A 72,089-nucleotide genomic window follows, 5' to 3' on the forward strand; every position below is an offset into this window, starting at 1 on the left:
AATGTATTGCACTTAAATTCCCAATAGCAATATAAGTTATGTAGAACATGCCCACACTTGCAATAGGCTAGCTCCAAGTGACTCATTGGCCAAATTAACAGCCTGCCAATGTTTTCATTTGAGTTCACCAAATATATTCCCTACCAGTAAAGCCATGTTTACAGTATTATACTGTGTGTACTGGGTACAGCAGGTGCCAGACATTTACATGCATGATCTCTGTGTATATAAATAATGTTTTGGTACACATGTTGCTAAGGAATGCATCTGTGTAAATGTTTCAGAGCATCGATGTGATAAAGTTGGCTGTGGGAGTGTAATTGTACTGGATGGCAATATGAAGAACCACCGCAGTATATGCCTAGCCACACATGCAGGATTTTCCGAGTATGATGGATTACCAGGAGCAATACAGACTGGTTGTCCAAACACTCCTGCTCATAGATCACGATTTTGCAGTTTACATAAGCCAGAAGTTTCTGACAACTCAATCTCCAGAAACTAACCATTTGATGATAATTGGACAGAGAACCACAAGACAGGGTGTTATTTATGAGGTATATATGCATATTTAATGCACAGGCATACGTAATTGATTACACATATGTATACATACATAAATAAAAGTGGCTGGCCATTATATACATACAGTCATACACAATATACATCATCAGGTGCATACCACACAACTTTATCATGAATATTGATATACAGATAGCCAAGATAACAGAGTCTGCAGCGACAGTACATTGGGAACCGGCATCAAATGTTCCACGCACATTGATTGAAGAGCACGAGAGAACAGTTAACGCTGACGTTGTTGAATCCCACTCGTCTGGAGGACAAACGATACACACTGTTTCCATTAACAGCTGTGGGAGTCCAAATCCCAAAAAATCACGCAGAGACATTAGCGACACTGACAGTGGGTATGTGCTGTTACATTGTAATATAATGGTATATAGGATAGATGACACATGTGTGAAGCAAGTCAAGATTCGTTCCCTTGCATGTTGTGTTACTACTGTATAAGTGGTACATTTGGCAAACATTACGCAATTATGCTAAGCAAAGTGTGAACAACTGGGAGTTAACCAGTATTGGTAGTAACTTTAGTTTAGTGAATTCACTGAATTAAAATTAAACTCACCACTGTATACAGTACATCAGAAAAAAAAAAGTTTACGTAAGTGTGACAAATGTGGACAGAGCAAGAATAGTAGCAAGGTTTAGGGAAACACCCTAAGCCTTTTGGTGTCACCCCTTTTATATGAATAAATCAGATAATAAATAAAATCATTAGAATGATCAACCCCCACAGGAACCCCAATGGAACAATGAATTTTGGCTGAGCAGTTTGCAAATCTAATAAACTTGAAATATTTACCTTTTGTTCTTCCAAATTAATAATTTATTCTAAAATATGCTCACCCCATTATTAAAACCCTAGCTCCTAATATTTGTACATGAAAACTGCTTTTATATGGTTTTTTGTAATAGTGAAAGCACCAAAACAGCTTGTAACACAGAGAAAGATCGCACCCGAGTTAATCACCAAACAGCAGGTATGTTTGTATCTATACAGTTCACCATAAAATTTTGCTTTAATACGTAGTTGCATACCACCATGTACCGCATGGGAAAAGTCAGGTGTATTATGATTTTCAACAAAAGGGGATAGGACATGTATCACATAATTTGAAAACACTACTGAAAGTATTATTGTTGCTTACTAGCATTTGCTACGAGTTGTGGGAAGGTTATGATGTTATATGTAACCATTACTGTAAGTCTTGTTACTCCATATTGGAACTATCTTATCCCATGGGATTCACACCATAGTAGAGTACAAATCAAATAGAATTGAAATATCTGTTAATTCCTGGTGATCCTATTCATTGATACGTTGTACAGAAACCAATGAGCTTATGTGTAATACTTTCAGAAATAAGTAAATCTATTGCATGCGCACAAGGGCTTGTCCGACCCCCCGCCCCCGCCAAAGACTTATCCAATAACAGATGTAATTCGCTGATAAAAAGTACAAAACATGCACATTTTAAATCATTCAATGTCATGGTTGAAAAAAAAAACCTGATAAGTTCTAATTGTTCTTTTTAATAATTTAATAGCAGTATTGCAGTATTTGCTATCTCAGTTTTTATTTCTTTTTTACAGGTGTTATGTTGGGAGCTTGGCCATGCGGGACTATTGTTCTACTCGGTGAGCTGTTTGGAGCAGAGTCGATATCACAAGTGTATGCACTTTTACATACGTTCCTTCAGAAGAACAACAGCTCTACTAAGGACATACGTAAGTAATGCTATCAAGAGTTCATGAACTCCTGATGCTGTAGTATAGACACATTGAGGTGAACCTTCAAAAGCATTTAATAACGCAAGGAGAAATTGTGCACAATTGGCTCATTTGTATACTGCTTGATCCACTAAAAATGTCGCTAAATGTCTGACACTATATTAATTGACAAGTTTTCATCATAAACTTTCCATCAAAAAGTCATTAATTAATGAAAAAACTGTTGAGATCTGTTGTCTGCTCTTCACACCTTTACCATTATCACTAATCATCTGGCTGATATTTCTCTTGAGAAAAGTTTCATTTTCTCAGCTGCTTTCTTGGGGTTTAGCTCTATGTGTTTACACCATAGCAATGAAATATAATATATCAGACTGTATCATAGCGTAATAAGTTAGCATTGTGTCTGATAGTGATGTTTATTTGCAGAATTCGTGTGCTATGATGATGGATGCCACTTGAAAAAGTACGCAATGAATCCAGTACGTGACAACCAAACAGAAACAGCCACTAGAATAGCAATGACCAACATTGTGATTGACAGACTCCATTTTAAGGGTCATATTGATGCTTGGTGCAAAGAAAATTGTGACCCAAACAAATTTGAAGATTTGAATAAGGTATGCATAGACAATACATTCTGTGGTATAAAATATTCACTCAATGCAATAACCCACGTCACTGATGAGTGTAACATTTTTTGACTAGAAATATACACTCATTGTGGAAACATGGTAGTATTAACTAATAAAGTACTCGAAAGTGCCTTGCACTTAATACCCATATTTTGTGACCCATAGACCACAATATTATGTATATGTTGTTCTTCTACAGCAAATCAAGTATTCGTAAACAGTGTGTAGTGTGTGTATGATGCAGGTTCAATTTCACCCACATTGCTTCAGTCTGTTTAAATAGAGACATAATGTTACAAAAATGTCGGGTGTTTTAAGACATACAGTAATAAAAATTATACGTATACAATAGAGTAATAAACATTCACTCTGAAACTACAGAATTTATGTCAAACAATTAGCTTTACTTTTGTACTTGTACAGATACTATAGACATGTTGTAGAAAATGCACTTTATGCACGTGTAACTGATTTTGTATTTGTATTATTTGTAGGTGGACACTGAGATTTGTGAGCAAACGTTCTCTTGGATGTCCCGATATTCACGTATAACTCAGCACATGAATAGAGCACACTTTTTATTTTATTTACTATACCTTTGTGATTTACACAACCGCATGCACACCTCCTAATTATTCATTAAAATGCAAATGGTTCACAGCAAAGTTACAGAATCCTAAACCCTAGTTACTACATCTGAGTGTACTAAATTCCATGTCTTACATCACAGAGTATCCTGGGATAATCCTGTCTATGTCAGAGTATCCCAGGATTCCGCGGATACTTTTCCAAGGGGGTACCCTGTCTCTGAGTATCCTGGGATAATCCTGTCTATGTCAGAGTATCCCAGGATTCCGCGGATACTTTTCCAAGGGGGTACTCTGTCTCTGAGTATCCTGGGATAATCCTGTCTATGTCAGAGTATCCCAGGATTCCGTGGATACTTTTCCAAGGGGGTACCCTGTAATTGAGTATCCTGGGATAATCCTGTTTATGTCAGAGTATCCCAGGATCCCTTGTAACCGAGTATCCTGCGATTATCCCTTGCATGTCAGAGTATTCCACACAAGTTAGGCATTCATGCATTCAGAGTACTTAGTTGAATGTAGGTTGTGACAGTCCAAGGATACAACATCCCAGGATAACTACAGAATAAGTCTGACTTTCTGCGGCAACACTGGACTACCCTGTTACCCATAGTAACCACTACACCAGGTCAGTTCACACTCTAATAGTCATATTGTTTTGTTGTGTGTAGTCATTATTGAATTCCAAGTCATATTACAGGTAATTATTTTTGTTGTTGTGTAGTTATGAGGTGTGTCCATGGTGGGGACGATCAGTTACCCATGGTAACCACTACACCAGGTTAGTTCACATTGACTTCCAATAGTCATATTATTTTTGTTGTGTGTAGTTATGAGGTCTGTACAATTGGTTACCCATGGTAACCACTACACCAGGTTAGTTCACATTGACTTCCTTATTTTTATTGTGTGTAGTTATGAGGTCTTTCAATGGTGGGGACGATTGGTTACCCATGGTAACCACTACACCAGGTTAGTTCGCATTGACTTCCAATGTCATAATTATTATTTTTGTTGTGTGTAGTTATGAGGTCTGTCCATGGTGGGGACAATCGGTTACCCATGGTAACCACTACACCAGGTTAGTTCATATCAACTTCAGTAGTCTAGTTCATAAAAATGATTGTTGTGTGTGTTGTTATAGAGCAAATTGGAAAGTCAACAACCACACCAGGTAAGTGTTATGCATACGTATTGTGCTGTTTATACCCATTATTTGATCAAGTAACTTAACAATGAGATTCACTAAGTGTTCAGTATTTGGAGGGATGACACACAACGGACGATAGCTGACACTTCTCACAAAGCTCAAAATGTCTCACATCAGTACACACATGATGCATTACACAATGTACACAAAAGTAATTACATAATGTACACGTGATCAATTACATAATCACTACAAAAATTCAGTCCAAGTTTTCACTACACTCCCTGTGTATGTTTACCTAATGTGAACAGACAGTAATACATAACTATTAGCTACACTGTACTTGCAATAAAAAATGAAACAAAACAACCAACTCAGCTAACATGTTAAGAGATCTGTATGTTGACTGGATGCACTACCATAATCTCCTTCAACTTCTTTACCCATCCTCGAATGGTAGGCTCCTTTGAATCAGTGAACTCCTTAGTTTCCTTAAAATGCCTCATTGCCTTTGTTGTGCCATTTTCTGCAGCTAACTTAGCAACCTTAACTTTATTCTCTCCGTATTTTCTATGCATTCTTCAGCTTTCCTGACTTCTCTAAGTGCTGATTGTAGAATATTAGGTGGTAGGCTAGAGTTGTTTTCGTTCTTCGTTTTAAACAACTTGGTAATACTTTTCGACATAGTGGCAGTTAGATACAGTAGCTAATTTCACGAATTGAATCACACAGGAATTTGTGAAAATTAAATGTCGTCCTGCGTACGGTACATGGTAATGCTACAGCTGAGGATTGAAGGGATTGTCTTCATTGTCACTGTCCTGAAGAGCCCAATATCTCAGGATCGTCTTGGCATTACTCAACAACAGTGTAACAGAAAGCTGCTTTCTTGCTAGCTTTGGGGAAACTACTTAAACAGATAGTGCGGTCTGCACTCCAAATTACTAAATGTAGCTATAGCTATGGCATTTAGATTATCTCAAATGTTTGACACCAATTATTTTGCCAAACTGTGGTGTAGCTATATGTGTGTGTGTTTGTGTGTATGTAGTGTGTGGGTACGAGCTTATCCATAAATGGATCAAGAAAAAGTACATAAACTAGAAATGTAAAAAATTAAAGCAAGGAATAGGGATCACTGGAAAAAAACAAGAAGGGATCACTGGGGTGGTAATGTAAACCACAAATCTCTAGTTTGACTATTGAATCAAGTAAAAATAGGGAGACATCAATATTGGCAGTTTATTAGAATAAATAATTGTTTCAGTTATCAAGATATGTTAGATAATCGAGATTAGTTCAAAGGAAATATCGAGATATATGTCTAAATTAGTCATCGCACACCTCTAATTACCACCCAAGGATCCCTTGTTGTTTCATGGATTTTCTTTGCTTAACGTTTCTAGCGTTAATCAGCTAACATTTTCTATGTTTCATGCGTAGTATATATGTGTGTAACTTGTGCTAAGTAACTGTTTTATTTTTTTCTGGAAATGCAATGCTGTATTGTTTGTTTTTCAAACATCCTTTTGTCAAAAGCTGAAGTTGACAATTACTTCTAAAGTTACTGATATTTTAACATCAGTCAAAGTATACATTCCTACTGAAAGTTTAATAGCCCTTCTAAAAGAGAAAATGATACTTGTTCCCAGAGCTGGAGACAAAGGTGTTAAGGGAAAGGTTTGGATTTTCCTTTTTAAATTTGACGAAACTGCTGAATGTTCCAAAGCCACTTCAGATCATTTCAACCTAGTGATTACAAGAGACAAATCTGTCACATACCTTCTTCTGGAACAATAAGTAAGAATGTTGGTTGGTCATTCTATAGCCTCTCTAAAGACTACAAGAGAGATCTTTTAAAAGATTTGGAAGCAGCAGATAGAGGACTGCTGAAAAGGCATTTTAGTTATGAAGAACCAACTTCAGAATCATAATGCATAGGGTGTCTTCAGACAACAATATTTTGCTGATAATTATTGTGCAAATAAAGAAAATTCGCTGATTAAAATTGCCATAATTCCTGGAAATTTGACAAATAAATACTGTCAATTTCGTGGCGGTGTAGACATTTATGTCGAGAAGAGCAATTTGGGAAACTCTCTGGTGCTCTGTAGTGGAAGTTATGATCTGGATGATGATGAGAATGTACCTTTTCCCAAAATCCCAAAAATGATGACTATGTTTTGGGTCTTGCTATTGAAGCGAAAAAGAAAAGTTTCAACCGCAATAGTTTACGGTACCAACTTATGCAAACATTGTCCTGACTTGTGTGTCAAGTTTTGTTAATCATTTAAAAAATGGTTTGGGCTGAGCAATAGTATCGATAGTGTGATATATCGCGATAGTAAATCACTATCGTTATCGCGATAGTAGGGATAATAGTATCGTGATAGTTATGATAAGCTCAGATCTGCATTAAAATGGTATTAACAACCCTTCTATACTGTTTTACAGTTGGTATTACCAGCTTTCTTACAAAGGAGTGGCCTGTAAAAGCTGTACCAAAAGTCCATATTCATCAGCCGCCCACACAGTTAATTAACAAATGTCCTGTGCATGTAAATAACTTTCTATATGACTGCAAATCATAGCTATACACTAAGACTTTGTTAAGAGCAAAGTGTTTCATAAACTAGGATAGTATTCACTATCGTGATATTTAATGAGTAACTATTGTGATAGTAAAATTGTTACTATCGCTCAGCACTATTATAGTGACGAGTTCATTTTGGATGTAAATAAATTTTCAGGATACGGAATAGCTTACACTGGATATGGACATGTTGGATTCTATAATTTAAGTATCCAGTTTGATCAACCCATGAAATTTACCACTTAAGTTCCTTTACAGATCCATGATAGGCCAGAAGCTGCTTCTTACGTAGATTTTGCGTTAGACTAGTTTTTCGATAAAATTAAACAGTAAACCTATTGTATATTGTCATACTGTATATACTACTGCCATATTATACTTCCACTGTATATTCTATGAAGGAAGCGACTACTTTTGTACTTTGCAAAAAATTACTATACTTGAAGTGTCACGGTATGTGGATCAAACACTTTTCCTCAACTAAGAATTAAGAAAAAGAGATCTGGCCATGGGAGACTGATCAAACACTTTTCCTCAACTAAGAATTAAGAAAAAGAGATCTGGCCATGGGAGACTATCAATAGCATTCTAGTTTTGTTCTTGGACTGGTAACTAAAGTGGTGGTTGGCTTGAGCAGAATTTAAAATAACATCATTTGTTGCACTTTAAAAGGAGTTCACATTATGATTATGTTTCCATGCAACTTCAGACTTGTGGTTAATGGTGAACTGGAGTGTTGGCTATAAACAAGATTCTGTGTTGAAAAGTGGTTCTGTTGTGCCTGCCGCTATGCTGTGTTGGTGTGCTGTGAGGATACTGGCTGCCTTGATGAGATATACCAAAACATGACACTATCATATACAACTAGTCAGAGATCAGATCTACCATTTTAAACCCAGTCAATATCAAGTACACTAGAGAGTAAGTATATAGCTGCACATAATTGCGGCTTAAGAACATGAAGGCAAGATAATTAAGCATGACCACTACATGGCAACAGCTCAATCCAAATGGTCACAGGCCACAACCCAGCTATACACAAAGTAAAAGTCATGTAAACAAAAAATAAAGGTGACCACACCTGCTTGTTGAACACGTCTATAGTATGAATTTTTATTATACTCATGCAGGGCTTACAATCATCGGAGTCCCGAGGATGACATAGTTAGGGAGTATGTAGCTCTATTACGTATTGAATTAGATAGGTCATTAAAAGCTTACTGCACCAAACACACACATTTTACAATTCCATATAGGTTTGATGCTTTCAAATTTTTGTCTAAGAATTATAACAAGAAAAGGTTGTATTCACACAATTTTGACCATACTACTTTCGGCAAGGGTGGGACCAATTTAGCAAAGAAGATAATAGTAATGGTTCACATTATGGACGTAAAATTGTGTTCCCCCTTAAGGTAAGGTTGTCTTTACAGAGAGTCCTACCAAAAGGATTCAAATCCTTCTGCTGTTACCACAGTATGCTCTGCACCACACTGGCTGCATACTACTTCGCATGACATTTGTAGTGGATTCTGTTACTTCAACATACATTTGTCTAATGTTCATAAGGTCTGATTTATTTTTTATAGCTCAGGAAGTAAACAGCTTCCCCTGCAAAAAGTCCTCCCTTATCCAGGCATCAGTTGATTCCACCTAAAAAGGACCATACAATGTGTAGTTGCAGCTAACTAAAGGCTGCTATACAAACCTGGAACAGTTTTCAGTGATTTCCTGCTTGTTCGCTTCTCAGTATCTACACAGAACCCCTATCAACAGTGTTCTTATGCTAATTCCATGCATACCACATCTGAAATAGCCCCGCAAGCCCCAGCTATATCAATATTTTCAGAAAAGGGAAGTATCTTTTATGCTTCATTAAGCATTTCGAATCAAGAACAGTTCGAAAAGCACTTCTGCAATTCACTCATACCGAAAGAAAGAAATGGCATCACGCATCCCAATTATATCAAATATCATCTGAAAAGTGAAGCATCCAATATGCTTCGTTGTCAGCTATGTTCAACCTGTTATACAGCAGTATGAATCAAGAACTGTTCTAAAAGCACTTCTGCAATCAAAATAGCCACTATGAAAAATATGGATGATTTCCATTACGAAGAGAAGCCATCACATGCTACCACCAAATCGACACTTTTTGCTGTCAGCAGATGAATGGGACACAAAGGAGGACAACTGGTAAGTCCATCAAAAATGCATTGTACGTACTGCACGCAACTCTCAGGCTGAAGTGGTATCAAAGAGTGAAAAAATCAAGCACATAGCCTTAACCGTTATCGAGTTATGCTTGTCTGAAGGCATCATTCAGTAGAAAATTCTGTTAAATAAACATTGTGACCTAACTTTAGAAAACCGTCCATATACGCAAATTTTTGTTTTATTGTTTCTTTGTTGTCTACAGGGACACAGGAATGGATTGGCTAAGTTTCAGCTTCATGAGTTAAGCAGTGTAGGAAATACAGCAGTAGACAGCCGGACAACAGTATGTATGTACAGAGACATCAAGAAAATAATCTACAGGCCCTTACATAAACCATCATAACTTACTGATACTATGGTGTACGGAATTGAATCTATGCTCATTGTATTTGCCATGAAATTGTAAATCTACCAAGGTATAGTTTTTGCCAAAGGTATTTGTCTGTGACCCGGAAGGAAGACAAATTCATTGAAGAAAGATCATCAAATTCTATCATCATCGCAACATAAACTAACGTCTGTAAATCCACCTGTTTATGAAGATGAACAAGGATTTTTGAACTCACTATGAATAGAGAACATGATGATGCCAAGGATTTATCCACTGGAGTGTCAATTCACTGACCAGCAAGGCAATAAAAATTTGCGTAAATTTTTTCTGGAGCTTGCATGTTTTTACCCATTGGTTTTAATGGGTTTTATTACAAAAGTACTATTGACGGTTTTCTAACATTAGGTCACAGTTTTCCATAGCAACTCATTGAAAGTGTTTTGGGTTGATCCAAACGCTAGTTTTACCTAACCAATACTGCCTCATTGTCATCATGGAAAATTGAGGCTGGTTTTTGGGTGATGTTATTTTGTGGGCCACCCTTACTCCTCTGTGCTCCCTACTGTCGTACTGTATGATTTAAGTCTAGGAGACACCAAGCCTGTAGTGCTATCTGGTTCCTAACTATTCTGAAAAGTATGTGCCAAAATTAATGAGTGAAAATTTTCCACTACCTGATATCACTAAAGAAAACAAAATTTGTGAAGATGGATTACTACAAATTATTGATCAGTGTCTCCTGTTACCCAGGAGATGGCAGACTCTGTAGGAGTTAGTATCACGATCGATACTAAAGCCACTATTCACGATACTGAATAGTTCACGATACTTACAAATAAGTCAATCATAGCTGGTGCTACATTGCATATTGCTCAGCATTCCTGCAGGAAGTCCTTATAGGTGATAGCAAACTAGCCACTATCATCCTTGTTTACAGTAACAGTTATTGTAACACATGCTTTGAGGTTGTTATGGTGTTCACACCTCTCTGCAGGGGAAACCAGATGGGTGGACTTTATCATTTACAAGGATTCTTAGCCTAGTACTGCATAACAAATGGATTTTTAATGACAGTAGTGTACAGGCATGGTATCATGATAGTTAATAACAAAATATCGCGATATCAATACTTTCAAAATATCGCGATATATTGCTAAAACAGTATTATCGCTCAGCCCTAATGTGTGTGCTTACAGTATCTCATCATAACCCCATATATTTTAGATAATAAACAGTTGGATTGTTAACTGAACAAAAGGATATTATAATGAACATTGCCATTACACTTATTACATGTAATTCAAATTTACAGGACACACTACAAACACACTTTGAGTAATATCCATAAACGACACTGGCATAACTGCATATGCACGTCTATTGGCAATTTTTTGCACTGGCAAGAAGCAACATGCGTCAGTTGTCTCAAAGAGATGCTCACAAACAATTGCAGATTTTCCAAAATGAATTTGGTGTCTGTGGGATTGCTTCCGTTTGACATAAGCAAAAATTTGCCTTGACTTATCAACTTCAGCACTAGAGAAGTAGTGAATTATAAAATACTAAATGACACCTACCTGCTTTTAGCTGTAATCTATATTTTGTAAATTACTACCTTTACCAGGCCAAAATGCGGTTATTACAGAAGATGTGACACTATTTGTTCCAAGCATTTCTGAGCCAATCAAATCACCAGTAAGATACATACATCCACACTTTTTATAAACTAGTGAAACTTGCAAATTAGTAAACTAAGGATAAAGTTGCATGTAGATGCACTTTAACCACTGTAACTCTGTTTCTGTGAATACACGGTCATAATAGAGTGGAACTGAAGCAACACCACTAACTCCATTGCAACTAAAACTGTCAATGTTCCTCAATTGCTCCTATGCCACGGTCATCAGGTGAACAGTGCTAATGCAGTGAGATTCATTTTCATTGCAATATTGATGAGGTAAAATATCTGAATCAAAAGGAAGTTCCATGCTGAAAAGTTTCTGTGCTTGAGAAAACTTTTTCATTAATTGTTTTTCTATTTCCTTTTTGTTAGTGTGGTATGACCCAAGAATGCCGTTGTAGCGTTTAAACGCAAAGCACCAGGTTCAATGTCCGGACATTGACTGGTCTATTATATCACCTTCAATTCGGACTCCAGCTACCACCATGTTTTGTGATATAGTGTCTGACTGTTTCCTTACTCAGTTGGTGTCTACTAGTACTCGCCGTGATAACATTTTAGATATTGTTTTAACAAATAACATTTTAGATATTGTTTTAGTAATGTTTTTTCAGTTGCTGTCTGTGATAATCTCCCTGGAACTGATCATGATGCCGTTAACTTTGTTATTGAAATAGAAGTGAATGCTAAGAATATTCCACCTCGCTATTTGTATGACTATAGTAAGATTGACCAAGAGCACTTTGCTACAATTTTCTCACTTGTTCCATGGGACCTTATTGATTGTGATGGTGATATTGAAGTTTCTTGGGCCATGTGGAAGGATCTTTTTCTTTCAGCAATTGATGAGTCTATCCCTAAACTAAAGTGGAATTGTCGTAAGATAAAGCACTGGTTTAGTCAAGACACAATTTCTCTTATACATAAGAAACGAAAACTTTACAAAGCTATGAAATCAAGTGGGTCTCCAAATCTCACTGCTAAGTATTGCTATATTAGTAATTTAGTGCGATCCAAAACAAGAAATGAAACCAAGATTAAAGCTATTACACTTTCTAACTGTTTTCGTACTGCAGCCAAAAAATTCTGGCAGTGGGTGACATCTATTAGACGTTATCGTATGTCATTACCCCCAATTTTTAATGGTGATACTACTGTTACAAATGACCGTGCTAGAGCAGATGTGTTCAACAAGTACTTCTATTCTGTTTTTACTGATGAAGATTGTTCTGATTTAAGTTCTTTGAGAACCGCTAGTAAATTATCATCTATTGTCGAATCAATTACCTTTACTACTCAAGATGTCTATCAAGAATTATTACAATTAAATCTTAATAAAGCTTGTGGTCCTGATTTATTAACTCCGCAGATATTAAAAAGAAGTGCTGATTTTATATGTTAGTCCCTATGTAATTTGTTTAATCAAAGTATGTCAATGGGTTTACTTCCCAAAGATTGGACTACAGCAAACGTTGTACCTATTCACAAAAAAGGAGATCGTCGAGTTGCAGCAAATTACAGACCCATCAGCTTAACATCTATTGTGGTGAAGATTATGGAGAGAATTATTTGTAGGAAACTAACAGAAGTTCTGGAAAAATCAAATCGCTTAAGGTTACGGAATAGTTTTAAAATGCGTGGGCGGAACAAATTACAAAACCTGCTTTAACCCAAGCAGGGATAAATAATTTCAACAACTGTGTTGTGTTAGCAATACAACTAATTGTGCTTGTTTGTTTTTACTACAGAACAACGACTGTTCTTGGGTGTGTGGACCACAGCAGAGCGATGTTTTATAAAAACGCGCCGCCAAAAACCAGACTAACAGATTACTGAATCCTTATAATTTCACCACAAGTGCTTAAACAACTAAAATATCTAGGTCCTGTGGAAGCGATTTTTTAAGTTACTGGTTGTATAGACGTTTTATTGAAGTTTTAGTAGTTTTTCGAGTGAAACAAGCTCTTTGAAGGCTTGTATCTGAGTCACTGGGAAGAAACACGCCAAAAATGCTTCCACAGGACCTAATAAATTTAATATACAGTATCACTATGCCCTAGAAATGCCAATACAGCCTACAGCTTTTGCTGTATTTGGCGGCGGAAAAACATGGTAGTGACAGCTGGAACTGAGCGGCTTACTTGTGTTACTACAACAATTGTAGTGTTCCACCTGCCTCAAACTAAACTGTAGCTACATAAAAGCATTAAATATGAAGGGCTTCACCTTCATTTGAAACTTTTCATGCTGCTAGACTGGTTTTATGGTCTTCTCAAAAAGAATCGATAGGCATTCTAAATTTTGAATGATTGCCCGTGACTATACCGTAACCTTAAGTGATGCACAGTTTGGTTTTTGTTCCCGTCGTTCAACAGTATCATTACTCTTGTCTGCTGTACATGATTGGAGTCTATGTTTGGAACTACGTAGTAGTGTACATTGTGTCTTGCTAGATTTTGCTAAGGCCTTTGACTCCGTGGCCCACGAGCATCTTCTTAAACTACAGTTATTGGGTATTGATGGTAAGCTACTGCAGTGGATACGTTCCTTTTTAACACACAAATGACAACGTGTTGTTGTGAATGGTGCTTATTCGGATTGTTAAGTGTTAAATCAGGAGTTCCTCAAGGGTCTGTTTTAGGCCCCTTGTCTTTACTATATATTGACGATTTGCACAGTGTTGTCAAGCACTCTAAATTGAAACTCTACACAGATGATGTCACCTTGTACAAGGAAATTAAGTGTGAATCTGACTGTAAATTGTTACAAGAGGATCTTGATTGCATTTGTGATTGGGCAGACAAGTGGCAACTTCGATTGAATGCATCCAAGTGTGACGCTTTTCTTATTTCAAATAAACGTAAGAAAATATCTTATGATTATTTCATAAACCACTCTCTTCTATCCTGGAAATCCTCTGTGAAATATTTGGGAGTTTTCTTTCAATCAAATTTGTCATGGTCACACCACTGCAAGTATGTTGCAGCCAAAGCCAGCAAGTCCTTGAATTTTCTACGTCATACTTTATGGGGTGCTACAACTGAGGCCAAATCCATGGTCTATAAGTCTTTAGTGCGACCTTCACTAGAGTACGTTTGCACTGTGTGGAATTCTCACACTGTTTCTAATAAGTCCACAGTGGAATCTGTCCAACGACGTGCTGCACGTTGGGCGTGTGGAAGTTGTTGGTCACCATTACATAAGTGTTGGAATAAATCTTCTAATGTTTGTTACAAGAGTTACACTGGCCAACACTGGCCAACACTGTCATCTCGAAGGAATTATTTGAGTGTGGCTATGCTTTATGACATCCTAAAAGGTAGGTACGATTCTTTGAAGCTATCAAATTACTGTAATTTCAATACATCCATCTTGTACCCGAGCGCATCCGCTCACCCTTGTTCTGCTATAGTCTTCTATCAATTCTTATAGACATTCTTTCTTTGTGAACACTGTTTTCTTATGGAACACTCTATCGTGTGATGTATTTGATCTCAGCTCATCTAAGTTTTGCCAAGCTGTGTATAAACTGTCTGGTTGTAATTAATTTATATGTGTATGTGTTCTTTCTTGGTTTTTGTAGCTGTGTTTTCTCTGTATTTGTCCCCTCCGTTTTTGGTTTTGTATCTTCTAGGGAAACACCCTTGTACAGGCTCTGCCTTTTGGTGTCACCCTGTCTTTTTTGACAAATCAGATAAATAATAATAATAATAATAAGGAGGACCAAAGTCCATGAATATTTGTCGAAGATGGAGGTGGAGGTGCATATTAATTGTGCATTGACCATTTCCATACAGAGATTGAAATTTAGCACAAAACTGTTTGATATATAGGTGAGCAGAATAATCATGGCAACCAGGTGATGTGGCTGGAAATTCTTTTAGGCATTTATTGCATCCTAACTTAGCTGAATGTGACAGGAAACCACAAATTTTCTTTGTTGCAGGAATGTCACACGCAACACAACTCAATGCTACCTTAATGTTTATAGAACAACCATGTACTGTAACAGGAAACCCTGTCTCCCATGCTTCTTGTAATTCACAAACTAATGACGAGAGAAATGAATTCATGTGCTTCTTGGGTTCCTTAGGTCCAGGAATAATGCCAACAATGATGATGTTCTCCATTCTGTAACGCATGCGTCTGGGAAGGTTTGAATTGTTAGATAAAGGACACCAACTCTGTAAGTCGTTCTCTCAAACTGCTGGAACCAGTCCGTATTCAGTGTTAATAAAAACAATGGGGGGATTTAAGGAAGTTATAACAATCACTTGAAAGGAATTCACTCCACAACTGGCCATCATAAATAGCCTTCCTGTCAATGTAAGGAGCACTCAAGTACAAGGCTAATTCGTGTTCATCTTTGTTGAGCTGAGTTGTTGATTGATGGCTAGCCCTTTTCTTTTTTATCTCTTCCTCGAAACTATCCCAGAGACTTTTCTTTTCAGTTCGAGCATCTTCATCATCACTTATCACACATGCTGCACTGCTGTGAGCTTCATCTGAATTCATGATCACTCTCTTCATCAAGGTAAGTAACAGCTTCTTGACTCTGTCTAGTGCGGATGCACTAAAGGATACTTCCTTAAATTGTGGATCCATCAGTGTGCTAACAGAATAAATCTCATCATTTTCATAATTAATCCATCTTGTTTCTATTAAGTTAATCAATCCCGAAACCACTTGCTGGCAGTCTTCTGACATAGGAGCACTGCTGTCCTGGCTCTCTGGGACTTGTGTTTTGTCATCATCCACAACATGTTTTTGCAATTCGTGTAAAATAGTGTTTAACAAAGGGATTACTTTGTTGGAGGACACGGTTTGTTCCACACTAAGCTCTCTGGTAGCTTCCTCCAGAGGCTTTAGTATTTGCACAAGTTCCTCCAGCATGGACCATTCTGAAACCGATAAGCTTGCTTGCGGACCTCCAGTTGAGCTGCACATCACAGTGATAGCAGCCTTTTGCTCCAACAGCCTTTGGAGCATATAATACGTACTATTCCAACATGTTGGGCAATCTGTGATAATCTTCTGGGCAGATAGCTTCAACTGAGCTTGCAATTCTTTCAGCTTTTCGGTTGCTTTAATGGAACGGTGGAAAAATGCTACAATGGCTTTGGCAGACTTTATTATGTCCAGCACAGCTGGAGACATCTTCAAGCCATCAGATATAGCTAACTGAAGGGTATGACCAAAACAGTGCTTGCTTCTCCATTCTCCAAACCGTAGAGCTAAATCCATGTTTGCAGCGTTATGAGCTATAACTGCAGACACCGTCGACTGATCAATGGCATAATTGCTGAGTATATGCCTTATACCTGAAGCTATATTCACACCTGTGTGTCGTCCAGAAAAATGTTCAACAGCAAGACACACAGACACCAGCTCAAAATCTTGCGTTAAATAATGACAGCTTACCCCAAGGTAAGTTTCATTCACTTCCAATGTCCACATATCTGTTGTTAGTGCCACTTTGGTCTTCATCTGCCTCAAATCTTCTACTTTAGACACGACTTGTTCCTTCACTTCCTGGTATATCCTCGTTATAACTGATCTAGAGAATGTAGTCATTAATATATGCTATATATCACCTATGACTAAAATGTTTCCGCTGCAGACATAGGTTAGGTTTCAAGTTAGATTCCTGACCAGCCATTTTGTTTCCAAGTTTTCAGACAAGTACTATAAAGAACTAACAGTTTTCATGTGCTCTTTTAGTTTAAGGTGTGAACCAATCTGTAGTTTGAATCATTTGGTGTTGTGATTTTTACTACCAGTTTTTATCATCATCCATAACAACCCACCGAAATAAGCAGCTGCTTAAAATCAGTATCAGTACACTTTGTAATGAATAGACAAAATTTTCAGGACCATTCAAAACATTTTATAATCAAGAGAATGTGGAAACAAATGTGGCAATCATTTCTCTAGGGGCGCAAAACTAGCCTAGGTCAGGTGGTGCTTATTATTTTCACATCCATAGGGATGTGTATTATCTAAGCTGTAATGCACATGGAAAACTATTCAAGAGCTCCCATTAGTCTAGCTTCATGTTTCAGCTGTGGGTTACTATATACTGCAAGTCCACAACTCTTCAGCATCAAGACACACGGTAGTGTGTCGTGCGGCCCAAGAAGCCGGCGCGCAACCCCGTGAGTATATTGACAGGAAGAAAGAAAACGCAATTTTCACACCTCCGTAGCTCTGTGCTGCCTTGATGAAACAAGACAAATTTTGCTGTGTACATTCCCTCCAACTTCAGTACTCCACATTCCAAATTTGAGCGAAATCGCTTCAGGCATTCCTGAGATATGCGACTTCAAAAATTGGCTTAGTTTCTTCGTTTTTTTTTTCTTCTTATTTTTCTTCCTCTTTTCGCACACTTACAAAAACTGCTATAAGACGCGAACGCGTTATCCGATTGCCTTGAAATTTGGCACACAGAAGGGGGGTATAAAGGCGCATCTCTGTACCAACTTTGGCTGGAATACCATAAACAGGCAAAGAGTTATGAGCGATTATGCACGAAAAATAACACCAATATGTTGTCACGCCTACAGGGTAAACCACGTATGGGAAGAAGCTGAAAATCGGTGGGTGAATAGGTTAACTATTGAACCTCAAACCTTTTGTGGTTTGAAAGAAATCGAGCTAAAAACCAGGAAGATACAGCGAAACAATCAACAGTGTGTAACAATTACGCAATCGAGATTAGCTAATTTTTATTATTCTTATTATGCTTGCCACGCCTACCAGATAAACCACTTGGGGTAATGCTTTGAAAATTGCTGTACAGATGGAGTTATCATCTTAGAAAGGCTCTTCAATGGTGTAGAAAAATCAGACTTAAAGCCACGGAGTTATAACACGAAATCCAACTCTAATAGAGCAGTCATCCTAATAGAGCAGTCACCCTGAACAGAATTCAAGAGATCAGTTAGAAATAAGTAACCTGTATAGAGATCAGCTACAAACAAATCACCCTGTAGAGAGTTCAGCTACAAACAATTCACCCTGTTCAGACATCAGTTAGAAGAAGTTTTCTTGTAGAGAGTTCAGTTACAAACAAATCACCCTGTTGAAAGATCAGCTAGAAGATGTCACCTTATAGATAGTTCAGTTACAAAGAAACCACCATGTAGAGAATTCAGCTACAAACTAGTGACCCTGTAGATACATCAGCTAGAAGAAGTTACCTTGTAGAGAGTTCAGCTACAAAGAAACCATTCTGTAAAGAGCTCAGCTGCAAACAAATCACCTATACAGAATTCAGCTACAAACAAATCACCCTGTAGAGAGATCAGCTAGAAGAAGTTACCTTGTAGATAGTTCAGCTACAAACAAATCATCCTGTAGAGAGATCAGCTAGAAGAAGTTACCTTGTAGATAGTTCAGCTACAAACAATTCACCCTGTACAGAACTCAGTTAAAAGAGGTTTCCTTGTAGAGAGTTCAGCTACAGACAAATCACCCTGTAGAGAGATCAGTTAGAAGAAGTTACCTTGTAGATCGTTCAGCTACAAACAATTCACCCTGGAAAGAGATCAGCTAGAAGAAGTTACCTTGTAGAGAGTTCAGCTACAAAGAAACCGTCATGTAGAGAATTCAGCTGCAAACAAATCATGTATAGAGAGTTCAGCTACAAACAAATCTCCCTGTAGAGAGATCAGCTAGAAGTTTCCTTGTAGAGAGTTCTGCTACAAACAAATCACCCTATAGAAAGATCAGCTAGAAGAAATCACCTTGTAGAGAGTTCAGCTTCAAAGAAGCAATCATGTGAGAGTTCAGGTACAAACAAATTGTCTTGTAGAGAGATCAGCTAGAAGAAGTTACCTTGTAGAGAGTTCAGCTACAAAGAAACCATCATGTAGATAGTTCAGGTACAAACAAATCACCCTGTAGAAAGATCAGCTATAGAAGAAATCACCTTGTAGAGAGTTCAGCTACAAAGAAACTATCATGAGAGAGTTCAACTACAAACAAATCACCCTGTAGAAAGATCAGCTATAGAAGAAATCACTTTGTAGAGAGTTCAGCTACAAAGAAACCATCATGTAGAGAGTTCAGCTACAAACAAATTGGCCTGTAGAGAGATCAGCTAGAAGAAATTACCTTGTAGAGAGTTCAGCTACAAAGAAACCATCATGTAGAGAGTTCAACTGCAAACAAATCACCTGTAGAGAGTTAAGCTACAAACAAATCTCCCTGTAGAGAGATCAGCTAGAAGAAGTCACCTTGCAGGGAGTTCAGTTACAAAGAAATAAACCATGTAGAGAGTTCAGCTGCAAACAAATCACCTGTAGAGAGTTCAGCTAGAAACAAGTCACCCTGTAGAGAGTTCAGCTAGAAGAAGTCACATTGTAGAGCTACAAAGAAACTACCATGTAGAGTTCAGCTGCAAACAAATCACCCTGTAGAGAACTCAGCTACAAACAAATATCCAGTGTAAAAAGATCAGCTAGATGAAGTTACCTTGTAGAGAGTTCAGCTACAACGAAACCACCATGTAGAGAGTTCAGCTACAAACAAATCACCTGTAGAGAGTTCAGCTAGAAACAAGTCACCCTGTAGAGAGATCAGCTAGAAACAAGTCACCTTGTAGAGAGTTCAGCTAGAAGAAGTCACGTTGTAGAGAGTTCAGCTACAAAGAAACCACCATTTAGAGAGTTCAGCTGCAAACAAATCACCCAGTAGAAAGTTCAGCTATGAACAGATCACCCTGTTGAGAGTTCAGTTAGAAACAAGGAATCCTGTAGAGAGATCACCTAGGAGTATCGCCTGTAGAGAGTTCAACTACAAACAAATCACCCTGTAGAGAGATCAGCTAGAAGAAGTCACCTTGTAGAGAGTTCAGCTATAAAGAAACCACCATGTAGAGAATTCAGCTGCAAACAAACACCCTGTAGAGAACTCAGCTACAAACAAATCGCCCTGTAGAAAGATCAGCTAGAAGAAGTTACCTTGTAGGGATTTCAGCTACAAACAAATCACCCTGTAGAGAGTTCAGCTACAAAGAAATCATTCTGTAAAGAGCTCAGCTGCAAACAAATCACTTGTACAGAATTCAGCTACAAACAAATCACCCTGTAGAGAGATCAGCTAGAAGAAATTACCTTGTAGATAGTTCAGCTACAAACAAATCACCCTGTAGAAAGATCAGTTAGAAGAAATTACCTTGGAGAAAGTTCAGCTACAAAGAAACCATTTTGTAAAGAGCTCAGCTGCAAACAAATCACCTGTACAGAATTCAACTACGAACAAATCACCCTGTAGAGAGATCAGCTATAAGAAGTTACCTTGTAGATAGTTCAGCTACAAACAAATCTCCCTGTAGAGAGATCAGCTAGAAGAAATTACCTTGTAGAGAGTTCAGCTACAAAGAAACCACCATGTAGAGAGTTCAGCTGCAAAGAAATCACCCTGTAGAAAATTCTGCCAGAAACAAATTGCCCTGTAGAAAGATCAGTTAGAAGAAGTTACCTTTTAGAGAGTTCAGCTACAAAGAAACCATTCTGTAAAGAGCTCAGCTGCAAACAAATCACCTCTACAGAATTCAGCTACAAACACATCACCCTGTAGAGAGATCAGCTAGAAGAAGTTACCTTGTAGATCGTTCAGCTACAAACAATTCACCCTGTAGAGAGAACAATTAGAAGAAGTCACCTTGTAGAGTGTTCAGTTACAAAGAAACCACCATGGAGATTTCTGTAATCAATATAATATTATGTGACCGGATTTGCGAAAAGGGATCTTCCACACACATCCAATTCCGTAACCGTTGGAGACCATAACTCAGTGTTCAAGTAACATATTAACCTGAAAATTGCACCACGTATTCAGCTATAGTGGTGCTTACCACTGTCCAAAATTCAAGGCAATAACTCTTTCCAATCTGAAGTTATCAATTGTCAAAGTTGGAAAATTGGATGTGTGTGGAAGACCCCTTTTTGCAAATCCGGTCACATATGTATTATACAGTATATATAATTTGTACATTTACTGATAAAATATTTAAAGTACATCTACTTCATATTTTCTTCTTCCTGTAGTAAAGAAAAAAACATAGGTTAAAAAAGTCCCAAAGCTGGCCATAGGCCGGCTTTGGGGTATACAAATACAAAAAGAAATGAAATCTAATCCAAAACAGCCAAGCTGTAAAAAAAGTGTGCGGCCCTCAGAAAGGCTATGGTGAAAAAAGATGTGAAATCCAAGGTGGCGGCCAAGAAATGGCTGTGATGGTAGGTTAATGGTAAAAATTTTAATAATGACAATTCAGGTGAATTTTTGTGCCGCTTCACAAAATTTACCTAAATTGTCATTATTAAAATTTTTACCATTAACCTACCATCACAGCCATTTCTTGGCCGCCACCTTGGATTTCACATCTTTTTTCACCATAGCCTTTCTGAGGGCCGCACACTTTTTTTACAGCTTGGCTGTTTTGGATTAGATATAATTATCTGCAAGAAACTAATAGCTTAGATACCAATGTTTGCAAGATACTTTTGTTTTGTAATTCTATTGTAATATATATGTGCTTGACCCAACATACATTTTGTGCATACATTTTGTGCATACATTTTGTGCAGAAAATGAACAAGGAATCATCAGGAAAGCGACCAAACCCAGATGGTACCTACAAATTGATGCAAAAAAAACGTGCCATATCTGGTTCCAATGTACACCATGCAGAGTATATGGCTTCTGCAGGTTAGCATTTAATTTGTAACAGTTACAGCAACCAATTTTAATGTAGAGTGCAAGATACTTTCTTCTTTGGGGGAAAAGAATGCAGCAGCTTCAAGGAAGTGGAAGTCTTTATCAAGTGATGAAAAGGATAGGTATAATGAAGCAGCAGCAGCCATGAACAGTGAAGACAAGGCTGTTGACATCAAGATGGAGGTGAAAAAGTTGCGTGATTCGCTCAGTTTACTGGTAAGTTATTGTGTGAAGAGCTGTAGCCACAGGAGTAAATTCGAAAGGAAATCTCTACTAGATAAAATAGTGCTTCTATCCCACAAAGCTCATCTTCAAAGTAAATTATTTTAGTAAATCAAACTAGTCAAAGTAAATCTAAGTTTAAGTTTATCAAAGTAAATCAAAGTAAGCTCGGATCAAGGATTTTGCAGTTATACCTCCCCACATAAAGCAATGTAATCTTTTAATACCACAGCAAGTCTGAAGCCTCACACAACTACTAACTTGTTTAAAAGTGAACTGAAGTTGTGTTGTATAACAGGTATGTGTAAAGCTGAAGGTGTGTTACAACATGTAGATGTGGAGGCCATAGTACCTTGATTTCTGAGGTTAACTAAGTTTCTAGCTCTTGGCTAAAGAATGCCACAGCAATTATATACACTGGTCTCCCTATTGCTGACAAGCTACTATAGTTAGTAAACTTTTCTTTCTTAGCCTTTTTGCTATATGTTTATCAGATTAAAATAGTGGAACCTCAGTTATTCGAACCCCACTTATCCAGATTCTCGGTTAACCGAACTACGGAGATGATTGCTCTATCTGAGTTGTGACTGTTGTATTAGGGTATTAAAAATACTAAGGTTATTTATACAGTTTCAGAGGTAGAGACTTTTCAGACTTATGGACCACCCCTGGTCCCAAGGAGTTCGGATAACTGAGGTTCCACTGCACTTACACATGAGGAACACTGGTGGCAAACTAGAAATTGCACCCAAGGCTCTTTGATGACCGGGCATGGGATAGAAGTGTCATCGTAGGATTGTTTACAATTTTTTGTGCCTGACATATTCACAAACTAATCACAACTTTTACTACCATAATAGTATATATGAATGTAGTTAATCTTTAGCTAACCATTTCCAGCTGTTCTATTCACATTATAGTATGTAATGGAGTGGGTTTATATAAAATATCACTGGGACTATATATAAATTGTCTTGAGACTGTGCCTTACCTAAATCTTGCATATTGCTCACAAGCCTATGCAAGTATGACTGAAGTACTGTACACAGAACCACTTACAAATCTATAATACCGTGATAATGGTCCACAATGGTTTTGTCTTATAACTGCTAGTTGAGGTTTGTTGTACGTTTGCCCATGCATTATCCAAAAGTATAAAAATGAAAATTATTTTAAAATTTTATAATGGACAGGTGGTTGTTTCATACAGTTGCATACACCTGTAGGTGTATACATGATTCACTAGAGATCAGCCATTGTATAGGTACCATTAATTTAGCCTTTAAATTCATACTGTTTTTCATGTTGGGTCAAACGGTAACATTCTATATTACATAATGTTTGTTCTGTGTAGGTTGAGCATGGAAACAAGATAGATGGTTTTGACTTTGTTTTTGTGGCTGTGCATGAAGGCAACCACATTACTGGTGGTACAAACGCTGGCTGTGATTTTTTGCTAAAGTCACGTTCACACATACCACATTCTTTTTTGGGGTACATTGCTTCACTGCAACACTGCACTGGTAGGTAAAATATATTTTGTATTGCATTGACTGCACTGTACAATAGATAACTCACTCCCATCTACAAATGCTAAGCAAGCTAACTCTGCTGAACCATTGAGGACAGCTGTCCAAGATATATTTAATAAGTGCTATGGTATGGATGTGTGGTAATTGATTGAGTATACATTACTGTATGAGTGGGAATATTGACGAGCTAAAAATTTGGCGTTTTGCACCATTTTAGCTATTGGTGTCATTTTAATTTTCAAAATGCTATATTCTTAGTATTATTAAGACTGCAATGTTGGCATCATTTGGTCAACACCGAAATTGCTAAACTGCCAATTAAATTCACCGCCAGATTTTCCACATTTATGGTACATCCACATGTACGTATGCCAGCGATACATACAGTGTAAATGTGGTTTTTAAGCTGTAAATCTATGAGTGTTCTGTATGCAGGATGACAATTAGTCTGGTGCAGCTGACCCTCTTTTAAGCACTCAAAAACACGGAAAAAATGAGCGGTTGAAGGTGCCGGATGTGTGCACCAGACTATAGTGACATGTTAAGCAGATGGAGATCAGCTGATACAACTGATTTAAAATTGTGATTAGTATATCACTCCCTTCTTGTATGGCTATTCAGAAGAGAGCCATGACTGCCTACTTGTACTATACCATTATGTACTCTGTTTTGGAGCTGTAATCAACTCCCTGGGAAGACATCAGCATATGCTGCCTTTCCCAGTACCAAATCAGTTAGTCAACCAGAAAGTAATTTGCTCATGACTTTGATGTTCCTGCAAGTTCAAAGATATCTATGGGATTGATCATTGAAAACCATTGCATATAAGTTATATGATTACTTTTTAATCTTTCTAGTTGTAAGGTGAACTTATGTGATTGGTAATTTCATACAGATAAGTAGCTGTGAGAGAGTAGATAATGTAGTAAATGTAGAAAAAGGTGTTGCATTACAACATGCAGATGAAGAGCATCGGTTTCTGATTAACGCCTGAATAACCCAGGAAATATACACATATATCCATTACCAAATTGTGAGTATTGTGACTAGATTCACAGCTGACCTACACTCCACATAGACAAGTGATGAATGGCAATTGTAATACTAAATACAGGCATGTACAATTCCAAATTTGTTTGATGCTTAACCAAGTTTGTATTGCAGTTTCACACCTTTTTATAGAATTTTTTCTGTGCAGGTGCATATACTAATGACCCCAAAGCAGTAATGCCGTACAAGTATATTTCAAAGTATGGTATCACAATGGAAGGACTACCGGAAGGCGTTGTTTTAAAACCTCCTGGCTCTTATGGAAAAGCTACTCTTAAAGAAATAATTGCCAGGAAAGATCTTTTGCGTGTTACATGTATGTATTATTATCAACTGTTCAATATTGTATACCGTATACTTACAAATTTCTCAGGCATATAATTTTCACAGTGGGGCAATTTTCAGGATTTATGTGGTTTTATTTTCAAGGATATAATAATACTATGGCTGACTTTCTATTGTACAGCATAGACTGAATCCTGATTTTCATTAACTTTTGAGAACGAAAAATTGGGGGCAACTGCTAAATCTGCAAAATTATGCCCCTTGAAATTTATACATATAAGATAACTTATTGTGCAGATAAATAAAAGGAATGATAACATGCAGTATTGCACGATACAATAAGTCTGTGTTGTTGGGATTTTCTGCAGCTGATTTCAATGACATGATAAATATAAATGCTGTGTAATATTGCAATTGCATCTAATAAATCACCAAATCAAGAGATGTGATATTTTAGGCCATATATACAGGTGTATCTGCATGCAGGACTGATTTGCCAAAGTTTTCGATCGCCAAAGTATTCTTCCATACGGTAAAATAGTAGTATCAAGACGATTAACAAAACCGATCTGATATAGGAACAAAGACCTTTTCTCTGATGATTTGCTCTCTATAAATTAATATCAGAATGCAAGTGTGCAACAGTTGACACTGCAATCTTGTATTGAACGGTGTTGAGGTGTTCATAATTATATGTTTATGTGTATCTGTATTTGCTGCTGTTTTGCACAAGTTGCCTAACCGATACCAAGAGTAAACATTTAAAGAGTTTTATTATTCTTTATTATTATTTCTTTTATTCTTTACTCTTGCCGATACTGATACACAAAAATAAGGCCAATAGCTGATACTGATTATCAGTGCAACTCTAATTGCTCATCAGATGGAAGAAACACTTTGCTATGGGCAACCAAGACTGCTGCGGGAGGTAGTACCATCTCTTAGTTAACATTAAAGTTTAATTACCTTAATCACAATGTAATTGACACATTAGAGAAACTTTAAATTTAAGTGTTATCAGTCTTTAAAAATTACATCAAAATTATTTATCTCGCATCAGAATTTCCAGCACAATGCATGTGTGTAAATGTTTGTCTGTCCTACTATAGTAAAAGCATCATGCTTTTCTAGGTTCTATTGGAAATATTGAATTGGGTACTTCAGAAGAACCATCCATACAATGGTTTGTAGAATATTTGTTGTGTTAACTTGTATATGTAGGTGGGGTGTAAAGGTTGCATCTCCTTACCAGCTTTCAGGTTGACGCAACCCTAGGTTGACAAGTGCTGGATGCTTACAAGTACAATATTATTGCAAAAGATTAAGATACCCTAATAAAACAGTCAGCTATCAAATATCATGATAAATGGTAATATATATCGCAAAGTTTATCTGTACAATATATTGAACACCAAAATTGCAATACCACCCAGCCCTATATACACACATCGGGCAAAATCAAACTAATGCTGGCAGTGGATAGGCACAATACCTTACTGCTTGTTTAACCATCCGTGCTACTCAAACCTCTCGAGACTGCTTTTGAGAGAAGGCATTCTGAGGGGTGTGGTAGACTCAAATAGGGAATTCTGACCTTGGTGGGGGGCTGGATTGGAGTGGTGCATTGGTGGATGGCCTGTTTCAGTTACCCAAACGTTGTGTACACATGCGCCGATTCTGCTGCATCTCAGCACTTAAGGAGCCACTGTGGCCCTGTAACTTTGTGTCTGGGGTTCAGTTGTGCCATTGTGGAGTCTATCTTACTTCTCTGTCAGTAGTTGTGATACTATACTTCATACATCGGGTAGTGATGAAAGCCGGAATGGAACGGAACGGAATGGAATTGATCGGGGCGCGCGCCATGTTAAAAATCGTTTTAAACAGATTGTGCGCTATTTCCAACTGTCACACAATAACTAGAATTATGCTAGAATTAGTTTGTTTCTGTTTATAGGCATGCTAGTAATCATGCGCTCGAAAGTTCTATTAAATGCCCACCACATGGTAAGGTGTGTGTAAATAAAATCCATCCAGTTTAGTTTAATCCTGTTTTACCAGTACTTCCTTACCATTCCAAGAGGTAAACTACTGTAGTATTTTCATGTTGTAGCGGTATTCAAACCTTTTTGTACATGTGTCGCTGGTTTTCTGAAGCGACTATAATTCTACCATTATTGGCAGCGATTTACGAGAGTTCGCAAACTGCAGTATGTTATATTAACAGTGCTTACAAAAATAGGTTAACAGCTTAGCTAGATGATCGTTGTTCAGCTTAGACGATTGTACAACGCATTCTTGCAGTGGGCATTAAATAGAGCCATCGAGCAAATGTTTTCTAGCATGTTTATAGCAGAAGCGAACTAATTCTAACACAATTCTAGTTATTGTGTGAAAGTTGGAAACAGTACACAATCTATTTAAACGATTTTTTAACTTGGCGCATGCCCCCTATTGATTCCATTCCGTTCCGTTCCATTCCGGCTTTCATCAGTACCCTCATACATCCAACAGTTCAGCTTTTCAACTATATCTTATTTGATAGGAGAAAAGAAGCAGCCAATAAGCACTGTAAATGTTCTGCAATGTAATAAACTCATGCGTCTTTTGTGTAAATTTCATATGTGTGTTCACTACCCTAGCAAGGCTTGAGATTTTAGAACTTATTATCTCAAAACGTTTAATGCAAGATTTGAGTTGCTTTCCAAATCCAGTCATATAGATACTAAGATCATCATGAGCTGAAAAATTAGCAGTGCATGTTCTAGTGCGAAATCATAGGGTAATGTACTCAAAGATTTTCACTTAGGCTCCTAAACACTTACGGGCTCTGTCTTCTCCAGTGCTCTAAGGTGGATAAGGCTTCATTTTGCTGAAAAATTGTGATACTGTATGGAACTATTCTATCTGGCAGACACCTGTAGCTGTATAGTTGTGATGAACCAAGCAGCAACTTAGAAGCCAATGAGAAGCCTATCATACGATGGCAATCGTCAATGCATCTCATGTACATTTTCAGTAAGGCATCATAATCACCGTAGAGTGATGAATAACTCCTCAAATCTTGTATTCCCTGATAATCATGATCATACTATGTATAATTATATGTTCTTATTTAGGACTGTGTGTATATATATATTATATATACCATTATTGTAAGTAATAGTTTTTTCAATAGTGCCAGTACTGCTGTGGATCCTCATCATGAGGTGTCAAGTGCAACTACTCCAAGCCATGATCACACATACTACAACGCTTTGGACACCACACGTACAGTCAGCTCTGTTCCTCATTCAGGTTGCAGGAATGATGAGCCACTTAGTGTAGGATCATCTGTTAAATTATTGAAGAACTCTAACATAGTTGGGATGGGAAGAATTTTAGATGGAGACAGCTGTGTGCATGGGAAAGCTATTCCACAAGATTATATCAAACTGGAAATTACTCAGATACTGCCTGAGACTACACTTTTGTTTTCCACCCCCTTTGATGATGATTATTTAATAGATGGTCAAATAACAGCATGGCCTAAAAATCAGTGTATCCCTATTAAGTAGCAACTTTACATATGATATAGCACATCAATCCATATAAATGTTGTAAATCATTTAGTTCCATAGCTGTTCACAACATAGTACAGTTAGCTGTTTGTGCATTACATTTTTACCGTGTACTTTATTTCACTTGTTTGTATCATAATACTAGAATAAACAATTTAATAGCAATCTCAATAGATCTCTATTGTCAACGTTTCTTCCGAAAAAAAGGGACATTTGCTGTAGATTCCCTAGCAACTTTCAACAATTGCTGTAACACATGTGGTGGATATGTCAGAAAACTCTTAGGTTTACGACTTAGACTGGCTGGAGATGCTGTGAACAACAAAAACAATAATATGTGGTATCAGTGTACAGTGGAGTACCTTGGGTGACTTTTTGGAGAATTTTCATATCTTCTTCAAATCCAACAAGCAAGTTTTCATTGGTCTACATGTTCGGGAATGATATTGGTATATACTACACTAATTAAAAAAAAGCAGAATCTGACCATGAGAAGTATGGTCAACAGGAAAGCTATTCCATAATAAGTATGGAAGGGCAACAAACATTGTTCAGGATGGAATAGACATCCGCACAAGTGTATTGCAGGTGCTGTTCAAATCCTTCTTAAGTAACACAGTGTTAAGTATCCCTTATCCCCACGAACAATATAATAATATGCTTAGTTCATTATCACATTACAACGCATAAACCTAAGATATAGTAAGACACTCCAAAGTAGCATCTTCAAAGTATTAATTAAACGTCTGAGGAGGAGGTGGTAGAATGACGCAATGAAAACCGAGGTGGAGCAGAGGTTATTCTTGTCATCATTCTAACACCGACTCTGAAGACGATTATACTTCGAAGGTGCTACTTTGGAGTGTCTTACTGTCTTAGAAAATGGTCTTCCAACGGTGAAAAGAACATTGTGGCTATGCCCCTCGCCAAGGTGTGGGTAACCGCGAGTCTCTTAGTGCTAAGACACTCGACTGCCAGTCTCTTCGTGAATAATAAACTGGTATTTTAATCAAACTTCAAAGCATTGTTTACATACCATTTTCTGATTTGTGTTGTGAATTATTGTGACTTATGCCCACCTTGCTACGAATAGTTTTCAAATATTCTTCCTGAAGATAACTTTGTACTCTCCAGTGCTGCACCTCCATCTCTTTTTCGGAATCACTGCTGTTATTGGGTGAACATGGTGCTACAAAATAATAGACATAAATAATTTGTAAATACTTTTAAAGACTTTATCAGCATAAAAACATGTCATATTGATTTAAATCCATAAAACGCTCAGAACAATGCTGTATAGGATGTAGACTTACTTGGCATTGATAAAGGAGAGGCTTTACCATGACTACCGGTTGACTGCAATTGGCTACCGGTTGACTGCAGTTGACTACCGGTTGACTGCAGTTGACTACCGGTTGACTGCAGTTGACTTCCACCTAAAACACAACTATCAGTACATGTGATGTATAGGATGTAGACTTACTTGGCATTGATAAAGTAGAGGCTTTACCATGACTACCGGTTGACTGCAATTGGCTACCGGTTGACTGCAATCGACTTCCACCTAAAACACAACTATCAGTACATGTGATGTATAGGATGTAGACTTACTTGGCATTGATAAAGTAGAGGCTTTACCGTGACTACCGGTGACTGCAATCGACTTCCACCTAAAACACAACTATCAGTACATGTGATGTATAGGATGTAGACTTACTTGGCATTGATAAAGTATAGGCTTTACCTTGACTACCGGTTGACTGCAGTTGACTACTGGTTGACTGCAATTGACTACCAGTTGATTGCAGTTGACTTCCACCTAAAACACAACTATCAGTACATGTGATGTATAGGATGTAGACTTACTTGGCATTGATAAAGGAGAGGCTTTACCTTGACTACCGGTTGACTGCAATTGACTACCGGTTGACTGCAATTGACTACCAGTTGACTGCAGTTGACTTCCACCTAAAACATCATCACCAGGCTCTGTGGCACTACACATTGACAGAGTAGCACATCTGTCTATAATATGAAGAAAATATATGCAAGGTAGAATTGATCAGAAGATTCAAGAAATAGAGCAAAAACATGGCATACAAACTCGTTGGTTGGACGACTGTCCTGAGTACATTGCCACTAAGAGTGTGATTCAGTCCAAGGAAAACCAAAAACTTAAGTTGAAGATGCGAGATCAAGCCAAAGAGAGATGGGCTGTTTCCCATATTATGGCATAAAACGTACGGTATATATTCCGTATAATTTGTGTGAAGCGGGTGGTCTATAATCTTCGTTTGGTGGATTCTAGGCCTGCACTCATAACTGATTGATTAACCGATTAATTGGGAGATAATTTACTTTTGATACAAAACCACTGAATGACAAAAAGCCTTGTTTGCACCACGCAGACTAAAACAGTAACATTTGCTATATATACAGTTGTAATAATTTAATCAAGAAATGCACTTGACACATTTACACTTTCGTAATGTTCTCTTGTAATCTTGGTGTAGTGGATAAAGGTTTTCGTGAAGAAAAATTAACCGTTCCACATACTGTGGTGTTAAGCAAGATCTTTTTTTGAGAAATGACGTTTCCACTAATGCTAAATAGGCTTTCTGATGGTACTGATGTTGCCACAATGCAGAGAGTTTTCCTAGCTAATTTACAAAGTGTAGGATAAATAGATTTATGGTCTCTCCACCAGTGTAGAGGTTTGCCATCTAGATCAATCTGTGGCTCAATCCTATACTTAGCAACTTCAGCACAAGTCTGTTCATTTATTGACATAATTGTACTCCTGTCAGAGCCATTGCTACCAAATTTTTTACCTAGCACTTTTTTCAATGGATGTAGACTACACAGGTGGCGTTCAATTGAATTATAACACTGTCTCAGTTTTGGTACATGGTTTGTTGCAGGGGGTACATGCGACAAATTACGATAATTTGCATCAATGATTAATAATATTGTTGGTTACCAAACCTCTTTTGAGATACTTCAACAAAAGCAACATAATTGTCATTTGAAAGTTGGTAACCAGAAATGGCTTCTAATGCCTCCCCTTTCAACTTAGGCTTCAAGTAATTTAGTTTATTGATAGGAGCAATTCTCTTTCAGAAAAGATTGGAGTCTCCTCTTCCTAAAACATTATATCACCAAGATTTACCTTTAAATACACTCACTTTTACTCGTTTCATTGAGGGCTGGAGGACTGCCTCTTCATCTGACTTGATAAGCTTTCATTTAAAGTTATATCTTAAAGTAATTTTGCAAGTTGCTAGAAAAATTTTAAAAGTCCACTGAAAAGAAAAATTCACTGCCATTTTATTGAATACAAGGGTAGATTATATCAAGCAATGCACAAAAAAACCTATTAAATAATTCAATTATGTTGTTATACCAAGATATCCACTATAGTAGCTACATGTATGTTTGTGTTGATCTGAACTTCCTAAAGCGGAAAAGACATTGTAAATTAGATCAACTAGTGGGTAGACAGTTGTCTGGAAATAAAGAAGAAAAACAGGAAGAAGACACAGCTGAGTTGTAATAATGCGGCGTTTATACCGTGCGTCACTAGTCGTAGCTAGCAGAGCCGCTGTGCTCGGTCAAATTTTGTGGCTGGCCACGCAAAGTCGAAAACTCCAGTGAACAATGATAACATCATGTAAGTATTGTACTGAGGTGTTAGCTGACTGTATTGCAAATGTAATTTCAATGTCGGCATCGGTTTCTCACCGAGTTCAAGTTTCTAACCTAAGTATGTTGGGCTCTTGCTGTACTAGTTCCAATGATATTGATCAGTTCAAACAAAAACTAGCAATTATTTAATTGTATGTATGTTGTGACCTGTGCACTATACTCTAATAGAGGTCTGCACAGTATTACCAATAATAATAATAATAATAGTTGTACACCGAGCGGAAAGCAGTCTAGAAAAGCATGCACATGTTTTATGAAAAAGATATATTATGGTATTATTACACCTAATCCTGTTTTTCTAGCACTGAGCCAGGGGTATGAGAATGCGTTCTATAGTGCTGCACCATACTGTGGTTTGCAGACTTTCCAACCTTGGAAATGTTTTGTGCGGGTGAATTAACCCTCAGCTACCTGTAACTATAGCCACGTGTATGCAGAGCCCACAGTCATGAGGGCTGAAAACAAGTATTCATACACAAATTGGTTGTCAAAGTGCATTGCCCCTAGCTAAACCTATACGCTGCTGTTATCTGCAGCTTATTTACTACTGCATGACTGAGCTACAATCATTTTACCCATCTGCTATCCTCCGCGACGATCCCGTTCCATATCATGTGATGCAAAAGTCTGAATCATCTTTTAACTCAACAGGTAGTAGTCCTTTTATGCTTATGCTTTACACAATGAATCGTCTTTTATCTCCTCAACAGATAGTATCCCTTTTATGCAATGCACTCTGGAGACTCTATTAAGACTCATAACTGTACTTTCTCAATCAATGCCTCCCAAATTTAGTGCTCATACGTTATAATATCATTATATCAACTCAGAATAGTAGAATAATCATCTGTGAACTAATGTTGATCCAATGAAATGGTTGAATATCATCGCCAATAAACTCCCGCCATCAGCATACTATTTTAAAATCCTCACGTGATTTAATTTAAACCCACAATCATATTAATTGTGTCTCACGTGATGCCAATTCAGATCCTGATTGTGTAAGTGAAACCATTAGCGATTTCTGGCTGGAAATTATTTTTATGCGGGTGATGAATACATTTATGCGGGTGAGCAGGTGAAAAGCCTTAAATGCGGTGCAGGTGAGTTGGAAGGTCTGGGTTTGTCACTTCAGGCATTTGCATATATAGGAAAAAGGAGATGAGACAAATGCTATATCGGGCCAGAGAGTTAAAGTGTGTATGTTGTCTGCCCCTTTGAAGTTCAGCTCCACTCCTAGGGATTATGTACACAAGACCCTTTGTGAGAAAGATTTTTACATTTTTGTTTGACACCAACTGTGTGGTGTATGCTGTAAAGTTGCCGTACTTGGAACTGTTTGACTGGCTAACATCAGTACTATCATTGTGTGGCTGTTACAATAAACTACTATATGAAGTGAAGAAATGTTTGCAACAAATCACCACCTGAGAATTAATTTTAAACCCATGACAACATTGAGTGACTGTTGTTAATGAATTACATAGATTCAAAGTCTAACTATTACTTAGCATTGTTATGTCCTATATATATTGTGTTATTTCTGTTTTGTAGAAGTCCATCGCTGGCATATAGATTCAATCAGATAACACTGATGGTGTTCTGTTGTGTTGTCAGCGAGATTCTACCATCTTGACTATAGTTGGATGATTTCAGAGGATTTCACTGTTGCCTCCTCCTGCTGTTGTGCTAATGAATGTATTACATACAAGTTAGGTGAGAATCATCATTTTAGGTTACGTACGTATTTGATATTTATAAGCCTATCTATATTGTGCAGGATACAAAGATTGTTTTGGAAAGATTTTGGACTGAGGGTTAGTTCTCTGTTATATGTAATGGACTTTACCTGTTACATATTTACATACTCAGGTTGAATACATGTTGTGATGTAGTCTTGGAAACTTGCTATTGAGATGTTAATCAGGTGGTTCGTTGCTTGCAATTTAGTGTTGTATTCTGAGGCTATGTTTAGTATGCTATTTCAGAACCATCAGTTTGTTGGAGTAGGTGTAGCTACAGCTGTAACACAGGTTAGTTGGAGACTTGTTTTCTGACACTTATTGTTTACATTATTGTAGGTATCTACATATATTAGGTTACCTACATCATAAGGTATGTTTTATTGTATTTGTTTCAGTTATTCATATTATAATTTCCCATAGTTGCAACGTGACCGATATGAATTCCTTTACCTGCTAGTGTGTATTCTGGTTACATGACATTATTTTAACTCCATTTTGAAGTTGTGCGGGAACGACAGGAACAATTGGATTTTGTGCTATATATCAATATATTTAATGGTACGTGTGTATAATAAAGCTATTATATTTGCTTGACTTAAATGTCCATAATAGTTGCTTTCAAGAAACATGATTTACTGCATGAAGATCTCACCTGTCTATAAAGATTTTGGTAAGCTGTTATGCTTACATCTGTTGTTACTACATGTTGTGCCATACAGCAGCTTGAAACAAATAACATGCGGATACGGTACCAGTCACTGTTGAAGTCACCCATTGGTGGTGGAGTAACCAGCTTGTACTGAAACTATTGTAAGTTTTTGTGGTCAAACTGTTTTGTACTTGGTAAATGCAACTATTGATAGGAGGAATGTAGAAAATGTGCAAGTAAAGTGCGGTTGGTGATAACTCCACCCCTTCCAGTCCTGCATAATGGATGAAGATGTATAAAGCACCATACCATACACGGTATGTGAATAAATTCATGCATATAACAATTATTTATCCTTTTGCATTTGCAGGTTTTACCGTTAAAGAAAACCGAGCAATCTAATGACTGAACTGCATGCAGTTTGCAACTACTGTACAGATGTATTTTATTTTCATTTATTAATGTATGTACCATGAAACCACCTAACTTCAAAGCCAAATTCTTATAAACCCTGGCTGGCCATGGTACATTTAAGTTAAACCATTAGTCCAGTCGGTGGTCTCATAGACTCAATACATTAACCTAGTAATCTCAAGTACTATGAAGTTTTTTTACAGATTTGTGTTCCCAGGTGGTTCTAGAACAAATTCAGCTTGGTTGCCCAAGTGGCAACTTTGGGCAACTCTGGAAAATTGTGAAAATTTAAAATGGCCGATATGACTATGACCGGCTCCAACAGAAAAACTTTTTTTGTGTAATATGTCTAATATAGGGTTATTGGGGGTGCAGAATTCATTTCTGGTGTTAACTTTTGAATCTGAGGTGTAGAACATAGTGAAAATTTAAAATGGCCACCGCAGAAACAATTCACTACAAAAATTAATGCACGATGCTTTTAGCATACGGTTAGCTATGGTTTTTGTAGATATTTTCTCATGTCATTTTTTCCACCATAGCATTATATACAAAAATTTAGAATGATTGGTTGAGATTACTATACTATAAAACAAAGCTAAGTAGCTAGAGCATGTCTAATTCAAAATCCTCTTCAGCAATTATGCAGTTTTCATCATGAACATCACCAGACTCTCCTTCCTCTTCATCTTCGATCGCAGTGTCACTTTCAAAATAGTCATCATCTGCCTCATTTTCATCTTCTTCACTGCTTGTTCCAGGTCTCACAGAGTGTGGATTACAGCAGTCTTCTCCACCAGAGCAATTGCAATAGGAAGTGCATGGTACATGCTTTTTGTGACAGCTGCAAGCTTCAGAACTGCATCGCTTGCCTTGTGCCTTGCAGCTACACTTTATTAAGTCAATTAGTTCAGGTGGAGCTGGAGCACCTGGAGCAATTGCAGGAATCGGAATATCATTTTGGATAATCCATCCAAAGTGGGTAATGTCTGATGACTGGTCAGGTGGTGCCTGCTGGTCTGCTGCTTTCCATAGCATTACCTGTAGATGTGCCCGCAAAACATGCAGCAAGAGGTTGGCAGATGTTGGAGGTAAAGCCATGATTTTTGTGGCTTTCTTCTTCTTAGTAAATAGTTTGAAACGAGCATTTTCCATTGAGGTCCCGCTAGGCTGACGATAAAGAGCACAGAAAAATTGTTGAGCCGCTTCCATCAAATCAGTGTGGGTGGCGTCTACCTCACCAAGTTCATGGGCTAAACCTGGGAAGTTTCCAGTAAGCAGGGTGTTAAGTGCACTGATTTTACCCTTGCCATATGGGTACGATACTGTGTCACATCCACTTAGGGCATGCATACCAAGGAGCTGAAAGCATTTTTCGCCCAAGTCAGCACAAGTAGCATTAATGTCCAGCACTGTCCCATCCCATCTTTCCATCTGTACCTTACATTGCAGTCCAGCTCGATGCACCCAATAGACCAATAAAACAAAGACATCAGTGTCATCACTAAGAACACGAATCACACTCTTGCCATGGCTAGCAGCCTGTATGACATACGAAACCATTGTGACATCAGCTTCATCATGACTAAAGGCACCATCATCCCTAGTTTCCATTGTCACATTGTTATCCATGCTGAAGGTGCACAACACACTTGCCAACCGTCGCTTGTTGTTCTTGCTTTTGAGAATTGCATCTCTTTTGGGAAGGGGACTAGTGATGGAGAGCTCGTAGTCAACTACCACCTCCCCAGCACGCCGCATTCTCTCATGATCTTTGGCAGAAGTGTCATTGTATTTGTCAAATACAATGATTTTCTCAGTAGCATCTGGATAACGACTAATCTTACTTTGAATGCAAGCAATCAAATTAGACAGATTACCACCATGTGGCCACACAGTGTGATAAAATAGCTGCGAAACATCCACTACAACAGTTTCAGGAGTTACTGGTAAGACATCAAGCACTCCAAGACGTTTAACTAGAGCAGACTTGTTGGCTTTGCGGAGACAACTGTGTTCATCTAGAAGTGATGAAGGAACTGAACATAGCTCATATGTAAAAAGGTGCTCAAGCTTTATCTGTCGCTGCTGGCCAATCATCAATAGCCGAAGAAACATGCTTTCCAAGTCAATAACTGGCCTCACCTTGCTGCCTTTTGCTTGTTTCTTAATAATCGACATTGTCTTTATAGGACTAGAAATAGGATTGTGGAAGCCTTCTGGGAGAGTGGCGATGTATGCCTGCTCCATTTTCTCTCCGATGAAAAAAGAGTCCATCACATTCACATCAGTAGGTGCTACTTGGCCTGTTATAGGATTGTACAAATGAATTTTGCTGTCTTCTAGAGGATGAGGGTACTTCTCTACTTCTGCTGCAATCATACTTCGATCTTCTGCATCCAAAAGACGTCGATGTTTCTGCTCCTCCTTGTGCTGCTTCTGCTTAAATTCTTGTGTATGAGAGGAGTACATAGTGTCCACAGCCTGTGATACATGAACAGTAATGGGGAAGGCATCGATCCACTCTGAAATTAACTCTGGAGACAGAGTCATGCCTCTGAGAGAACCTTTTCCCATCTTGATGGCCGTCTGTTCTCCAAATTGATCAGCAGAGACAGCATTCCAGTAACCTGCATGATGTCGACAAACAAGATCCACCTTGCCCTCAGTATCTAAAGCACGCATTTCGAGAAGGTACTGAGTGAGATAGCGAGCATATTGGACATGGCCAGCAAGAAAGAAATATTTCATCATGCGTTCCAGTGTCACTTGTTTCAAGTGCACATTGCCCTCTCTCTCTGCTCTCTCAAATTGGTGGACAAGAAGTGTCGGAAGAAGAAAGTTGTAGACCCAGTGACGTCCTGTTGGATGGAGGCAAGCAGTCTCCAAATACTTCTCAATCTGTTCTAGTGTCTTTGGTCCAGTTGACAGGAATCGTTTCAGTAGTGCGGCTGACACTCCACGGAAAGCTCGCATGGCTTTCACCCAAGACTTTCCATTGAAGATACCTGCCAAAAAAGTCACCAGTAATAGTACTAATATCAATTTACATCAACACCTTTTAAACTTACCAGTTAGCCCTCCATATGCTGCAGCAACGTACACTTCAACACCTGAACTCTTCATGAGCTTTCCAATACAGCCAATGAAGGACTGCATGATATGCATACCACCAGGATGGACTATCACATTGTGGAACAAGCTTGGTTGATTCCAGCATACCTGTTTTGTAACTGCAAAAAGCTGCATGTCCATGGTAAGGTGAATGTGTTTCATCCCCATATCAGTAAGAGATTTTTGCATGTAAGTCAGAGTTGTGAGGATGGTATCTGGGTGAGACGGTGGGGCATCAATGAGAGGGCCAAACATGTAGGTGGTAGCTGGTTTGAGGTCACCCTGGGTCCTAGAAAGCTGATTATTAAAGCCATTCCACTCTATTGCTTCACTTCCATTGCTCAGACTGTTCAGCCAAAGAACATCAGCTTCTTGAGCTGCCACCAAGCTCGTATGCCGAGCACGTACATCAGCATATGGAATTCCAATTTGCATCTTGTGTGTGAGCATTGCTGGAGGCTTCACCTGCTTTGGACCAGCATAATGGATTAGTGGTATAGCCCTGTTTTTGCCTACAGATTTGGCCTGCTGCATTGTGAGTCGAGGAAACTCAAGAGCACTGATGCCTGGTTTTATGCTGCCATTGTGAGGATGCATTTGAAACTCTGTAGCCATGGCATGAGTTTCACGACGACCATTTGGGGTTGACACTAGCAAATCGAAGTTATCGTACCATCCAAATATACTACCAACTGTTTCAGTGAGACCCATCATTTGATGTAATGTAGTAGCATTCTCCTCTACGTACTTAGCTGCTGACTTGCGAAACCGTAAAACCTCATCATATGGAACTATGTAGCCATGATCATGCAATATGTCAATTAAATCTCTGCTGCCAAACTTATGATGAAGCTGAATTGCTAAGCCTAAAGCTGTTTGGTTGCGTGCACTAGTAATACAATGCTGTATGGATTGTGATAAACTCAAGGACTTCTTAGTGACATCACCGTTTGAGACCAGTTTTGAAATAATCCGTAGCAAGGTGACACTGGTGTGCTGCTTTGCTTTGTCATGGGTAAAATCACCGACATCATAGCTTTTGCTGCTACTTACAATGCTATGCGACTCAGATTTAATTTTTCTCACTAAATCATCTTCCTTCTCCTCATCAACAGAATTAACATAAGTAAGTTTAAACATCTTACTTACATATTCCCGGAATCCAACAATCGATGCACAACCCTCAATGTTAAGTACAACCACATCACTGCCTAAAGAAGTTACTAACTTAGTAAACAACTGTTTTCTTTCTAGCTGACCACCATAACTAAGATATTTGTCATACAGCTCAACTGATGACCAAGTACAGTGTTTTTGATTGGCGTACATCTCATTAGCAAGCAACTTCATGGCTTCATCATCATACAAAATAACATCAATAGAATTATTCAAAGGTTTTCTGAACTCATTGTAGCATCGAAGGTGATACTGAGCTTCAACAGCAGCTAAATCATATGCACCATGACAGCGTATAGCAACTTCCCGACCCCACTCATCATTTCGGTCACCACAATACTGAAGTACGGCATCTTTGAAAGGTGCAGCATCCTTGATACCCCTTCTTTCACACTGAACTACTTTCTCCCACCTATCAGGATGCTTAGGGTTTATAGGTTCACACACTTTAGCACAAAATAAACAGTGATTTTTGAACTGAAAATCACCTACTTGTGATCTTCTAACCCTAGCTGTTGGAGCCTCTGTGATGTCAGCTTCCGAAGCCTTCCTCTTCCTTGACACAAGTTTCTTTATATGATCCTTTGATGTATACGAACAATAACAGTTCTTATGGAGTTCAACTGATGCTTGTTCTCCATGAGAATTTAGAATGCTCTGCAATTTGTTATGAAGCTCCTGGTCACCACGCTCCACTGCACACTCTATCAGCTTCTTCACTGCTTTTTGTTTGAAAGTGCTAAATTGCCCAGACTTACTACAGATTGGAAGAAAGCACTTTTGATCACCCAATGTAGCCATCGGAAGCAAAAGAAATGTGAAAATTGTTGCAGAAATATGTATTGCAGGATGTCAAACACCTAAAAAACAATTTTTTTAAAGTTGAAAGTAAAGTTTACAAAAATGAAACAGAAAAACGTACTGCATTAATTAGAAAACCAGCCAAATGCATCAAATCTACACTTACTCTACTCCTGATCCAATATCAAACCTTGTAGATTATCATACAACCAAAACTTAAGTCTGAAAACGAGTGGTAGCTACTCTTCTGCTCCCTTTTAAAAATTAATATAGAACGTCCGTTACCATGGCAACCAATTACGTAATTTGTTTTTTGACCTCAAATTAGTATCATCTTGTGCAGAAAAATGTGCTGAATTCAATGGTGCCAAAATTACTTTGATTGTATAAAATCCCGAAGAGTTATGAACACTAGCTCATATGTAAATTTATGACTTCCTGCATATAAATTTTCGCCAATTTTCTAGAGTTGCCCAAAGTTGCCACTTGGGCAACCAAGCTGAATCTGTTCTAGAACCACCTTGGAACATAAATCAGAAAAAAAACTTCATAGTTCTTGAGATTACTAGGTTCACAAAATTTCGACTAGACTACATGGCTGGCTATGGTACATTTAAAATAAACCATGGCTGAACATGATACATTTAAATGTACCATGGCCTTGATATATCTGATGAGGTAACGTTGTTTGTTTTTATAAGAATCCTGGCAGTATTCGATTGTGGGAGTTTATTATTACTCGCGTGATGAATACCATGAACCTGATTTTGCATTCTACAGCACTCATACGAAGGCGATTCGACACCCTTACCACCCTATGAGTTGACAGACGGAAGTTTAAGGTGAGAACTAGTGTCATGGTTAATTTACAATCGCGTGTTTGATTACGTACCACGCCCACTTTTCGTATATCACGAGGTAACCACTCTACAGCGAAGCTTACCCCTCTGGATGTTTAGAAAACATTGTAAACAGTGGTTAAACGATGTAGCAACTTTGAAACACTTGTTAAATCGCAAAATTGAGTATTTCCGTGATATTCATAGTAGGGCTAAAACGAATATACCGAATATTCTGATTCGAGTTCTATTCGAAATTCATTCATAAAATATTAAAAATTCGGATACTCGTAATTAGAAACCTTATAGAAAAAATGGCGGCGGAACACGTGGTAACCTCAGGTGACACTTCGGTTAACACATCTGAAACCGTATCAGATACTAGCGGTTCGAACACTAGTACAGTTTCCTCGCGTAGACCACTACGATCACCAGTCTGGAAGCACTTTAGACGCGAGAGGGGAAAAGCTGTTTGTTTGTTATGCAACAAACCGATGGTGTACAATGGAGGGACTACGTCAAATTTAAAGCAACATCTAGATCGACTTCACAAGTCAAATATTCAAGCAGAGGAAGACGAAGAGAAATCACAGCCGATAGCTAAGCAGCTGTCTATTACTAATTTTTCTGCGAACGGAAAGCTAAGAAACGCTAGAGCTCTCACTGTGCCATGGACTGTTGATATGCAGAAAGAAGTAACCCGGTTATTGGCTAAATGGATGTGGAAAGACATGCGACCCATCTCTATTGTTCGTGATGATGGTTTAAAAGAGCTTTTGAGCTTTCTAGTGCCCAGTTATCAACTTCCTTCTACTACCCACGTAAGTTCATTGATCAAAAAGGACTACTTGGATGGGAAAGCAGCTATTACTGCCAAACTTCATGGCAACACCATCGCTCTTACTACAGATATCTGGACATCTTGAGCTACCCAATCATTTGCTACAACCACAGCTCATTTTATAAACAAAAATTGGAATCTTACCTCTTGTGTGCTTGAAACAAAGCATTTTCCTGGGCATCACACAGGAGTTTCAATTTCAGAAAAGCTTCAAGAAACTTTGACCAGTTACAAAGTAAATATGGAGAGTGTGTCAGCTATTGTCCATGATGAAGCATCTAATGCTGTTTTAGCTGGTGAGTGCATGCATATAGGTGTATGTACTATATGCTATCATGTAGTGTTTTTTTTTTGGACACCGAAAGTTATGTTAGAGGAAAACATATAAAACAAAAATTATCACGTTCCCCATGGAGTTTTAAAATAATGATTGTATTTCTGCATATACAGCTTTCATTGTCAATGAAATAATATTATTTGTATATTCAATTGTTCCTGTAGGTAAAATATTGTGGGATGTTGCTGAGTGGGAGAGTATTGTGTGTGCTGCTCATCGTTTGCAAAATGCTATTAAACATGCTGTGGACAATCAAAGCATGCAAAGATTGCTTGCTAAATGTCGTCATCTTGTGGGCCATTTCAAGCATTCTGCTTTAGCTACGGATGGGCTTATGAAGAAACAAAAAGCTCTTGGCTTCACAAAGATACTACGTGTTATCCAAGAAACCCCAACCAGGTGGAATAGCTCTTTCTACATGCTCCAAAGGCTTGTGTTTCTGAAGCAACCAATACGTTTGTATTTAGAAGATACAATGGATGAAGTTGATCGCAGATCATATGATCTCACTGACAATCAGTGGGCTGTTGCGAAGGCTTTATTAAACCTGTTGGAATCAGTAGATCAAGTGACAACTACACTGTCTGGAGAGAAGTACTCCACTCTGTCATGGTGCTTGCCACTAATGTACGGTTTACGCAAGGTTGCTGAGCCTGATCATAATGATAGCTCAACAGTGAGGAGTGTTAAAGCTAATCTAATTGAGCAGCTGGATAGACGCTTTAATTTGAGACATCTTAAAGTAGACTCTCCAGTAGTGCTGGCTGCAGCATTGGATCCACGGTTTCGTAAGCTGAACTTTCTTTCTACTGAAGAACGACTACAACTGAAGAGCGTTTTGATTGACAAAGCTGTTGACTGTGATGCTGCTGTAGTTCCTGCTGATACAAGTGGACCACCTGCTAAAAAACAAAAGAGTGTCTTAGATCGTTTACTTGGTGATGATGAGGAGGCGGTATCAGGTGTAACTGTGTCAGATGAAGTGGATGCATACTTTGAAGAGCGGCCTATCAGTCGTAAAGAAGATCCATTTGTGTGGTGGAGAAGTAATAGTAGTCGGTTTCCTCGCCTTTCATACTTGGCAAAGAAATTTTTGTCAATACCAGCAACCTCCACACCCTCTGAAAGAGTTTTCTCTGTTGCAGGGATAGTAGTGGACAGAAAACGGTGTGCACTTACTCCAGATATGGTGAATGCTTTGGTGTTTCTTCATAAGAACTCTTACATGTTGGGTCTAACTGAAGAGGAGCCGTCTGTCCCACAAGCAGAGTTACTTCTATTGCCCAAAGATCATGAAACGATTGAAATCAGTGACAATGAAGTTGATACAGATGACACAGATGATGTGATTGAGGTTGAATCTGGTGATGAGGAAACTGGTGATGAGAGCAATACTTCAGACCCGTAGATAACTTGAGATAGTTAGTTGCTGATATTCCGTTTTATGTCCTAAACAAAGTATTTCACATGAATTGTTTTACAGTTGTAATAACAGACCAACACAAATATCAAAATGTATGTGAAAACTTACTAACCACATTTCAAAGTAATTAAAGAATAGAATATTCGAGTGTTTGTTTGTTTACAAAATAGTTCATTTGTTTTTCTTTAGAATATTCGTTTTAGCCCTAATTCACAGGATTTTCCCGTTTATGTTAACAAACGTAACTGCAACATTACTTGCTGCTGACCCATAATCGAATTTTACAAGACTCTCTATATAATAAATCCAGCGGGTTGCCTCGTATTGGCTTGGGTGATTAGTCGCCCACCACAGTAGGCTATTAGCCTACATGGTACATATCAGTTGTATCACGTGCCCTCGTGATACAACTATTACTTGTATAATATGGTGTTGATACCTGTCAAAGGTGCTATGGTAGCACCAAAAGATGCTATAGTAGCACTTACAGAAGGTGTCATTGTAACATCTATGAGAGGTGCTATCATGGCATCTCAAGGCCGGAGGAGACGGTCCGGTTGGTCAGGCCTGAGCCGGACCAATAATCTGGAGTTGAACCAACTAGCTGACCAGCTCGAACTACATTACTCTCATGCAATCTTTGGACGATCACATGTAGCTACGTACATTTTATAGATGTTATTGAAAATGCATGACACGAGTAGTTACCTAGTTTCTCAGCCTAACTAAAGCACAGAACTACACGTATAGTACCTCCAATTACCTTACAGTACAGCATAGCATTCATATCGTTTTGTACAGAAATGATTGTGGGTTCTACGTACAGTATCACGTGTGCTGACAGTTGGCATTATTTTATCACGTGTAAGGCAGGTGCCTTCTTTGATTCTAAACCAGCACACTTATATCACAATTCAATCTTCATAAAATAATCATTCGCATTCCTTGGCTTGTTTCTCTTGGCTTCCTTTACTGGGCAAAGGCCTGGCAGTGACAAACTAGATGACTCATTCCTCGGCAAGAAGCTGCACACTCATACATTACATGGTGGCCATCTGGATGAGATGTTGAGTAGAAATCACTCCTCTTCAACTACCCACTCATCCTGTTGAGATACCGAGCAAACTCTCAGTCTCACCCACATCGCGCCATTTCTCGTGACTATCCACCAGTGTATTTACGTGATGATCCGTTCACTTCATACAAACCAGTATAGTAGTATACAGCTGTGTAGCATTTTATTGTAGCTGTGTGAATTCACTGTATAGTAACTATATCCTAGCTAAAGGGGGCCATGCTGCATGGGTTCCCTGTGAAATTGGGGGGAAAGTTGCAATTTGCTAGCTAGTTTTGCTTTAAAATTTAGTATCAATTTTAAATTTAAGGCATTTTCAAACCTTTAAATTGCAAAAATTCTGCAGCTCCTGGGGGTTGCACCCCCAGACCCCCCTTGAACTTCTAATTGCTAGCTATAACTAAATCTACAAGGTAACTTCTTCTAGCTGATCTCTCTACAGGGTGATTTGTTTGTAGCTGAATTCTGTATAGGTGATTTGTTTGCAGCTGAGCTCTTTACGAAATGGTTTCTTTTTAGCTGAATTTTCTACAAGGTTACTTCTTCTAGCTGATGTCTCTACAGGGTCAGTAGTTTGTAGCTGAATTCTCTACATGGTGGTTTCTTTGTAACTGAACTCTCTACAAGGTAACTTTTTCTAGCTGATCTTTCTACACGGTGATTTGTTAGTAGCTGAACTCTCTACAAGGTAATTTCTTCTAGCTGATCTCTCTACTGGGTGATTTATTTGTAGCTGGATTCTGTATTGGTGATTTGTTTGCAGCTGAACTCTTTACAGAGTGGTTTATTTTTAGCTGAATTTTCTACAAGGTTACTTCTTCTAGCTGCTCTTTCTACAGGGTGAATTGTTTGTAGCGGAACGATCTACAAGATATCTTTTTATAACTGATCTTTCTACAGGGCAATTTGTTTGTGGCTGAATTTTCTACAGGTTGATTTGTTTGCAGCTGAACTCTCTATATGGTGGTTTCTTTGTAGCTGAACTCTCTACAAGGTGACTTCTTCTAGCTGATCTTTCTACAGGGTGATTTGTTTGTAGCTGAACTATCTACAAGGTAACTTCTTCTAGCTGATCTCTCTACAGGGTGATTTGTTTGTAGCTGAATTCTGTATAGATGATTTGTTTGCAGCTGAGCTCTTTACAGAATGGTTTATTTTTAGCTGAATTTTCTACAAGATTACTTCTTCTAGCTGATGTCTCTACAGGGTCACTAGTTTGTAGCTGAATTCTCTACTTGGTGGTTTCTATGTAACTGAACTCTCTACAAGGTAACTTCTTCTAGCTGGCCTTTCTACAGGGTGATTTGTTAGTAGCTGAACTTTCTACAAGAAAACTTCTTCTAACTGATTTCTGAACAGGGCGAATTGTTTGTAGCTGAACTCTCTACAAGGTAACTTCTACTAGCTAATGTCTCTATAGGGTCATTCCATACCAAATCAACCAAAAAAAATCTGCACCCCTTTTGATTTTCATGAAATTTGGCACAAAAATGGACCCCACCATGACACTTTCTCACACCAAAATTTGACTCATTTCATAGGTCTCCCTTTAAGTTATGACCACTCAAAGTTTGTGTTGAAAATTTCATTTTGCTTACATGTCTTCAATAAAATGGCCATAACTTTGCGTGTAACTGATGTAGGCACTTCTGGTTTCGATTTTTGAAATGCTTATTAAATTCTCTTTTAGGTGATATATAATGGTTTATAATTGCTCAAAGGAAAAGGTCAAACCACAAAAATGTAGCTTTTTCCTTTGATCTTAATTTTCAAAAATATTTATTCTTTAATTAAATTTATTTTTGGTTTACATGTTGCTCTAATACCCATCATTCATCACTGAGTTTAAAGTTGGAACCAATAGTAGATCATGAGTTATAAGTGTTAATGTGTAGCCTTGTAATCACTACTGTTTGTATGGTTCAAGTATGCAAAGGTGCAATACCAATTGCAAGTAACTTTATGTCACAATCATTTTATGCAAAAAGAGGTGCAGCCTTACAAAGGTCATAGTGACAAAAGATGTGAAATCCAATGTGGCAGCCAAGAAATAGCTGTGATGGTATGTTAATATAAAATACTGTGGTGAGAAATATGTGAAATCCAAGATGATGGCCACAAAATAGCCATGATGGTAGGTCAATGGTAAACATTTAGCAACGACAATTCAGGTGAATTTGGTGCCAAGAACATGTGGCAAAAGAAATCACCTAAATTGTTATTAAAATTTTTACTATTAACCAACCATCACAGCCATTTCTTGGCTTCCCCCTTGGTTTTCACATCGTTTTTCACAATGCCCTTTTAAGGGGCAGCACTGTATTTTTACAGCTTAGCTGTTTTTTTTTGATTAGATAATAATATCATTATATCGCTCTGTGGTCAGGACAATACATGAAATATAGCCTTGAGGTTTCCTTTAATCTGGGGTGTCAAAGTGGTATTATTATATGACTAGGTCAACAGGTAATGTTGGCCCACATAATTGTATATATCTGTCTACTTTTCAATCTTTCAATACCCATAACTTTTTATGCCATCATCTATTATGGCTATGCAAGTTTCAGCACTTATTTTACTACTTTCATTAGCTAATATAATACCAGTTACAGAAAGTAAATAATTATATCCTTCCGTTATTAAGATTATTTATGATCTGCTTTGTGATGGGGTTTAGCTTGTGCCCTTATGCCCTATTTTTGCAGTGCCAGTCACAGATGTAGATAACCAACCTCTTCGGTACAATCACAAGTATTTGTGGTAGCTTCCATATTTCCATTCTCTTCTCTGAATCACGATAACAGTTACATTTAGGACATAACCTGTTGTTGAGTATTCTTCAATAGACACTCATACATTATGTGACCAGATTTGTGAAAAGGTACACATTTGACATACCAGCAGACAAAAAGATTTAACACTTGACTCCTTATACTGATTAACTTGTGCTTAGTATATTATATCAAAATGTAGCTACATTCATTGCACATTTCAAGCAATGAATGGCACTATGATGCTTTACATAAAAAAAAAAATTGTAAAATTTTGTGTGTGACAAAGGTACCTTTTCGCAAATCCGGTCATAATATGCTGACCATTTATTAGATCCTGTCATATTTTCTGGTTTGACACACAATTCAATGCAATCCTAATTGTGATAAAGTAAAGAAAAAATCAATAATAAATACTCAGTTTTAAATAAGGTTTAGTTTAATACAATGGTAAAGCAGTGGCAAATACTCCACCTTGTTTTCTAATAATTTACTCCTCGACTTCAGGCTAATATAACATATGCTAGGTTTATCCAATCGCTATGCATTGTTCATGTGCAGTGATTCAATGAGTGTTTTGTCACATGACGACGCATAGTTGCCAGGGTACTTGTACTATTGCAGGAAAACTAGTTGCTTTTGTCGAGCCTACAGCAGAAACAGCTGTAGATGAGGTAAGTAATCTGAGTCTAATGTAAAATAGAGTCTAAAGCAGTTATATGTGCACAATGTGGAGTCTATGAAATTTATAAACCCTTAGGCCCTTAGTAGTGCCCTCACTTCACTCGTGCGCTACAGCACAGGCCTTCAGGTTTATAGACTCCACATTGTGCCCGTATAACTATTATACATAATTAGGGGAGTATCCAATGCCTGTATTTCCCCTTCAGCATAATAATTGTGTAACATATCTGAATATTTTAGTATAATTTCATTAAACTTAAACCCGTGGCTTCACCATGAAATACTTGCTGATAGGCATTGATATACCAAAGCGAAGACCTGCAAGCACTTCAAGGCCCTTATGGCTCTTGAAGCAAGTTAACACCTTTGGTAATGATGACTATTGTATAACATTATTATGCAGTGCATTGTGAAGGGTCACTAAAGTGTTGGCAAGAGTACATAATAATAGAAGAGGGAGGAGAGTGTCTAACTCTCAATATAGGCTGTACAAACGCACAGCGCTCAAACCCTCCTACTTCAATCCATAGAACAGCTAGCCATATATCAGAAGACTGTTAATATCTGTTGATTGAAGCAGTATAATGCTGAAGCCTACTTCAGAGGGCAGCGCCTATAATCAGATAGCAGTGCCGTTTGTCACCTTTGGTGGCTATAGATGATTGCATAATGTCTGAGCGCTGTGAAAGTACAACCACCAATGGGACAATCTACCAATAGGGCATGTATGCATGGCCATCACAGTGTGTGTGGGTGGAAAAGATACACAATATTATATCACAGTAGCGCATACAATAAACATAAGTGATGCGTTTATAATCTGCGACTATGTGGTGAAGACACAAAATCACACGATCAAAATTATCGTGATTTCAAATCAAAACAATAGTAACAGATATAGCACAATAGTGGCATCGTAACTAGAGACCACCAGTAGCTAAGCTGTTGTACATTATTGGTGTGGCAATGGCACAATGATGTGTACACAATATGTGACCGGACCTGCGAAAACAGGGCATGTGGGCACAAACTACATCCTGTCATTTTACAGGTCATATCTCAGTACTGGAATGGAATATTTGCATTCTGTAACTTGCATCCTAAAGCCAATTAAATGTTTACTAAGAGCTGAAAATTACATTTCCATAGCAGTATTGTACAAAATGTTATGAGTGATGAAAGGTTGAAAAAGTAGGCAAAAATCATGTGCCCACATGCCCTTTATCATTCAGCTGTGTTCTATATTCACATTTGCTACATCCTAAATAGATTTCTTTTAACTCTAATTGGATGGTAATTTGGCTGCCTGTTTTGTTCTATAATACTGACTATGTAAAATGGTGGCCAACTTACTGCCAATTAAAGTTAAAGAATTAAAGTAAAAAGAAATCAATTTATGATGCACCATGTAGAACACAACTGAACGATAAAGTTTCAATTTTAATTTTTGTTAGTTGCAATTGATTGCATATCAACATTCATTTTTGGCTGCTTCAGATATCAGTGTTTTGATTGTCAGTTAATTTTACTTTGATGGGTGCACAGCCAATGCATGCAGTTAGTTGTATGATAAAATTGATTCTTGGCCACTCCAGGTATCAGCTACCAGTTATTTTACATTTATGCAGGTTTTTCCCTACAATTACTGAGCAGTTTTACAGGTACTTGTAATTTCTTGGATATGCCTTTTTTACAGCGAATATGTTATTGGGGTGGTCAAAAAATATTACAGATACAGTAATGGTCTTATACTGAGCCACATATGGAGGTGACATTTGTACCTGTATAGTGAGAGTCTTTCTACCCACCGGAATGGGTAAAGAAAAATATGCTAAGACTTCATAAGTAATAACTCTCTTCTTGCAAGTCAAGCAAGTAGCGGTGCTGCGCAATTGTCCCTATAACAAAACACATTAAACTAAACATAATACGTATTTGAGGTGTTGTGAGTCACTACCTGAAACAGGTCAACAATAATGGAGTCATTCCCATTCTTATGATGGTTCCAAGCCTTCACAACAACCACACAGTCTGGTAAACCAATGCTGTAGGGAATCTTTCTGTAGTTAAGAACTTTTACCTGTAGCAGTGGTATATTAACAAAACATTTACTGCATTTGCACACAAATGGTGTAAAAAAAACAGTACAGAAATGTAGGTTCACAAAAAAGATCGAGCTCCCAAATTTAAAACCACAGTAGAAAAATGAATTTAAATATTGAAGAGTTATTTTGTTGCAGCTATATTCAGGCTTACACCAATGCAAAATCATCAAACATTAGTTGAATTCATACCTTTGTATCTCAGTACTCCTTTATCCAAGTGCAACCAAACTTGCTGCAGCATGCCTGCTAGGTAGGGAAGTCAACATTCCAAGTTCGTAGGAAATTACATCAGCAATATCTGAGGTACAAGCGGCCTAAGTTTCAATTATTTCTTGATTTTTTCCTTATTTTTCTTTGTTTTTTGCATACATTGCAAAACATACTAGAAAAACAAATGCATCATCTAATTGCTTTGAAATTTTCTACACTGAAAGGATATCCAAAGGTGAATCAAAGTAACAATTTTGGTATAAATACAATTAATAGTTCATAATTTATGACCAAGTATTCACGTAAAACAAGATCAGTTTGTTGTTACACTTACAGGAAACTGCTCACTTCATGGAATGATTTAAAACTCGGTTTGTGGATAGATCAACCATTGTAGGAGTGCCTTTTGGTGGATGAAAGCAATTGAAATAAGATCATGGAGATATGACACAAAATAAAGGTGTATAATTGAAATTCATGAATAAAACTAACAATAATTTTCACCCCTACCGGGGAAAGCACATACAGCAATAAGCTGAAAATCAATACGTAGTTAGAATAATTATCAAATAAATTCTTTGCAGTAGGACAGAAGAATCAGAATTCAAATAATAATTTATGATTTAATAGCCACCTCCAGCGCTGATAGAAGATCAACATATTCTAATAGAACAGCCGCCCTAATGGAGCATTCAGTTATTTATGATTTGCTCCATTTAAAATCCTATTGCATTACAAGTTATTATATGGAGAGTTCAGCTGCAAACAGTTAACCTTATAGACAGTTCAGCTACAAGCAGATCATACATTTCTGCTACAAATATTATAGCTGTAGGAATTCAGAGCGTTACAAGTCATACTGTAGAGAATTCAGCTACAAAAAGTCACTCTCTACAGAATTCAGCTGCAAAAAGTCTCTGTGTAGAGAGTTTCGCTACAACAAAACTATCCTGTAGAGAATTCAGTTATGCACACAAGTTACAATAAAGTAATCAGTTACAAGCAAATCACTGTGTAGAGGGTTCAGCAATCAAAAAGCACATTGCAAAGAGTTCAGATAAATTAGCAAATTACTATAGAGAGATGAGCTAAAAACAAGAGAGACCCCAGCTAAAGACGTCACCTTGTAGAGAGTTCAGCTAAAAAAAAACACACTATAGAGGGTTCAGTTAAAAACAAATTACCCACATTGTAGAAACAAACAAATTATCCTGTGGAGAGTTCAACTTCAAACAGATAATCTTGTGGAGAATTTCAGTTATAAGCAAGTCACCATGTAGAGAAAATCCTGTAGAAAGTTCAACTGCAAGCAAATCACCCTGTACATAGTTCAGCTATATTTCAAGCCACTTAGCAGAGAGCAGCTGCGAACAATCAAGTTGTCCCATATGGAATAATTGGCATGTAAAATATCAAGACACACGGTAGTGTGTTGAGCGGTCCAAGAAGCAAAATCGCTTCAAGCGTTCCCGAGATATGCAACTTCACAAATTGGCTTAGTTTCTTTGTTTTTCTTTTTCTTCTTATTTTTCTTCGTCTTGTCGCACACTTACAAAAACTGCTATAAAACGCGAATGCCATATCCGATTTCCTTGAAATTTGGTACACAGAAGGGGGATATAAAGGCGCATTTGTATCAAATTTGGCTACAATACGATAAACAGGCAGAGTTATAAGCGATTATTCACGAAAAATAACACCAACATGTTGTCACACCTACAGGGTGAACCATGTATGAGAAGAAGCTGAAAATTGGTGGGTGAATAGGTTAACTAATGAACCTCAAACCTTTTGTGGTTCGAGCTAAAAGTCAGGCAGATACAACAAAAAAACAAACAGTGTGTAACAATTATGTAATCGAGATTAGCTAATAAAAAACGACTACTTGCCACGCCATAGTTATATTTATTTTTGGTTTACTTGTTGCTCTAATACCCATCATTCATCACTCTGAGTTTAAAGTTGGAGCCAATAGTAGATCATGAGTTATAAGTGTTAATGTGTAGCCTTGTAATCACTCCTGTTTGTATGGTATAAATAATTAAGTGTAGATAGTAATTTCTAATACCAACTGCAAGTAACCTTATATTACTATGTCACAAATCATTTTATGCACTAAAATAGTTAGGGTTTGTATTGACAAGGGTTCACTACAAACCATACTAACAGAGCCACTTTTAAAGTTAAGAAAGTTGGAGCAATAAGGCTTCCTATATAATAGAGGTGGCCACACTATAGAGGTATCTATATTTATAGGGGATTTAGGAGGTTAGTCCGATACTGCCACAAGGTATCCAAAGTGGAACTCAAGTACCCCCAAGAAACTCGGTATCCTAGGTTACTCCCTACTATCCAGAGAGGCCTGGTTTACCTTAAGATACTCTTGGTAACTCAAGTTATCCGTACTTCCAATGCACTGGGCTACCACTATTCTCATGTTCAAGTAACTTAAGATACTCTTGATAACTCAAGTTATCCGTACTTCCCATACACTAGGCTACCACTATTTCCATGTTCAAAGTAACTTAAGATACTCTTGGTAACTTAAGTTATCCGTACTTCCCATGCTCTGGGCCACCACTATTCCCATGTTCAAAGTAACTTGAGATACTCTTGGTAACTCAAGTTATCCGTACTTCCCATACACTGGGCCACTACTATTCTCATGTTCAAAGTAACTTAAGATACTCTTGGTAACTCAAGTTATCCGTACTTCCCATGCTCTGGGCCACCACTATTCCCATGTTCAAAGTAACTTAAGATACTGTTGGTAACTCAAGTTATCCGTACTTCCTATACACTGGGCCACCACTATTCTCATGTTCAAAGTAACTTAAGATACTCTTGGTAACTCAAGTTATCCGTACTTCCCATCCACTGGGCCACCACTATTCTCATGTTCAAAGTAACTTAAGATACTCTTGGTAATTCAAGTTATCCGTACTTCCCATACACTGGGCCACCACTATTCCCATGTTCAAAGTAACTTAAGATACTGTTGGTAACTCAAGTTATCCATACTTGCCATACACTGGGCCACCACTATTCCCATGTTCAAAGTAACTTAAGGTAACTCAAGTTATCCGTACTTCCCATACACTGTTCAAAGTAACTAAAGATACTGTTGGTAACTCAAGTTATCCGTACTTCCTATACACTGGGCCACCACTATTCTCATGTTCAAAGTAACTTAAGATACTCTTGGTAACTCAAGTTATCCGTACTTCCCATCCACTGGGCCACCACTATTCTCATGTTCAAAGTAACTTAAGATACTCTTGGTAACTCAAGTTATCCGTACTTCCCATACACTGGGCCACCACTATTCCCATGTTCAAAGTAACTTAAGATACTCTCGGTAACTCAAGTTATCCATACTTCCCATACACTGGGCCACCACTATTCCCATGTTCAAAGTAACTTAAGATATCCGTACTTCCCATACACTGTTCAAAGTAACTTAAGATACTCTTGGTAATTCAAGTTATCCGTACTTCCCATACACTGGGCTACCACTTTTCCCATGTTCAAAGTAACTTAAGATACTCTTGGTAACTCAAGTTATCCGTACTTTCCATACACTGGGCCACCACTATTCCCATGTTCAAAGTAACTTAAGATACTCTTGGTAACTCAAGTTATCCGTACTTCCTATACACTGGGCCACCACTATTCTCATGTTCAAAGTAACTTAAGATACTCTTGGTAACTCAAGTTATCCGTACTTCCCATCCACTGGGCCACCACTATTCTCATGTTCAAAGTAACTTAAGATACTCTTGGTAACTCAAGTTATCCGTACTTCCCATACACTGTTCAAAGTAACTTAAGATACTCTTGGTAACTCAAGTTATCCGTACTTCCCATGCACTGGGCCACCACTATTCTCATGTTCAAAGTAACTTAAGATACTCTTGGTAACTCAAGTTATCCGTACTTGATTTGTTTCTAGGTAGTTGATCTTGATTTGTTTCTGGCTGATTTTTCTACAGAGAAACGTTTTCTAGCTCATCTCTTTTCTAATTGTTTTGTTTCTAGCTGATATCTCTGCTGTGTGGCTTGTTTATAGCTTCTCTCTCTACAGGGCAACTTGTTTCTATTGAACTCTCTACAAAGATGGCCTGATCTCTTTATAGGGTGACTTGTTTCTAGCTCATCTCTCTACAGTTTGATTTGTTTCTAGTTGATATTATCTAAACCAAAAAGTTAAGCTGTAAAAAAAGGGTGTGGCCCTAAAAGGCCAGGATGAAAAAAAATGTGAAATCCAAGGTGGCAGCCAAGAAATGGCTGTGATGGTAGGTTAATGACAAAAACATTTAATTATGACAATTGATGGTGATTCTGTTTTGCCTCCTCCACTAGGATTCAGCACCAAATTCACCTGAATTGCACATACATTATAAGCTATATGGCAATAGTTTATATGATAGAATCTTAGTATGCACACTACCAACATGGCTACCCACTCCCAAAATGACTAACTCACTACATTTACACAGAGATAATAAACAACCGGGATTGGAAATGGTGACGTCACACCAATAGTAGTATACGGGCGATCCGCGTAGGTGCAATGACACCTTTAGACGTGTTGAAACTACTGGAAGTGAAGGTAGTGGTGTCTTAAGTCTTCTCTCGTGAGTTTTAGTATAGTTGCTTGAGAAGAGGTTAGTCATTTTAGTCCTTTCACGCGTTTTATAATTCGAACAGTTTAGCTTGGAGTCGTTTCCGCCATTAGGCCATAGAAGTATTTTTTTGTGGGGGAAGTTTAGGCCTTTGAAGAGGTCTTTTTACTTTAGATTTTGTTATTTAAAAACATTTTGACCCACACATTTGCATAACATCAAAAATGCGTTTTTCACTTAAATAAAAGAATCAATGATACCTTGTTTTTGTGGGGGAAGATATTCTAATGTATAACTGTTCATATAACGTAGTTTGGCTGTAGCATAGTACTTGTCCTATAGTTTTGCATAGGCATTTTACATTTTGTATGCAATGATATATTTTCATGTTTGAGAATTTTAAAAATAAATGTTTTTTATCCATTCAGATATGTACGAACATGGGGGGAAGAAAGTTCAGGCTTGCTGTCCATAGAAAGAATGAGGAAAGGAAGAAGAGACAGAAGAAATGTGATGCCATTATGGTGCAGGAGACAAATGAAGACACTACAGCAAGTGTCAGTGCCTTAACGTGTCCGATTTCCTTGTCGTTGGCAGCATTCACGTCGGCACATGTTCAATCTCTTCTCAGCTATCAAGGTGTGTCAAGGCTTTAATATCTAAGTATTCCACCTGGAATATAACAGCAGAAGATCCCCTGATTATCTGTAAGCTGGTTATTCAGGGTGAGGAAGCAACAGCAGTTGCTGTTATTGCCACCATAGTAGTATCCAGTGATTTTCATTGGACATTAATGTGGAGGACCCAACAAGTGGACACTACAGTTAACCCCTTATTCAGTGGTGTGCCAGAGAAGATTCAGTTGGTTGATGATATGGAGAAGGTACTAACACTTATTGACTCAGCTGAAGTATGTGTTGGGAACCTCGATGAAAAGTTTTTGGACTTATGGCATTACCGAAGTACTACACTGAATCACATATCTGGTTAGTAGCTATATTAATATTGCAGTATGCTTACTGTTGTTATTTCCTGTAATATGGGTCATCACTTCCTTCTGTAGGCTCATGCCCTGGTTATCTTGACACTTTCAAGAAGTCGTCTCCTACAATACGGAGTAGCAACTGCCAACTATTTCTAACTACAGACAAGCGTAGTGGTAATGTCCGTTGTTCTGCCTGCTCCAGCTACAGATCAACTTTGATTGTACAGCATCAACGCTACAAGTCAAGACCTCCTGATGATGAGTCTACACATGCCACTCACATCACTTATGGGTGTGTAGAAAGTATAGAATAACCTGTTACTATTATACTATTTTACTACTGGTAGATGCCAGCCAGTCCCAGTACTAGTCACCAGGCTAGGTGGTCTGGCAAAGGAGTACCGAAACCTTTCAAAGCAGAATGATCGTTTGAAAGAAAGGATTGCAGTGTACTGTGAATCAAATGGAATAGAAGTGGACGATGATATGCACAAAGATTTGAAGGTGAACTATACGCATAGCGCAATGTTTTAAAAAATGGTTTTTAAACTTTAATAGGAGATTGCATCTCAGAGCACAAGTTTTTTAGATGATTTGCCACCAGATTCATTCAAGAAGATATTTTGGAACCAACAAATTGAAGCTGCCTCAAAGAAGGATGCCTGCAGCATCCTTTGATTATTCGGTGGTGCTTACATTTATGGCATAGGTATGCATAAAAATTCAGAAATTTGAATCTAACGTTTGTTTTAAAAGGTCTGGTGGAGCTTATGAAGCTTTACGAAATTCTGGATGCTTGCAGTTGCCATCCCAGAGAACATTGAGGGACTATGTGGACAAGATGCTTATGAGTGCTGCTAAAGTTGATAGCTGTCCAGAAAGAGAGAAGTGTGTGATAATGCTACTAGATGAGATGCACTTGAAAGAAGACTTGGTGTTCGACAAGCACACAGGTTGCTTAACAGGATTTTGCGACTTAGGAGACATAAATACACATCTCCTGAAGTTTGAGAGTGAGGTTGAAGGTGGCAAGCCTGCTGACCAAGTGTTAGCGAAGTCCATGATGGTATTTATGATTAGAGGACTGTTTACAAGCCTTCAGTTTCCATACGCTCAGTTTCCATGTACTGATATTTCAGGAGACTTGCTTTATGAGCCATTCTGGGAAGCTTTCCGTAGAGTTGAAAACTGTGGCCTTAAGGTATGCTTGTATACTACTCTGACTTGCTCGGAGTATTGTCTGTGTTTTGATATTTTGTGTTGTGTTGTTTCAGGTACTTGCTGCTACTCTAGATGGAAACACTGCTAAAAGGAGACTCATCAAGTTGCACGACCCCACTGAAGAAGTCCTCTACAAGGTCATCAACCCTTATGCTGATGACGGACGGCATCTCTACTTTATTTCGGACCCCCCACACTTGTTAAAGACAATACGCAACTGTTGGCAATCCAAGAATCGCAGTCTCTGGGTATGATTCTGAAGTTGTGTGTAAAATTTGATTGTTGCATAATTTTAGTGCAATGGCAAGAGTATATCTTGGAACCATTTAGTCAAGTTGTACAATGCTGACATAGAACCAGGGAAGGGTACCAGAATTCTCCCTAAGCTCAAGAGAGAACATATATTTCTCACCTCATTCTCCAAAATGAGAGTAGATCTTGCTGCTCAGGTGGGTAGTTGTGTATACACTATTTATTCACGGGATTAATGATGGTTAGGTGCTAAGCAATACCGTGTTCAATGCCCTAGAGCAATTTGGTGAAGATGAAGTAGCTGAAATGGCACGGTTTGTAGGCATGATGGACAAATTTTTCGACACACTTAATGTCCATGACTATCACCATGGATATCATTCAAGGAAAATATTTCAGCAGCCTTATGAAAAAAAGATGAAGAAGAGTTTAGATTGAAAGTAATTATGCACGAAACAAAATACCTCTTGTAATAATTATTATTATGATAGTGGCTTGAAGAAGATTTTTTAGGGTATTTGGATCAGTGGGAGGAATCGGTCAAGAAGCGGCAAGGCTTTACGAAGACACAGAAGGGTCTTATGTTAATTAGTCCAGCAACCAGGCTTGGTATGAGAATGACATGTAAGTGTATGTACATATTGCTGAACTAGTATGTAGTGCAAGTTTATTCTAGGCAAGTCTTTTGTGGAACTTGTTAGATACCTGTTCACTGTTCCTGGTGTGTCATCCTTCCTTAGCCAGAGGATCTGCCAAGATTCACTGGAGCGTTTTTTGGCTTGCAGCGTCAAAGAGGAGGGGTGAATGATAATCCCAATGCCGACGGTTTCTTAAAGAACACTCAAGCTATCCGGGTAGTTAAATCTGTGGCTCAAGCACTCAAATGTGGTAATTGTCGAGGAAGCAAGCTTGATACCGCTATGGACAAGGAAAATATTAATGAGCCACTTCCAAAACAAAGGAGGAAAAAGAAGTAAACATTTTGTAATTATATATACAACTTACATCAGTAGTTAATTTTATAGTACTTTCATCAATTATATTAATCATTCAAGGTAAATTTTGTACAACTTTCACCAATAGAACTATTGTATTAATCATTCAATACCATTATATTAATCAGTTAGACTGTAGTTGTTTTCTCAGTCCTTTAGATTTTTGCATCATTTGTTTCTGGGATTCTTTGTATTTCTCTATCCACCCACTGGCATAGTGAAAACCCCAAATTTTCACCCATTCTGAAACAATCAAGTTCAGTAACTCATTGCTTGTCTTTTCTTCCCACTCACTACTTAGTAGGCTCCAAACAAACAGCACATCTGGAGAAGAGATAATTTCTTCTTTAACATTGTCGCCAAAGCTTGGAATACTAGTCTTTGCTATATGTGACCGCAAACAATGTTCCATTTCAATAAAAACTTCAAAAGTATCATTCTTGACTTTGATCAATCCACCCCAGTCAATCTTCTCTAGCCAATCTTTTGAATCATCAACATGAGGTTCACTGCCATCATCATCAATCAGCTAACTGGTAAAGCTGAGTCTTGCATGCACCCTACAGCCACCTTGCGGCGAGCGCACAATCGACTTGCATTTCATTGTCACTTTGCATATCCAATTGCAATCTGGCAGTAGTTTTAACTAGAGTTTTAGCAGATTGAGTATGAGGAGATCGTCAGCCTCGTCATTGGCTAAAGGAGACACATTTCAGGAATCCTGGAGTTTCCTAAAGAGCGCCATTGACAATGTGGAGTGTCAATTTCAGCAGAGTTTCGCTCCGGACAGCAGCTATATAGAGGAGGATGGAATGCAAAGTACTAGTACGAGGTGGGGCTACGGCAGGCAGAGCTTTGATTCCTTAAAGACTGTGGGCCCTACAGTGGGAGCTCGAGGGGGTAGTCAAAGTCTAGAGTCGTTGCGAGGGTCGTCTATTGGGCCGAGTCAGCCTGCAACAACTAGAAATCAACTGAGTAGGATTTTACTATCAGCCTGATGTTAACTACCGGTGTGACAAGCGAAGAAAAGGCCACAGTGCGGCATTGTCGTATCACCAGAAATTGCCCACTACCAAACTTTGGAAGAAGAGGCATTTTGCCTATATTTTACAAACCAAACGAGAGCCCCGGATACCGAAGAAAAATTGACATTAGCCAAGCTTGGCATTGGATTGAAAGAACTGTCTTTTGAAATGGATGGAGACAGCCTCCACGTACAGTGTCATTTTGAGCAATTTTCGGGACCTCGAGAAGTGTGGTGGCTACCGTCTCATGAGGCTGGCTACTAACTCCACCGACTTGATTACCATAGATACACCAAGGCAAGGAGGGATCAGCATGAGATACCTGAGAGATATATTGAAGGCTGCAAAGTTGTACATCGTTCCTCTACAGAGGGATATTATTATCGAAGAAAAGTCAGATGAAGTAAGTCGTTGCAATGAGTAGTTTTGCATGTCTATTGAAAAGTACGCATGACTGAATAACAGATGCGTTTAATTGATATTCCTTGTGCCTCGCCAGCACAGCCAAACAACAGCATTACTGTAATTGTACGTACCATCTTAATAGCTATTGATGATGCTAGCTATAGGTATTTTTGAAGGATTTCTGCTTTAAATTGTTAGTGAATGGCAATAACCGGTTTAAGGTATAGTAAGTAAGAATCATCACACAATCACTGTAATATAACACTAAGCAAGTGAGATATCTTGTGTGAACTGAAAGGGAAAACTTTTATGTATCTAATTCACTTGCAAGTTACATGTGACCGGATCTGTGAAAAAGGGACATAATCGCACAAGCCTAAATTTACAGTATAAAGCATTGAATACATTGGGTAAAATACTTTCATATTATTGAAAAATTCCGTAAATTTTTTTAACCCCTCTTTTTTAGTGAAGGAAAGGACTAACAATGAAAACCTGGATATCATCTTATTCGCGCGCTCAAGAGGAGTTGGAAAATCGTTGCAGTACACCCAAGGACACGTAAGTTATGAGCGTTTGTTTACATCATGTCGAAGCAATCGATTTTTCTTCATGAATTTCGCCTTTGTATGTGGTGAAGAAGGGCGAGTAAAGTTATTGAATATTTATAATCTATGTAGCCAATTGTACCCACTGGAAAAATTTCAGCTTCATATGCCAAACACTCTGGGAGTTACAACCCTACAAAGTAGCAACAACAGAAAAATCGATTTGTACAGCAAGTATAGGGAGAATAAATTACAGGCGCTTACAAAAACAGTTGTAACTTACCAACAGATCGAGGTACAGAGCTAAACTTTTCACCATTGTGTTTGCCATGAACAGGGGAATAAATTACTGGGCACAGGAATTCGGAAAAATGCGATTATGTTCTGTTTTTGCAGATCCGGTCACATATTTGGATTCCTGCCCCAGTGACCAACAGAGGCAAGCATAGAGTTTGTTATTTCACACCCCTGTATGTAAAGTTATAGGGCAGGACTTATGCCTAGCTGGTATGTCAGCTGTAAAATTAGGGGAGGGCTTATTAAACTGTCCAGTATCAAACCAGGGAAGGCACAAACACTGCATTGGATGTTTTATTTTTTGATTGTACACTTTTGTTAGGCACTGTGGCCATAACTGTTTGAACATGAGTGTGACTGACATGTTCCAGATTATTGCATTAGCTGTTGTAATGCATGGTATAATAATTATTGAGTTGTTGTTTTTAAATGCCTTCTTGAAGTGTGGACATGTATGATGATAAATGCCTTCTTGAAGTGTGGACATGCATGATGATACTAAGCGAATGTGTACGTGGTGATACAGCACGTAATGGTTGCATGTAATCGTGTGTAAAATGGGCACGAAGACTCCACCTGATGGTTCTGGATGGGTGTGCAACCACCAGATTCATTGTATATGCGTTTATGTGCCATATATCATGTCAACATCTATCATCTATATAGTATCCCGAAAAAAAATTACACCATGTCTTCATACAATCTAGCAGTATTACTCTCCAATATTGCTTATACATTTGGGGATTAAACATTAACATGCGTGGACATTAGAATTTATTATCAATCTGTACACACGTTCAAGTTTGAGGTCATCTCTGCATTTCAAAAGCACCAAAAAAAAACCACTACCCTAAAACCAAAAAAAATCATCAATCCAGTTGTCCATTCCAGTGTTATACCTTCCAATCAAAGGAACCACCTTAATGTACTGCACAGTTTCGGTTTTGGGAGAGTACAAGCAGAAAAATGCTCCAGTAGTCTGGTAAACATGGTTTTTAAACTAGAACTTATGGACAGTAAGGATATAATTGTTTTACTGTGATTTAATATTGTGCACTTTACTCCAGCTTGTTTCTGTACTTTTTAGCACCCTTGACCCCTATTCTAGTTTTAAATTTCTAAGTTTTCCTTATACTTGTTTGTTTACTTTTTCAAATAATTATTATGACTGGTGAACCCACGCATACCGCATCAAACGAAATAAATGGCGTCATGCACCCCTATCGTCTGAAAAAGTGAAGTATCCATTACTCTTCTTTGCAAGCTATGTTCAACCCGTTACACAGCAAGACGAGTCAACAACTGTTTGAAAAGCAACTCTGCAATTTAGTAGCCAATATGAAAATTACAGATGATTTCTGTTTATAGGAAAGGAAGCCATCACGTGCAACCGCAAATCGCCACTTTTCGCTCTCAGCGAAGATGAATGGAACACAAAAGGAAGATACTAGTAAGTCCATGAAGAATGTGTTGTACGTACTGCGGTATGCCAAAAGGCACCTCTCAGGCTGAAGCAACATCGAATAGTAAAAAATCAAGCCCGTAGCCTTAGCCGTTATCAAGTTACGCTAGTCTGAAGGCATCAGTCAGGCAGTCAGTAGAAAATTCCATTAAATTTAAAAAAAATTAATTTTTGTAGCAACTCGTTGAAATCATTTTAGATCAATGCGAAGGCAGTTTTGGGCTTTATTTAGCCTAACCAATAGAGCCAAGTGGCCATGAAGGATTTATTAGGATGGTTTCTTACCGATATTTTCCTCCAAGGGCCAAGCCCACATCTTCGGGACCCCTATATACAGTACTACCGCACTGTATGATACAGTTAGTATAGGTGATAACAATAACTTAGTGCATTTTAAGTGCAAGGAAAATCAATAGGTAATAATTTTACGGTAGGTTAAAAAGTTATGAAATAAGAGGGAATGCCTTTATAAAGTTGTGAAAGGTTTTCTCTAATTTCTTACTATGTACAGGTTATTGTCACATTGATTTTTCATGTGCAACAACCGTTTAAAAAATTGGAACTGTGAATATGGGTAGCAATTTTTAGTTATTTTTTGCAATGTAACCAAATAATTAAACTGCATACCAAGATTATTCAATGCAACAGATGTGCTATAATCAGTAAAAGGTTTGATGATTTAAATTTTGACAACATACTGAAAAAGTTGCTTTAACTTGCAACAGTTTTTCACCCAGGTCACTGGTCTAGGTGAAGAATGAAATAAACGTCCGAGTCACTATTCAAGACAATAAGGTAATTATGTAGACACAATCTGTATACAATCACAGTTTACGAATATCGTGCCAACACTGAAACATGAAAAGCTAGTAAAAATAGCCAGGAAACATCACAAGTGGTCACTTAACCAGTAGGAGTTAATTGTACATGTTTTCAAAGTTTTGTACAATAGTTATATGATGTGGATAGCTCTATGTCCACTTAAATTAATGCTTGCCACACAGCATAATTCATACACTAATACCATACCTGTTTCACTGCCCATACAAAAGTCTCAATAGTAGCAGTGAAATTTATCCCGTATTTCACTGGTAGCAGTGAAAAAGTTGTAATTGCAATTTCATTGGCTAGAATTTATGTTAACAATTAGTGTTGACGCGTGTTTAGTACATAGTGACAAATTGCGTACATGGCAACGCTAATGCACAGCATGCGCATATGCAGCGAGTATGGTATTAACTGGGAATAGCATGGGTAGCAGTGAAATTTGGGATAAATACCACTCTTGTTGTATTGGAAATGGTAAATTTCACTCGGCTTCGCCTCGTGAAATTTATCCCCATTTCCAATACAACACTCGTGATATTTATCCCAAATTTCACTGCTACCCATGCTATTACTAGTACAAATACTGACTGTAGTTATTCCGTCTATGTTATTATGTTGGAACTAATAGTCCAAAAATTCTACCTTGGCTCTAACAAAAACAGACCACAGCCCCCAATAGTGAATAACATTAGAGTCGTTTATAGATTTGAGGTTCATTTTCTCTCGTTATAGTGTTTTAAAATTAGTTGTTTCAATACCGAATAAATACGGGGTTATAATATGTAGTATTGGAACACTATTTTTTTTGTGCCATAGGCTCATATTAAATCTATTTAGAACTCAAAGAGTGATCATAAAATCCTGACTTTGTGTCGCACTATAACTGTCTCTTACGCTTCAATAACACAGAATTTTTAAAAAAAGTTGATATGTAGTCCAATTAAGGGTCACATCTGTTTATTACTTATGATCAGACATGTGCTTACTTGAATTGCTTTGTGAATACTCGTGAGCAAACAAGTGCCATTTGGCCCATACCCCTTTAATAACATTTTTTCATCACTTGCCAAATAATACTGCATGTCATTGCACTGGTGAACAGATTTCAAAGTTCTAAATATTTATAAGAATCTAGTGATGTAAACTTGTACAATTATAGTCCAAGTAGCTACAAGTGAAGGCATGGAGCAGCCTACAACAGTAGAAAATTTGGAGTAACACAATTCTGTTACATAAAATTTATACTTATCAATGTATTGCTCCACCCCCTTGGGGCTATAAATTGATAAGATGATGCCCCACTATGAGGCATTTGACGCAAAAGAATTTGTTTTATATGCGGTATTTCAAATGGTATGGTTCAAAATGATAGGTTGGCCTCACTATGGGGTAGTCTCGTGTGGCCAGACCGCTTTTTTCTCCTTGTCATTGGGTAGGGAGAAAAAAGGGCCTGGCATAGTTCGAATCCCACAATTGTCTGACACATCATGAAGCTACATCACAAGTATGCACCCCATGCACTTAAAACCCTGTTACAGTATAATAGACTAACATATTCAGCATACCTGTTCATCAAAAAGCAATTTCAATCAACAATAGAATTCAAAGCAGCTTTTGGACATGGAAGTGCATGATAGACACAGGAGCCACTATTAGAAAGCGCATCACGTTTCTTTGGTTAACACTACTCAATTAGCCAGGTTGTGTCAAGAGGAGTGTGGGATTTGAACTGTGTCAGATCCTTTTTCTCCCTACTCAATAACCAGTGTTGGGAGTAACGCATTACATAAGTAACACGCTATGTAATATTATTACTTTTGTGGTAAAAAAGTAATATAACGAAATACGCTGTGAAAACAGATAATATAACTCAAGTTACTTCACATACAAATGTAACATGTTACCTAAGTAATATAGTTACTGTAATGAGTCTAATATTACATAATATTACTACAAGTAACGAAGTTACTAATCTCGTTTGTTATCCTCTGAGTAACGCCTAGCCACAACAAAGTAACGAAGCCTACTGAATGAAGCTTATTCACCAGCTTCTTACTTATAACCAAGATTTGCACATTGTCCAACAACGCAATCATGTCACGTGATAAAGTGGTAGTTTCATACGTGACAGCTTAAGGGTAATATGTAACTGTAACTAAATAGTTCAGTTGCAAGTAATATGTAATATGTAACTAGTTACTTTTACAAAGTAACTTGCCCAACACTGTCAATAACAAAGAGAAAAAAAGCGGTCTGGCCACGCGAGACTAGCTATGGGGCACAATCATTAATCCCCACATAGTGTCGAGGGGTTGGGCAATACATTGATGGGTGCATTTAGCATAGGGATGGGCGGTACTGGTAATTTCTGCTTGCGATTATTGTGACAAGATGACTGTGCGATAATTGCAATTATTGCCATGCCTGATAACAGAAACAAAATTATGTTGTTAGTCAAGTTTATTTAGTGCATTATTATGAGCTTACAATATCCAAATAAGATAGATGCTGTCATACTTTCGAGTTCAGTACTATCATGAGTGTCTGTATCAGTCCTGTGGTCACTAATAGAGCTTTTTCATCTCCTTGACAACCGTTTTCGTTGGCCATATTGTTGAACAATTTTGTACGCAGCGGGCCTATGGACAAATTGAAATGAGCCAATCTGCGTAAACCACTAACAACTAACAGTCCAAGCTGTGGTGGATGAGCTTGGTATTGGATAAGAATTAACATATATAAAATGCAAGCTAACCTGTAAAGCGGTTGGAAATATTCCCATAGAACGTTCGATACTGGTGTTCATAAATATGGCCGAAATACGGTGTAATAAACAAAAAAATTACGGCACCAATTTTGGTCGTCAAGGAGATGGAAAAGCTCTAACAACCAGGGGTTAATCTAGGGGGAGAGGGGGCACAGGCCCCCCTGGGTTAGCTATTGCCCCCCTAGGTTTATACCTAAACCCTTGAGAAATGCAAAGGTTTAATTGATCCCCAAGTTGTATAATCCAATGGTCAATATTCAATGGCATCACAGTAAAATTTCACCAAAATTGAGTATATTTACACCTAAATTTTCCTGGGGGAGCATGCCCCCAGACCCCCCTAGAATCCGAAGTGACTTACTTCGCCCCCCTCTAGGTTAATATTCTGGGTTGAGCCCTGACAACAATAATGAAGGCTTCTTTATTACGGTTTTTCACTTAGCGATTATGCAGAAAAAGCAAAAATATTGCATGGTATTTTCAAACCAGCTGTATTGCACATTGCAAATATTGTATTCAGGCGATAATATTGAAATATTGCCCAACCCCAATTTAGCAGGTACCCATGCTCTGGCAAGGCCTGAGTTGAAAAGTGGCCATACAGCTATACATGAATACACGTGCATGTGGCAACAACATACTTTTGAATAATGAAAACTGGCCATAGCTACTTGGTACAAGTACCTGAAAACTCTTAGATGACCACCGAGTCATGTCTTTAGATTCTTTCAGGGGGGACCCAGGAGGATAATCTCAACACAGAAGCACTGATTTCGAAGAACTAGATGTAGGCTATGAATACGAGATACTTCTATAAATAATAGTTATACGGGAAAAATTTGGAGTCTATGAAATTTATAAACTCTCAGGCCCTTAGTAGTGCCCTCGCTTCGCTCGTGCACTACCTCCCGGGCCTTCAGGTTTATAAATTTCATAGACTCCACATTGTGCCCGTATAACTGCTTTAGACTCTATTTCACATTACACTCAGATTAATTACCTCATCCATGGCTGATTCTGCTGTAGGCTCGGCAACAGCGGCTAGTTTTTTTGCAATAATACTAGCGCTATGGCAACTATGCGTCCTCACATGACAAAATAATAGCGCTCGTTAGAACAATGCATAGTGATTGGATAAACCTAGATTTTGAGCATGTGTTATATTGTGCCTGAAGGCGTGGAGTATATTAGAAAAGGTGGAGTATATGAGATTTATTACCCACCCAAAACAGCCTAAATAGAGTCTAAATACTAAATAACTGTCATATATGATGGGATATATCCCGTCATGGTATCTTACCACTGGTATATATACCGGATATTTTATGTGAAGCGGGTGGTATGTTGCACTTTCTATTGTCAGCTTATTTGATTGGCTATTCATTATATCACTTTCTTGTTGCACTTAAAAGGCTTCCGTTATTTTATTGGCTACTTTACAGTGCATTACAGAAACAAGACCATGCGATTTGGGATTAATTGCACTCCTACTATTGAGACTAATGTATGGCAAACTAAATCACTATGTGATTAGGATGGTGATTACTACATCACTACCTGGCAAGTTTTTCTGTAGTTTAATTAATAAGAATAATGAAAACATAATAATGTGTGTACATATTTACCTTGTGCAAGAATCTTTCTATACATTTGTATCCATATGTTACATATAAGTCCCAATAGTGAGACGTCAGTAGACTTGCAGAAATTCCCCATCAAAATCAGCAAATTGTATATTTTCAATAATACTTGAAGGCATCAGTGGATAGAGGGGACATATACCATTTTGGATTTTTCTTGTTTTTAAAAATGGAATACACAAAACATGTGAATAATGTTGTTATAAGTAAACAAAAGTTGAATCAAATTAATTATTTTAACAATTGTCCAAAACATTCTATTTGCTGTCTGTCCACTGTATATGGTCACCTAATTTTTATATAGCACTCCCCCCCCCCGTTTTCCACTGGGTCACTTAATTAGTCTGTGACATGTTGACGCATTTTACACTGTGAAAAACAGAAGTTATAAGATGTTATAATAATGTACTATAACCAAGTTATAGTTTTGTTATACACCAGTATATAACAATTAATGTTATGCACCTGTTATATTTAATCTAATCAAAAACAGCCAAGCTGTAAAAAAAGGTGCGGCCCCCAAAAAGGCCATGGTGAAAAAAGATGTGAAATCCAAGGTGGCGGCCAAGAAATGGCTGTGATGGTAGGTTAATGGTTACATTTTAATAACAACAATTCAGGTGAATTTGGTGCCAAGACCAAGCGGCACAAAATTCACCTGAATTGTCTTTATTAAAATGTAACCATTAACCTACCATCACAGCCATTTCTTGGCCGCCACCTTGGATTTCACATCTTTTTTCACCATTACCTTTTTGGGGGCCGCACCTTTTTTTACAGCTTGGCTGATTTTGATTAGATATCACTTCTTTTTGTATTTGTATACTGCAAAGCCGGCCTATGGCTGGCTTTGGGGCTTTTTTAACCCATGTGTTTTTTTCTTTACTACAGGAAGAAGAAAAGAACTTAAAGAAGAATTTTAGTACTTCAATTATTTTTGATTTTATTAGTAATTATACAAATTATATACATATATTTATTACATGCCCATTATTCCCCACAGGATATTTTTTTGCAGCTGATCTCTCTACTGGGTGACTTGAAATGTAGCTGAACTATATACAGGATGGTTTCTTTGTAGCTGAACTCTCTACAAGGTAACCTCTTCTAGCTGGTCTCTCTACAGGGTATTTTGTTTCTAGCTGAACTCTCTACAGCTGATTTGTTTGCAGCTAAACTGTCTACATGGCGGTGTCTTTGTAGCCGAACTCTCTACATGATGGTTTCTTTGTAGCTGAACTCTCTATAAGGTGACTTCGTCTAGCTGAACTCTCTACAGGGTGATTTTTTTGTAGCTGAACTCTCTGCAGGGTGATTTGTTTGCAGCTGAACTCTCTACATGATGGTTTCTTTGTAGCTGAACTCTCTACAGCTGATCTCTCTACGGGGTGATTTGTTTCTAGCTGAACTCTCTACAGGTGATTTGTTTGCAGCTAAACTCTCTACATGGTGGTTTCTTTGTAGCTGAACTCCCTACATGATGGTTTCTTTGTAGCTGAACTCTCTACAAGGTAACTTCTTCTCTACAGGGTGATTTGTTGTAGTTGAATTCTCTACAAGGTGGTTTGTATGAGGCTGAACTCTCTACATGGCGGTTTCTTTGTAGCTGAACTCTCTAAAGAGTGATTTGTTTGCAGCTGAACTCTCTACATGATGGTTTCTTTGTAACTGAACACTCTACAAGGTGACTTCTTCTAGCTGATCTTTCTACAGGGTGAATTGTTGTAGCTGAACTATCTACAAGGTAACTTCTTCTAGCTGATCTCTATACAGGGTAATTTATTTGTAGTTGGTTTCTTTGTAGCTGAACTCTGTACATGATGGTTTCTTTGTAGCTGAACTCTTTACAAGGTGACTTCTTCTAGCTGAACTCTCTACGGGGTAATTTCTTTGTAGCTGAACTCTCTATATGATGGTTTCTTTGTAACTGAACTCTCTACAAGGTAACTTCTAGCAGATCTTTCTACTGGGTGATTTGTCTGCAGCTGAACTCTCTACATGGTGGTTTCTTTGTTGCTGAACTCTCTACAAGGTGAATTCTTCTACCTGATCTCTCTACAGCGTAATTTGTTTGTAACTGAACTCTGTACAAGTGCGTTTTTGTGGGTGATCTCACTGCAGGTTGATTTGTTTGTAGCTGAACTCACTAAAGGGTGATTTTGCTTGTAGCTGAACTCCTTGCATTGTATCTAGTTTCTAGCTGATCTCTCTACAGGGTGATTTGTTTGTAGCTGATCTCTCTACAAGTTGATTTGTGTGTAGCTGATCTATCTGCAGGTTGATTAATTTGCAGCCGATCTCTCTACAAGGTAATTTGTTTGTAGCTGAACTGTCTGTAAAGTGATTTATTTGTAGCTGATCTCTCTGCAGGTTGATTTGTTTTAGCTGAACTCTCTACAGGGTGATTTACTTGTGTAGCTGAACTCCTTACATTGTGTCTAGTTTCTAGCTGATCTCTCTACAGGGTGATTTGTTTGTAGCTGATCTCTCTACAAGTTGATTTGTGTGTAGCTGATCTTTCTACTGGTTGATTTGTTTGTAGCCGATCTCTCTACAGGGTAATTTGTTTGTAGCTGAACTCTGTACAAGGTGCTTTTTTGTAGGTGATCTCACTGCAGGTTGATTTGTTTGTAGCTGAACTCACTAAAGGGTGATTTGCTTGTAGCTGAACTCACTAAAGGGTGATTTGCTTGTAGCTGAACTCCTTACATTGTGTCTAGTTTCTAGCTGATCTCTCTACAGGGTGATTTGTTTGTAGCTGAACTCTCTATAAGGTGATTTGTTTGCAGCTGAACTCTCTACATGGTGGTTTCTTTGTTGCTGAACTCTCTACAGGGTGTTTTGCTTGTAGCTACTCTCTACAGAGTGATTTGTTTCTAGCTTATCTCTCTACAGGTTGATTTGTGTGTAACTGATCTCTCTACAAGCTGATTTGTTTGTAGCTGAATTCTCTGCAAAGTGTTTTGTTTGTAGCTGACCTCTCTTCAGGGTGATTTGTTTCTAGCTGATCTCTCTACAGGGTGATTTTTTTTGTAGTTGACCTCTCTTCAGGGTGATTTGTTTCTAGCTGATATCTCTACAGGGTGATTTATTGTAGCTGACCTCTCTTCAGGGTGATTTGTTTCTAGCTGATCGCTCTACAGGTTGGTTTGTTTGTAGCTGAACTCTCTACACGGTGATTTGCTTGTAGCTGAACTCCTTACATTGTGTCTAGTTTCTAGCTGATCTCTCTACAGGGTGATTTATTTGTAGCTGATCTCTCTACAAGTTGAATTGTGTGTAGCTGATCTCTCTGCAGGTTGATTTGTTTGTAGCCGATCTCTCTACAAGGTAATTTATTTGTAGCTGAACTGTCTAAAAGGTGATTTGTTTGTAGCTGATCTCTCTGCAGGTTGATTTGTTTTAGCTGAACTCTCTATAGGGTGATTTATTTGTAGCTGAACTCCTTACATTGTGTGTAGTTTCTAGCTGATCTCTCTACAGGGCGATTTGTTTGTAGTTGATCTCTCTACAAGTTGATTTGTGTGTAGCTGATCTCTCTACAAGTTGATTTGTGTGTAGCTGATCTCTCTGCAGGTTGATTTGTTTGTAGCCGATCTCTCTATAGGGTAAATTGTTTGTAGCTGAACTCTCTATAAGGTGATTTGTTTGTAGTTGATCTCTCTGCAGGTTGATTTGTTTTAGCTGAACTCTCTACAGGCTGATTTGTTTGTAGCTGATCTCTCTACAGGGTAATTTGTTTGTAGCTGAACTCTCTACATGGTGGTTTCTTTGTTGCTGAACTCTCTACAGGGTGTTTTGCTTGTAGCTGATCTACAAGCAAAACACGACCATGAATTACACTATGATAAAAGAAACAGCAACCAGGCTGCCTTCTGTTGGCGATTCAAAATCAAAGCTGGACTCACTAGCAACACTAACGGTTTCACTACCAGAACAGAGCGCTGGACACTCCTCTGAGTCAGCTGATTGGGATTGTATTTCCATGAGACATCTTCCTGCTGACTTTCCAGGGCATATTGACCCTACCTTGTCATTTAAATAGCGATATTACGCAGACACAGCAAGATACTGGTGGCAGCACGGACAAGGCTTCCTGTCATCTCGTCTTGCACTCATTTTGTTTCAACGATAAAGCGTATAACTAAAGTGCGCATTTGTCTGAACATGCCTAGATGTATCACGTGATAAACTGAAAATAGCACGATTATTTTCGTTGACGAATTGTTGCTGGTTATGATAGAGTATGAAGTATGACACATAGGTCAAGAC

The 72,089-nt window shown here is 38.0% G+C and overlaps 4 protein-coding genes and 1 long non-coding RNA gene across 6 annotated transcripts; 3 read left to right on the plus strand and 2 right to left on the minus strand.

The window, feature by feature from the left end:
* Positions 1-28,899: 28,899 nt before the first annotated feature.
* LOC136244557 (uncharacterized) lies at positions 28,900-30,521 on the minus strand. Of its 2 annotated transcripts, none has more exons than XM_066036129.1 (5): positions 30,490-30,521; positions 30,192-30,314; positions 29,958-30,067; positions 29,241-29,304; positions 28,900-29,190 (listed from the first exon to the last, which is right to left on the minus strand). In XM_066036129.1, the coding sequence occupies exons 1-5, from the start codon at positions 30,494-30,496 to the stop codon at positions 29,063-29,065; spliced, it is 432 nt and encodes a 143-aa protein (XP_065892201.1). In that variant the 5' UTR covers positions 30,497-30,521; the 3' UTR covers positions 28,900-29,062. The 2 variants fall into 2 exon arrangements, with proteins under 2 accessions (XP_065892201.1, XP_065892200.1); XM_066036128.1 differs by lacking the exon at positions 30,490-30,521 and adding an exon at positions 30,362-30,436.
* A 4,238-nt stretch (positions 30,522-34,759) lies between these two features.
* Positions 34,760-35,460, plus strand: LOC136244199 (uncharacterized). The gene is made up of 4 exons (XR_010695087.1): positions 34,760-34,886; positions 34,941-35,138; positions 35,192-35,294; positions 35,348-35,460. It is a non-coding gene; the product is annotated as an uncharacterized lncRNA (long non-coding RNA).
* A 67-nt stretch (positions 35,461-35,527) lies between these two features.
* Positions 35,528-41,060, minus strand: LOC136244518 (uncharacterized). Its single transcript, XM_066036098.1, has 2 exons — positions 38,463-41,060; positions 35,528-38,399 (listed from the first exon to the last, which is right to left on the minus strand). Exons 1-2 carry the CDS (start codon positions 40,480-40,482, stop codon positions 35,998-36,000), a joined length of 4,422 nt encoding a protein of 1,473 aa, XP_065892170.1. The 5' UTR covers positions 40,483-41,060; the 3' UTR covers positions 35,528-35,997.
* Positions 41,061-41,570: 510 nt separating this feature from the next.
* On the plus strand, positions 41,571-44,054 carry LOC136244360 (E3 SUMO-protein ligase ZBED1-like). The gene is made up of 2 exons (XM_066035931.1): positions 41,571-42,458; positions 42,664-44,054. The coding sequence occupies exons 1-2, from the start codon at positions 42,404-42,406 to the stop codon at positions 43,905-43,907; spliced, it is 1,299 nt and encodes a 432-aa protein (XP_065892003.1). The 5' UTR covers positions 41,571-42,403; the 3' UTR covers positions 43,908-44,054.
* An 11,968-nt stretch (positions 44,055-56,022) lies between these two features.
* On the plus strand, positions 56,023-57,055 carry LOC136244055 (uncharacterized). The gene is made up of 4 exons (XM_066035578.1): positions 56,023-56,378; positions 56,456-56,669; positions 56,725-56,881; positions 56,936-57,055. Exons 1-4 carry the CDS (start codon positions 56,186-56,188, stop codon positions 57,053-57,055), a joined length of 684 nt encoding a protein of 227 aa, XP_065891650.1. The 5' UTR covers positions 56,023-56,185.
* Positions 57,056-72,089: the final 15,034 nt, after the last annotated feature.

The sequence above is a fragment of the Dysidea avara genome, chromosome 14 (genome assembly GCF_963678975.1).
Source record: "Dysidea avara chromosome 14, odDysAvar1.4, whole genome shotgun sequence".
Classification (NCBI taxonomy): Eukaryota; Metazoa; Porifera; class Demospongiae; order Dictyoceratida; family Dysideidae; genus Dysidea; species Dysidea avara.

Bases quoted from the DNA above. Each gene is read 5' to 3' on its own strand.
- LOC136244055 (XM_066035578.1), top strand. From the start codon at position 56,186: ATGTGGAGGACCCAACAAGTGGACACTACAGTTAACCCCTTATTCAGT. The intron at 56,670-56,724 runs GTGTGTAGAAAG...TACTACTGGTAG, and splicing joins GCCACTCACATCACTTATGG to ATGCCAGCCAGTCCCAGTAC. The intron at 56,882-56,935 runs GTGAACTATACG...AAACTTTAATAG, and splicing joins ATATGCACAAAGATTTGAAG to GAGATTGCATCTCAGAGCAC.
- LOC136244518 (XM_066036098.1), bottom strand. From the start codon at position 40,482: ATGGCTACATTGGGTGATCAAAAGTGCTTTCTTCCAATCTGTAGTAAG. The intron at 38,400-38,462 runs GTAAGTTTAAAA...CTTTTTTGGCAG, and splicing joins AGCATATGGAGGGCTAACTG to GTATCTTCAATGGAAAGTCT.
- LOC136244557 (XM_066036129.1), bottom strand. The intron at 29,305-29,957 runs GTGGGCATAAGT...CCGAACATGTAG, and splicing joins TGAAAACTATTCGTAGCAAG to ACCAATGAAAACTTGCTTGT. The intron at 29,191-29,240 runs GTACTCCACTGT...TGTTGTTCACAG, and splicing joins TCTCCAAAAAGTCACCCAAG to CATCTCCAGCCAGTCTAAGT.
- LOC136244360 (XM_066035931.1), top strand. From the start codon at position 42,404: ATGGAGAGTGTGTCAGCTATTGTCCATGATGAAGCATCTAATGCTGTT. The intron at 42,459-42,663 runs GTGAGTGCATGC...TTGTTCCTGTAG, and splicing joins ATCTAATGCTGTTTTAGCTG to GTAAAATATTGTGGGATGTT.